Source organism: Hemiscyllium ocellatum, chromosome 11, assembly GCF_020745735.1.
Source record: "Hemiscyllium ocellatum isolate sHemOce1 chromosome 11, sHemOce1.pat.X.cur, whole genome shotgun sequence".
NCBI lineage: Eukaryota > Metazoa > Chordata > Chondrichthyes > Orectolobiformes > Hemiscylliidae > Hemiscyllium > Hemiscyllium ocellatum.
In genome coordinates this window covers 24,309,319-24,381,407 of record NC_083411.1, presented here as the reverse complement: position 1 = coordinate 24,381,407, position 72,089 = coordinate 24,309,319, and the positions used below count along the sequence as shown (strand labels likewise).

At 42.2% G+C, this 72,089-nt stretch overlaps 1 non-coding gene across 1 annotated transcript; it reads left to right on the top strand.

Moving 5' to 3' along the window:
• Positions 1 to 35,910: 35,910 nt before the first annotated feature.
• On the top strand, positions 35,911 to 36,074 carry LOC132820539 (U1 spliceosomal RNA). Its single transcript, XR_009645205.1, has one exon. It is a non-coding gene; the product is annotated as a U1 spliceosomal RNA (small nuclear RNA).
• Positions 36,075 to 72,089: the final 36,015 nt, after the last annotated feature.

Here is a 72,089-nt window from a genome sequence, read left to right as displayed (position 1 = left end):
CTTTTTTTTATAAAAGAATGTTTTTTTATTCATATTGATATTCTATGGGGTGTTTATTCTTTTTAGCTTGTGCTTGTGATGCGGCTCTAACTGGGAGAAGTGAAGGTGGTTGAGATGGTTAGATGTCTATTTATGGGCAGTTTGGGACGGGTAGTTGCCCCCTCCAGACAGGGGGTGAGTTCCCCCACTTAGCGCTATTGGCGCTTTACATGTTGGTTTGTTTTCTGGTTTTTGTTGTTTTATATTTTTAATAATTTTGTATGTTTGTTAAATGTAGTGGTTTTAGTTTATGTAGTTTTTATATTTGGTGGACCATGTGACACTAAGGCTCAGCAATTTGTGGTTCGGATTCCTCCTCTCTGGAATTTAAATGTAATTGCAGAAGATTATGGTTTATGATTTGATTAAATGGTGTACCTGGAATATCAAGGTAAGTCACTCCCCAATTAAGAGGAAGAAGGTACTTTTGAGTCTTAGAAAGGAGAAGGTGGATATTGCTTTGTCACAGGAGATTCATTTGGATGACAAAGAGCATCTGAAATTGCAGCAGAATGGCTTTGACCGAGTTTATTTTTCATCATTTAATACCAGAAGTAGGGGAGTGGATGTGTTAGGATGTTTACCAAGAGGACTTTCATGAATTCTTCAAACAGCAGGCAAGACCCTCATCATCTCTGTTAAAATGTCACCCTAAGCAGGCAAAAGTGAGGACTGCAGATGCTGGAGATTCGAGTTCGAGAGTGTGGTGCTGGAGAAGCACCAGCAGGTCAGGCAGCATCCGAGGATCAGGAGAATTGATGTTTCGTGCAAAAGCCCTTTGTTAGGAATGCCCTGATGAAGGGTTTTTGCCCGAAACATCAATTGTCCTGCTCCTTGGATGCTGCCTGTCCTGCTATGCCTTTCCAGCACCACACTCTTGTCCCTGTCACCCTAAGTATCCAATCAAGGGTCATAGTGTCATGATCAGGATGAAAATAACAATGTGCATTTAACAAGTATCTCTAACAGAGTAAAATGTTTTAAGGCACTCATCAGGAGCATTACTGAATGAAATGTGACATGATGCCATGTGAGTTTATACTAAAACAGATCACCAAAATCATTGTCAAAGAAATAGTTGTTAAGAAGTGTCATGAAGAACGAAAGCAAAGGAAAGAGGTTTAGAAGGGAACTCAAAGTTTAAACCAAAGAACTGAATACATGGTTAACAACTAATTTAGGTACGAATGCATGAACAGAATGAGAGAAATGAGATACCTTAGGAAGTTAGAAGCATACACAGAGAATCCTGAAGAAACACAACAGGTCCAGTATTATCTGAGGAGAGAAAAACAGAGCTAATGTTTCCCCTTCAGTATGACTCTTCAGAACCTGAAGAAAAGTCCGGCCGGTCTTAAAGCATTAACTCTGTTTTTCTCTTGATAGATGCTTCTAGGCTTGCTGACTTTCTCCAGCATTCTCTGTTTGCTGCAGATTTCTAGAATTGACATTATTTCGCTTTTAAGTGGAAGTTATAGGGTTGGAAGAGGTGACAGAGATACAGAAAGGTTGAGCTCATGGAGGGGTGAAGTAATGGGAGGATTTGAAAGCAAGAATGAGGTTTCTAAAAACGAAGCTTTGCTTAACTGGAAGCCAGTTTAGCTCAATGGGCAAAGTATGTCAGGGGAACTGGGGGATTGGACACAGTGCAAGTTAAGATGTACACAGCAGATATTAAGGTAGGTGCAAGAGGAACTTGGCCAGGAGTGTGTTGAAATAGTCAAGTCTAGAGGTAACAAAAGCATGACCGAGCAAAACCTACTGAGGTGGAAAGTGGAAGGTGTTCTGGCAGTAGAAATAGGCATTCCTCATAATGGTGGGACTTTATGGTTAAAAGCATCATTTCAGGGTCAAATATGAGGCTGAGGCTACAAACAGTCTCGTTCAACATTTGCCAACACTTGCAAAAAATGCAATGGATCCCATGATTAGGGAACAGAGTTTGTGACAACAAGCAAAGACCTTAGCTTCGATCTTCCTAATATTTAAATGCAGGCGATTTCTCCTCTTCCAGTTCTGGATGTCGGACAGGCAGTCTGACAATTTACAGACAGTGGAAGAGATGCCAAAGTCAACTGTAATACTTCAATTGATGTCTTGTCTTAAAGAACACCTACTCTGCTATTCTTCCTCTTCAATCTTTTCATAACTTTTCCGCCAGACTCTAAATAATTGATTTTACTTTTATGTTTTCCCTGCTTGCTTGTTCTGCTTTTTGATAGAGGGACAAGTTTTCAATGCCTCTATTTTGTTGGAATAGAGACAGACATGCTTTAAAAATGGCTGGTCAGATCTGATTCCAGGATTCCTGCCCTATTCCTGTTTGAGGCAATATTTGCCAGTGCCAAACAAGCCCACATGTAACAATCCAAATCTGGCTGGGTCTGTTGCAGGGATAGCCATATCAGAGTCAGTGCAATGTTGATGGAGTCAGGCCAGCTTTTGCAGGAGACATGGTTCTTGACCTCTCAGTGGAATCATGAAACACAAGGGAGTCCTAGTCTGGAATCAGGAATTTCTGATAAGTTTATAAACTGCATTAAAAGAAGGACACTGAACATATGACAAGATATCTGTTTTATTAGATTGCCTCATAATGATTGTTTGGCTAATTTCCAAGAATGACTAAAGAACCCAGTCCAGGAAGGGCTACTTTTTTAAAAAGAACACCTGCAAAGGGAATTGCCAATGTTCCTTAATTTATAGTGTAGTAAGGTTGTAATAATGTCATCATTCTTTGAAGTGGTTGTTCAATGCCTATGGTTTTATTTGAGTAAGATTAAGAAATGTGAGATGTTTAACTTTTTTCTTGAATGGACTTCCTTTGGCTGTCTTTGGCAAACACTTTTAAGAAATCATAAGAGGGGAAAATTGGGGAATGTTGAATGCCTGATCCATTTTTTTCATTTTCTGAACATTTCAAGGACTTGCCAGTGTTATCATGTTATCAAGTATTACTTGCTACCTTTACATTTTCTTTATCCATTCAAAACAAGAACCTTGATTCTGTGCACTGGCTTCTATTCTTTGCTTGGTTTATGCACCATTTCTGAGCTCCTTGTTCTATTTTCCTTATTTTATTTTTTCAGAATTTACTTTAATTTATATGATGAAGTTCTTGAGAAGCCATTGAAACACTATAAAGTTTATTTGCTGATATGTAATGTGTGCTTGTGTATATTTACTGGAAAGATATCAATAAGGAAAATACCAACAGTTGAAACTTGCAAACATTCAATATTTTACCGAACATTACTTTAACTATTTTTGTAACTGATCCTGTCCTTCCATCATACACACTTTCTATTCAAAAGATAGATTGGTCACAATTCTGAAACAAGTGTAATGTTACACAGTACAGGGTTAGAGTAATGATATTGCAAAATGAATCCTCCAATGGTGGGATCTTGTTGCGACTGCAAGAATGTTTGGTAGAGAGAAATCTGCAAGTGGACCTATTGTTTTTTCGATTGAGCCAAAACAGTTTCCATGTATTCAAACCTGAGTCAAGCATACAACCCTTCAACACAAAGATTATTAACCTCATAACATCTGCTACTGAAACATCATCCATGTCTTCTTCATGCCCAGATATAACTCCTCCAACACTCCATCCGTGAAAGAGTGTCTTTGTGAATATCCCTCCATTGACACCACCAACCAGAAAACAGATGGATTGAGAATGCCTGTTGTGATTGCTGTGGGTTTATACGCAGAAAGCAGCTGCTGTTTTAACTTACACGACAAGTACTTCAAAGTCTTGGAAATGTTTTCAGATGTTACTCTAGCATTTGTTAACATGGAGTTAATGGTAATTAATGTTATGGAGACACAGGCAGATGGTAGAATTTTAATTCAACCAAAAAACAATTGAAACTAAGAATCTACTAATGACTATGAAGCCATTGTTAATTGTCAGAAAAGTCTATCTAGCTCACTGTCCTTCAGGGAAGGAGATTTGCCAACCTCAGGTAGTCTGGCCTATATATGACTCCAGACCCAAAGAAATGTGGATGACTTTCAAGTGCCCTCTGAAATGGCCAAGCAAGCTTGTCAATTGTATCAATTGCTACGAAATCTCAACAAAGAAATTAAACCAAACGGACCACTTGGCATCCAACTAGGCACCGGAAAACACAATGGTAGAAATATCCCTGTTCATCCTTCTCATTAACATTTGGGGGCTCGTGCCAAAACTGGGAGGGCTGTCTCACAGACAAGACAAGCAATAGTCTGACATAGTCATACAGACAGAATAATACCATCCAGTGTATGGCCCAGAAATCACTATCACCATCCCTGGATAGGTCCTGTCCCGCTGGCAGATAAGACCCAGCAGAGGTAGTGGTGCTGTGGTATACAGTTGAGAGGGAGTTGCCCAACCTTGACTCCGGACTCCACGAAGCCTCATGGGTAAGGAAATCTTCTGCTGATTACCGCATACTGTCCTCCCTCAGCTGATGAGTCTCTATTCCTCCATGTTGGACAACACTTGGAGGAAGCATTGAGGATGGCAAGGGCACAAAATGTACTCTGGGTGGAGGATTTCAATCTCCACCACCAAGAGTGGCTCATCACTGGCACTACAGATCAATGTGGATGAGTCCTAAAGGACACAGCTGCTAGACATGTTCTGTGGCAAGTGGTGAAAAAACCAACAAGTGGGAAAAACATACTTGACTCATCCTTCCCAATCTGCCATCTGCAGATGGATCTGCTTGTGGAGTATTGCAAAATAGTGACCACTGCACAGTCCTTGTGGAGATGAAGTCCCCCTTTAACGTTGAGAATGGCCTCTATCACGTTGTGTGGCACTATCATCACGCTTAAATCGGACAGACTTTGAACAGATCTAGCAACTCAAGACTGGGCATTCATGAGACACTGTGGGCTATCAACAGCAGCAGAGTGGCACTCCAGCACAATCTGTAAGTTCACGGCCCGACACATCCCCATTAAATCATTACAATCAAGCCAGGGGTTAATGTAGAATGCAGCAGGGCATGCTGGGAGCAGCACCTAAAAAAGGAGGCCTCAACCTGCTGCAGTTAGGATGATGTGTTGAACTTCATGAGATGAGAGATATAATAAAAGAATATTTTGCATCAGTTTTTACTGTGGAGAAAGAAATGAAGCTAGAGAACCCAAGAAATAAATATTGATGTTTTCAAAACAGTGCACATTACAGAAGAGGAAGTGCTAGAGGTCTTAGAAAACATAAAGGTGGATAAATTTCCAGGACCTGATCAAATGTATCCCAGGACATTGTCAGAAGAGAGGCAAGAAATTGTGGGGCACTAAGCAGAAATATTTGTATCATCTATAACCACAGGTGAAGTGCAGGAAGGCTGGAGGGTGACTAATGTTGTAGGTGTAAGTGACTACTGCAGATGCTGCAGATCACAGTCAAGGTTAGAGTGGTTCTGGAAAGGCACAGCAGGTCAGGCAGCATCCAAGGAACAGGAAAATCAACATTTCAGGCAAAAGCCCTTCATCAGGTGACTAATATTATGCCTTTCTTTAAGAAAGGCTGTAAGGAGAAATCTGGGAACTATAGACCTGTGAGTCTAACATTGGTGGTGGGTAAGTTGTTGGAGGTGATTCTGAAAGATAGGATTTACATGCATTTGGAGAGGCAAGGACTGATTAGGGATAGTCAGCATGGTTCTGTGTGAGGGAAATTGCGTCTCACAAACTTGTTTAAGTTTTTTGAGGAAATAACCAAAAAGTTTGATGAGAGTAGAGCAGTAGATGTTGTTTATATGGACTTTAGTAAAGCCTTTAACAAGGTTCTGCATGGTAAACTAATTAGTAAAGTTAAACCGCATAGGATTCAGGTGGGCTTGCCTTTTAGACACAAACTTGGCTTAACTGTAGGAGACAGAGGGTAGTAGTGGAGGCTTGTTTTTCAGACTGGAGGCCTGAGACCAACAGTGTTTCACAAGAATCGGTACTGGGTCCACTTTTGTTTGTAATTTTTATAAACAATTTGGATGAGAATTAGGAAACATGGTTAATAAGTTGGCGAGTGACACCAAAATTGATGATAAATGGACAGTGAAGAAGGTTATTACAAAGAGATCTTGATCAAGTGGATCAATGCGCTGTGGAATTTAATTTGGATAAATGTGAGTCATTGCATTTTGGTAAAATAAACAAGATCAGGACTTATACAATTAATAGTAGGGCTCTGGAAAGTTTTGTAGAACAGAGAGACCTATGAAATTTGGATCACAGGTAGACAGGCTGGTTGAGAAGGCATTTAACATGCTTGTCTTTATTGCTCAGACCTCTGAGTATAGGAGTTGGGGTGTCATGTTGAGGTTGTACAGGATGTTGGTGAGGTCTCTTCTGGAATACTGTGTGCAGTTCTGGTCACCTTGCCATAGGAAGGATATTATTAAATTAAAGACTTACCAGGATGTTGCTGGGAATATAAGGTTGAGTTATAAAAATAGGCTCAATAGGCTGGGACATTTTTCACTGAAGCATTGAGGAGTGACCTTATCGAAGATTATAAAATCATGACGGACATAAGATGAATAGCAAGGTTCTTTTCCCTAGAGTGGATGAGTTCAAAAACAGGGGGCATATTTTTAAGGTGACACAAGAAGGTTTTAAAAAGGACATGAGGGGCAACTTTTTTATGCAGAGAATGGTTTGTGTGTGGAATGAACTTCCAGAGAAGTTTAAAAGATATCTAAATGAATACATGAATTGGAGGTAATGCAGACAAGTGGGACTAGTTTAATTTGGGAACATGGTCGGCATGGACTAGTTGGACCGAAGGGTCTGGTTCCAGGCAGGATGACTTTATGACTCTATGACTCAATGATTACCTGCAGGCCAAACAGCATAAGTAGCAACTGGTAGACAGAGCTAAGCAATCCAACAACCAATGTATCAAACCTAAGCTCTGCAGTCCTGCAACATCTAGCTATGGATGGCTAGCAACACTCTAGGAGAAGGCTCCCCATCCTCAATGATGGAAGAGTCAAACACATCAGTGTGAAAGACAAAGCTGAAGCACTCGCAGTAATCTTAAGCCTGAAGTGCCAAGTGGATGATCCATCTCAGCCTCCTCCAGCCATCCCCACCATTACAGACACCAGTCTTCAGTCAATTCAATTTGCTACACATGCTATTAAGAAACATTTGGAGACACTGGATGCTGCAAGGCTATGGACCCTGACAGCATTCTGCCAATAGTACTCAAGAGTTGTGCTCCAGACCGTGCTGCTCCCCTCGCCAAGCTCTTCCAGTGCAGTTACAATCCTGGCATCTCCATGACAATGTGGAAAATTGCCCAGTTTTGTCCTATTGACAAAAAAGTAGGTACATCAGTCTACTCTCTATGACACTTCCCATCACTTTACTGATAATAAACAGTGCTATCAAGTAGCAGCTGCTCAACAAAAACCTGCTCAGTGATGCCCAGGTTGGGTTTCACCAGGACCAGAGCTTAAAAACGTGTTGCTGGAAAAGCGCAGCAGGTCAGGTAGCATCAAAGGAGAAGGAGAATCGACGTTTTGGGGCGTAAGCCCTTCTCCCGAAGAAGGGCTTATGCCTGAAACATCGATTCTCCTTCTCCTTTGATGCTGCCTGACCTGCTGCGCTTTTCCAGCAACACATTTTTAAGCTCTGATCCCCAGCATCTGCAGTCCTCACTTTCTCCTTTCACCAGGACCATTCAGCTCCTGAACTCATTATAACCTTGATTCAAACATGGACAAAAGAGCTGAATTCCAGAGATGAGGTGAGGTTGACAGCCCTTGACATCAAGGTTGCATTTGACTGAGTATGGCATCAAGGAGCCTGAGCAAAATTGGGATCAATAGGTCTTAGGGGGCAAACACTCCACTGGTTCCAGACATACCTGGCACATAGGAAAATGGTTGTGGTTGTTAGAGGTCAGTCATCTCAGCTCCAGGACATCTCTGCAGTTATTCCTCAGGGTAGTGTCCTCAGCGCAACCATCTTCAGCTGCTTCATCAAAGACCTTCCTGCTAACATAAGATTAGAAGTGGGAATGTTAGCCAATGTTCAGTACCATTCACAATTCCTGTTATTGTAGTAACCAATGTTCGAATACGTCAAGATCTGGACAATATCCAGGCTTGGACTGATAACTGGCAAATAACATTCACTCCACACAATTGCCAAGCAATGACCATCTACAATAAGAGATAATCTAATCACTTTCCCTTGACATTCAATGGTGTTACCATCTTTTAATCCCCCCATTATTAACTTGACCATAAATTGAATTGGACTCAGTACATGAACACAGGGGCTACAAGAGCAGGACATAGGCCAGGAATACTCCAATGGGTAACTATCCTTCTGATCCCGCCCCCCCACCACTCATCTCTCCCCAGAGACTGTCTGCCATCTACAAGGCACAAGTCAGGAGTGTGGTGGAATACTCCCCACTTGGCTGGATGGGTGTAGCAGCAACAATACTCAAGAAGCTTGACACCATCCAGGACAGAGCAGTCAGCTTGATTTGCACCACATCCACGGGCATCCATTCCCTCCACCACCGATACTCAGTAGCAGCAGTGTATACTATTTACACGATGCACTCAGAAATTTACTAAAGATCCTTAGATAGTACCTTCCAAACCAAAGACCATTTCCATCTAGAAAGCTAAGGACAACAGAATAAATGGGAACCTGCAAGTTCCCTTTCAAGTCACTCACCAACCTGACTTGGAAATATATTACCCTTCTTTCCATCTCAATCAGAATACTATGGCTACATTTGTAATATTACACAACTCAATGTCTTATTTTTACACACTATAAAATAAACTTAATATTTCTCTTAGCCTTGTTTCTGGGATTCATTTCTGTACTTTATTTATACTCTGAAAAAAATGTAGTTCTAATTTACATTTATTTTTTGTTCTACAATTTTAAACGTTTTTCATGTAAGTTTTTTTAAAAAAGTCTAAAAGTTGGTTTTTCTTTCCATACATTTGACATAATCTTTTCAGAAACTTCTGCTAAAATTTATGTTTCAAAACTGTCATTGCTTTGTTCCACTTTCAACTTGAGAGATCACAACAAAGGTTGAACAATGAACTGGAGCTTGAATGACAATTCAGAATTTATTCATCCATTTCAATTTCCAATGCCTATTTCAAAATCTGAACGTTACTCAGCGTTTTCTTCCAAAAATGATAACAATTTTACTTGTAATCTTTATCTTGAATTGCAATCGTTCAAGATTTAAATATTAGCAATTCATTCTGATTTTAGTTGAGTTGATGAAAATTAAACTTAATTAATCATATTTCTTCCTCACTGTAGTTGACAAAATACTAATTATCTGGAGGTAACTTCTCAGCTTTAAAGATTTATTTTAGATGTTCAAAACATTATCACATTTTAACTTGATGGCTTTTCTTATCACTTATAGTAAACTGAACATTTCTGATACATCCCAATGATTGAGCAATGACTTCATGCCGTGAAATACAAAGTACAGCATTAGACAGAATGGTATCAATGGCAACATAAGCACATTGCTGGCTTGAACGCTTGCTGTTCAGATAATTTTTAGACACTAAGTATTTGGATTACAAACTTCTGCAGAAATACAGTTTGCCTTATGAACAGAATTGCTGGCAATCATCCACTGAAGGAGGATACAGGAAGATGGTGGTTAGTGCATGTTAGGATACAGGTAGTGAGTTTTGGATGATCTTATGTGTACAGAGGGTAGAACATGAGTGGCCAGCCAAGAAGGCATGAGAATAATCAAGCTTTGAAGGAGCAAACACATGGATGTGGATTTCAGCAGCCAATGAGCTGAAGCAGGAAGAGAGTCGGGTGACGGAATGGAATTGGAAATAGGAAATTTCTCACTTCTCCATCAACCTCAGCTTGCACATCCAATTCACCATAAGTATCATGTTTTACTCATTGCTGTCCGTTCCACTGAAAGTTCACTGAACTCAAAATGTTTAGACCTTAAGACTGTAAGAAATAGGAGCAGATTTAGGCCATTCAGCCCATTGAGTTTGTTCCACCATTCAGTCATGGCTGATATGTTTCTCAATCCTATTCTCCTGCCTTCTGCCTGTAAGCCTTGATCCTCTTAGTAATCAAGAACCTATCTATCCCTGTCTTAAATATACTCAATGACTTGACCTCCACAGCCACCCGCAACAGTGGGTTCCACAGATTCACCCCCTCTTTGGCTGAAGAAATTCCTCCTTATTGCAATTCTAAAGAGTGTTCCCTTCACTCTGACGCTGTGCCCTGAGGTCCTAGTCTCTCCTCCTAGTTGGAACACTTTCTCCACATCCACACTATCCAGGCCTCTCAGTTTTCTGTAAGTTTCAATGAGATGTTCACTCATCTTAAACTCCATCTAGTACAGACCCAGAGCCCTCAACTGCTCCTCATGTCACACACCCATCATTTCCAAGATCATAATTGGAAAACTCTCCTGGATCCCCTCCAAGACCAGTGACGATACCAAGCTTGTGCTAAAGGAGGACACTATGGCGGTCTTGGGTACTGTGACATTATGGTTGGAGCCGAGAAATAAGAAGGGTGCAGTTACATTGTTGGGGCTGTATTACAGACCTCCCAACCATGAGCGTGAGGTAGAAGAACAAATAGATAAACAGATTATGAATAGATGTAAAGGCAATAGGGTAGTGGTGATGGGAGATTTTAATTTTCCCAACATTGTATTGTACAAAGCATCCAGGAGAGTTTTCTAGAGCAGTATGTCAATAGTACGAAGAGGGAAGGGGCCATATTGGACCTGGCACTGGGGAACGAGCCAGGACAAGTGTTAGAAGTTGCGGTAGGGGATTTCTTTGGGAACAGTGACCAAAGATGAGAGTGGTCCTAAGGGAAGAGTACTAAACTTGGCCAAGGCCAATTATATCAAAATTAGGCAGGAGCTCGCAAATGTGGATTGGGGGCAGCTATTTGAAGGGAAGTCCACATTTGAGATGTGGGAGGCTTTTAAAGATAGGTTAATGGTAGTGCAGGATAGGCATGTCCCGTTGAAGGCAAAGAATAGGAAGGGTAAGATTCGTGAACCTGTGGATGACAGGAGAAATTGTATGACTAGCCAAGAGGAAATGGGAAGCATACATGAGGTCTAGGCAGCTAAGAACAGAATGGGCCCTGGAAGAATATCGGAAGAGTAGGACAAGTCTTAAACAAAGAATCAAGCAGGCTAAAAGGGAGATCTGAGAGTCCAGGTCCATTATACCCTGAAGGTTGCTACACAGGTGGATAGAGTGGTCAAGAAGGCATATAGTATGCTTGCCTTCATTGGATGGGGTATTGAGTATAACAGCTGGCAAGTCATGTTAAAATTCTACAAGCATTTAGAATACTGTGTACAGTTCTGGTTGCCACATTACCAAAAGGACGTGGATGCTTTGGAAAGGGTGCAGAGAAGATTTACAAGGATGTTGCCTGGTATGGAAGGTGCAAGATATGAAGAGAGGTTCAGTAGGTTAGGTTTGTTTTCACTAGAAAAAAGGAGATTGAGGAGGGACCTGATTGAGGTTTACAAAATCATGAAGGGTATAGACAGGGTGGATAGAGACAAGCTTTTTCCCAGGGTGAAGGATTCAATAATGAGATGTCGTGCTTTCAAGGTGAGAGGTGGAAAGTTTAAGGGGGATACACACGGCCAGTACTTCATACAGAAGGTGGTGGACGTTTGGAACGCGTTACCAGCAGAGGTGGTAGAGGCAGACACGGTAGATTCATTTAAGGTGCATCTGGACAGATGCATGAGAAGGTGTGGAGCAGAGGGATACAAAGCTTAGGAATTGACCAACAGGTTTCGACAGTATATTTGGATTGGCTCAGACTTGGAGGGCTGTTCCTGGACTGTAATTTTTCTTTGTTCTTTGTTCAAACATCCTTGGATAGTGCCCCAAAACTGTTCACAATATTCCAAATGCAGTTTGACCAGAGCCTTATACAGCTTCAGCAGTATATCCCTGCTCTTGTATTCTAATCATCTCGAAACAAATGTTAACATTGCACTTGCCTTTGTAATTGCCAACTGAGCCTGCACGTTAAACTGAAGAGAGTCCTGAATTAGAACGCCAAGTCTTTCAATGCCAGCAAAACCAAGGAACTCATCATTGATCTTCAGCGAGATGTTACTCATGCCCCCTACAAATTAACAGCACAGAGGTGGAACGAGTGGAGAGTGTCAAGCTCCTGAGGGTGGTCATCCACAACAATATTTCTTGGACTCTTTATGTGGACACACTGGTTACAAAAGTACAATGACGTCTCTTCTTCCTCAGGCAGCTGAGGAAATTTGGTCTGACAGTGAATACCTTTGCCAACTGTTATAGGTGCATCATCAAGAGCATTCTGTCTAAATGTATCACTACCTGGTATAGCAACTGTACCATTCAAGATCGGAGATGGGTACAGAGAGTGGTGAACTCTGCCCAGACAGTCACAAAGGCCATCTATAGAATCCATCTACCAGGCCTGCTGTCAAGGAAATGCTGCCAGTATTCTTAAAGATCCATCCCACCCTGGCAATGTTTTTCTACAACCTCTACCATCAGAGAGAAGGTACAGAAGCCTGAACACACGCACCAGCTGGTTTTGCAACAGTTTCTATCCTACTGTTGTTAGAATACTGAACGGACTCACAAATTCTTAACATTCGCCTGTACCTTTTTTTTTGCTGCTGTTTACCTAGTATTTACTATCTATGCTACTTAACTCTGTGATTTGCCTGTATTGCTGCAAGATAAAGCTTTTCACTGTGCCTCGGTACACGTGACAATAAATTCAATTCAATTCCAGTCCCTTGATCCTTCAGATTTCTGAAGCCTTTCCCCGTTTAGAAAATAGCTTATGCCTCTGTTCTTCCTACTAAAATGTATAACATTGCACTTTTCCACATTTGTGTTCCATCTGCCACTTCTTTGCCCTCCTAGCCTATCCAAGTCCTTCTGCAGCCTCCTGGCTTCCTTAACAGCACCTGCCCCTCCACCCATCTGTTGACAACTGCAGACTTTGCAACAGTGCCCTCAGATCCTTCATTGACGTATAACATGAATAGTTGTAGTCCCAACACAGACCCCTGAATGACCTCACTAATCAACGGCTGCCATCCTGAAAAAGACCCCTTTATCCCTACCTTTTGCCATCTGCCAGTCAGCCATTCCTCTATCCAAGTTAGTATCTTGATTTTAACATCAATGGGCTCTTATCATACTTAGCAACCTCCTGTGTGATACCTTGGTTGGAGGCCTCTGGAAGTTCAAGTAGATCATTTCCATTGGCACTCCTCTGTCTTTCTCACTAATTGCCCCCTTAAAGAATTCTAACAGATTTGTCAGGCATGACCTCCCCCGATGAAGCTGTCCTGACTCAGCCCTATGTTACCATGCACTTCAAAGTACTCTGCAATCTCATTCTTAATACAGTCTCAAAATCTTTATCAATAACTAAGATCAGGCTAACCAGCCTCCCTCCCTTCTTAAACCAGGCATGTTGCATTAACCATTTTCCAATCTTCTCAGGCTTTCCCTGACTCCAGTGATTTCTGAAAGATCACCATCAATGCATCTGCAATATCCTCAGTTGTCTCCTTCAGAATGCAGGAGTTTAGTCCACTTGGTCCAGGTAATTTATCCCCCTTCAGAACTTACAGCTTATCCAGCACCTTCTCCTTAGCGATGGCCACTACTGTCACCTCTGCTCCAGATTCTCTTGAAGTTCTGGTATGCTGCTGGTGTCTTCCAGTGTGAAAAATGATGTAAAGTACCTATTCAGTTCCTCCACCATTTCTTTGTTCCCCATTACTACTCATACAATCTCATTTTCCAGTGGTCCAATGTTCTCTCTCTTACCTTTTGGACATCTAATAAAACTCTTGCCATCTTCTTTTATATTACTAATTAGCTTACTCTCATATTTCATCTTCTTACCCCATTAGAGCTTTTTTAGTTATCCTCTGCTGGTTTTTAGAGGCTTCCAAATCCTCTGGGCTTCCCACTAATCTTCACCACATTTTTGCCTTTCTTTTGTTTTTCTTCCGTCCCTGATTTTATTTGTCAGCCATGGTTTCCCCTTTACTTTATTTCTTCATCCTTGGGATGAATTTTGCTGTGCCTCCCAAATTACCCCCAAAATTCCTGTCATTGCTACTCCACCAACTTCCCTGCAAGGCTCCCCTTCCAATCAGGACTGGCCAGCTGCTCCCTCATGTCTTTGTGTTACCTTTACTCAGTTGTGATACGGATCCATTTGATTCCAACTGCAGGGTGAATTCTATCACATGATGGTCACTGTCCATTCAGGGTTCCTTCACTTTAAGCTCCCTAATTAAGTCAACTTCTTTATACATCACCAAACTCAGAACTGCCTGTTCCCTATTGGGAGAAAGTGAGGACCGCAGATGCTGGAGATCAGAGTTAAGAGTGTGGTGCTGGAAAAGCACAGCGGGTCAGACAGCATCCGAGGAGCAGGAGAATGGACGTTTCGGGCATAAGCCCTTCTAGGGTTTATGCCTGAAACATTGATTTTCCTGCTCCTCGGATGCTGCCTGATCTGCTGTGCTTTTCCAGCACCACACTCTCGACACTGTTCCCTACTGGGCTCTACCACAAGCTATTCCGAAAAGCCATCTCAGAGGCATTTCATGAATTCTGTTTCTTGAGATCTGCTACCAACTTAATTTTTCCAGTCCACCTGCATATTGAAGTCCCCCATGGTTATTGGAATAGTTACTTTCTTACCTGATTTATTTTCTATCTCCTAATTTATTTTCTTCACCACATCCTGACAACTGCCAAGAGATAGGTAGACAACTCCCATCAAAGTCTTTTTACCTTTGTTTTCTCAGCTGTACCCATGCAGATTCTATGCCGTCCAACTCTATAATTACTCCTTGCTATTAATTTAATTTCATTTCCTGCTAGCAAGGCAACTCCGTCCCTCTGCCTCGCTGCCTGTGCTTTTGATAGGATGCATCTCCTTGTATATTTAATTCCCAACCCTGTGCCCCTTGCAGCCATATCTCTGTGATACCCGCAACTTTGTATATGCCAATTTCAATCTGCTATTAACTCTGCCTATCCCTCACAGATCTGCTAGACCTGCTGAGTTTCTCCTGTTATTTCTGTTTTTGTTTCAGATCTCCAGCATTAGCAGTTCATTGTTTTATTTTAGCAACAGCAGAGCTGTTTAGAGATGTAGTTGTGAGGTAAAGACGGGTGCATTCCTGATATGTGTAAAAACTGGTGCTTTGTTTTTGGATGGTATTTCTGAGGGGCAGGACTGAGGAGACCAAGGATAAATCCTTGGGATACACCAACCCAATGTTGATTCTTTGCTTATGATTGGATCTCTGAGGGATTAATTAGGGTATGTGGAAGACAGATTTGACAGAGGCAGTTCTGGTTCATTAGACCTGAGCCTTACTGTCTGCCAGTTACAGCATCTGCCTGTTTCCAAATCAAGGCAATGTTTTGTTCTCAATAAAACCTTTTGGTAAGTCATTCAGCTGTGGACACCTTCTGGGCAAACAAAGACTTTCGACTTGCCTTCAACTTTCCCTCCACATCCTCGAATCTGTATCCTCTCATTGGGTTAAACTGGTGTATCCAGAAATATTGTTCTGCGTTTATTTGGTCTATCTCCTTTCTGTGCTGTACATCTCAGTATTCTCTGCTATCATCGAATATGGTTTGAACGAATGCCTGAGACCCAATGGAAAAAGGTGATGGTTCTACAGTAAAGAGATAATTGGGTATGAACTGGTTGTATAAATATGTGGAGCAAGTAATCGGTGGGGAGTGAGTTTTACGCAATGTGGTTAACTGAAATAAAGGTCTCATGAAACTAAATTCAACTGTACTTCGATACAATTACCTTCTTCTGCATAACATTTTCCCTTCTGAGGTATCACTTTTTGCAGGTTATTGGTGTATAAGTAACCATGTTACTTGTCACTGTTCATCCTCCTCATACCAGAAGTCTGACACAGTCTGACGAGAACATTGTACAGCTGGAGATTTGAACACAATTGGTTCACTAAAAGAAATCAGTGCCCTATTCATTTTTTTTTCTGCAGCCTGGCACTCTTTCGACGTGGTGAATGAGAAACAAATACCTTTGGCAAATTTTATCCTTTCCCTTGAGTACACGAACCTTTAGTTCTTATTTTGGAAGAAATTTGGTTATCTCCTTTTAAGTTACCCAACTCCACCCTTCATCCTCATACTTGCAAACCAGAAACTTTGGAGGGTTCTGAGACACCCTACTAAATATATCTGCCGTATTACAGCAAATTAGTTCTTCTCCCTCAAAAGTGTTCTTTACTTCTTTCCATTGTCGGTTTAATCCACATCAGTGACTTAGAGCAACTCATACTTATATAATGTCTTGCAAAAATAATATGTCCTAACTACTGCAAAGGAACATACTCAACAAACTTGTTACCGGGACACATAAAAGAAATTCAAACACAATTAATTAAAACATGGAACATAGAAGAGTACAGCACAGCACAAGTACAGGTCCTTAGGCTGAGAATGTTGTGCCAAACTTTTATCCTACTCTAAGATCAAACTAACCTATATCATTTTTTTATCATCCATGTGCCTATCCAAGAGTCACTTAAATGTCCCTAATGTATCTGACTGTACTACCACCACTGGCAGTGCATTCCACACACCCACATCTCTCTGTATAAAGAACCTACCTCAAGCATCTCCTCTAAACCTTCTTCCAACCACCTTAAAATCATGCCCCCTCACGATAGCTGTCTCTGGCTAACCACTCTATCTATGCCTCTCAACGCCTATCAAGTCACCTCCCATCCTTCTTCCCTCCAATGGGAAAAGCCCTGGCTCCCTCAACCTATCTTCATAAGACATGCCCCCCAGTCCAGTCAACACCATGGTAAATCTTCTCTGCACTCTCCAAAAGCTTCCACATCCTTCCTATGATGAAACAATAGACAATAGGTGCAGGAGTAGGCCATTCTGCCCTTCGAGCCTGCACCACCATTCAATATGATCATGGCTGATCATTCTTAATCAGTATCCTGTTCCTGCCTTATCTCCATAACCCAAACAATCAGAATTGAACACAATATTCCAAGTGTGGTCTTACCGGGGCTTTATACAGTTGCAGCATAACCTTGTGGCTCTTAACTCAATCACCCTGCTAATGAAACACAACACATCATCAGCCTTCTTAACAACTTATTAACTTGAGTGGCAACTTTGAGGGATCTATGGACATGGGCCCCAAGATTCCTCTGTTCTTCCACACTGCAAAGAATCCTGCCTTTATCCTGTATTCTACATTCAAACTCAACCGTTCAAAGTGAATCACTTCACACTTTTTCAGGTTGAACTCCATCTGCCACTTCTCAACCCAGTTCTGCATCCTGTCAATGTCCCGTTGCAACCTATTACAGCCCTCCGCACGATCCACAGCTCCACCAACTTTCATGTAATCAGCAAACTTACTAACCTACCCTTCCACTTCCTCATCCAAGACATTTATAAAAATCACAAAGAGCAGAGGTCCCAGAACAGATCCATGCAGAACACCAGTGGTCACCAAGCTGCAGGCTGAATACTTTCCATCTACTGCCACCCTCTGACTTCTATTGGTTAGCAAATTCTTAGCCAGACAGCCAAATTTCCCTGTATCCCACACCTCCTTATTTTCTCAATGAGCCTACCATGAGGAACACTATCAAACACCTTGCTGAATTCCATATAAACCACATCCACTGCTCTACCTTCATCAATGCATTTTGTCACATCCTCAAAGAATTCAATAAGGCTAGTGAGCATGAACTGCCCCTAACAAAGCCATGCTGACTATCTCTAATCAAGCTATGCTTTTCCAAACAATCATAAATCCTATCTCTCAGAATCCTCTCCAATAATTTTCCCACCACTGATATAAGACTGACTGGTCTATAATTTCCAGAGTTATCCCTATTCCTTTTCTTTAACAAGGGAATAAAATTTGCCACCCTCCAATCATCTGGTACTACTTCAGTGGACAGTGAAGACACAAAGATCATTGCCAAAAGCTCAGGAATCTCTTCTCTCACTTCCCACTGTGACCTTGGGTATATCTCATTCCTGATGAAGGATATATGCCTGAAACGTCGATTCTCTTGCTCCTCAGATGCTAACCTGGACTGGCTGTGCTTTTCCAGCACCACACTCTAAACTCTGATCTCCAGCACCTGCAGTCCTCACTTTCTCCTTGGGTATATCCCGTCTGGCCCAGGAGACGTAACTATCCTCGTGTTTTTCAAATTTTCCAGCACATTCGTCTTCTTAACATCAAGTTATTCAAGCATATCAGGCTGGTTCACGCTGTCATCACAAGCGACAAGGTCCCTCTCAGTAGTGAATACTGACGCAAAGTATTCATTAAAGACCTCTCCTACTTCCTTGGGCTCCAGGTGTAAGTTCCCTCCACTATCCCTGATAGGCCCTTCCATCACCCTGGCCATCCTCTTATTCCTCACATAATTATGGAACGCCGACATATCCCTTCCTTACCTCAGTGGGATAAACCTATCCAGCAGTTACAGCAAGTGCTCCCTAAACAACCTTCACATTTCTGTTGCGTATTTCCCTGAGAATATTTGCTCCCAATTTATGCTCCATAGTTCCTGCCTAATAGCATTGTAATTCCCCCTCCCCCACTTAAGTACTTTCCTATACTGTCTGCTCCTATCCCTCTCCATGACTATAGTAAAGGTCAGGGAGTTGTGATCACTATCACCAAAATGTTCTCACACCGAGAGATCTGACACCAGATCTGGTTCGTTGCCAAGCACCAAATCCAATATGGCCTCCCCTCTAGTCGGCCTATCTACATATTGAGTCAGGAATCCTTCCTGGACACAAATGACAAAATCTGTTCCATCCAAACTATTTGCACTAAGGAGGTTCCAATCAATATTAGGGAAGTTTAAGTCACCCATGACAACAACCCTGTAACTTCTGCACCCTTCCACAATCTGCCTCCCAATATGCTCCTCCATGTCTCTGTTTCTAGTGGGAAGTCTATAGAAAACTCTCAAAAAAGTGACTGTTCCATTCCTTTCCTTTTTCTGACTTCGACCCATAATGACTCAGTAGACAAACCCTCCTTGATGACCTCCTTTTCTACAGCTGTGATACTCTCCCTGATTAGCAATACCACTCCCCCACCTCTTTTACCTTCCTTTGAAACATCAAAACTCCAGAACATCTGACAACCACTTCTGCCCCTGTGATATCCAAGTTTCTGCAATAGCCAAACATCGTAGCTCCAAGAACTGATCCATATTCTAAGTTCATCACCCTTATTTCTAGAATACCTCTGAAATAAAATAATGAAAATGGGTGGTATATCAACGAACCCAGCTGATTCATCAATATACCTTAGGGAAGGAAATTTGGTGTCTTTACTCAGTCTGGTTTCTCTATGACTTCAGATATACTGTTGTGTGGTTGACTGTAACCTGCCCTCTGAAATGGCCTAGCCAGCTACCAAGCTGTATATGCAGCTTACTACCATCTTCCAAATGATAGTTTGAGATGCAGAATAAGTATTATCCTTACCATGAATGAATTTGAAAAACGACAATGTCAAGAGGAAATGATCTCTTTGCCATTGTGGTTTCAGAATACCCAACTTAGTCTTTCAACTTGCTGAATGTAAATGTTAGTTTCTGTGGCTAAAGAAGCTTGACGTTTCATATTGATAGCCAACAAAAGGAGTTTCTTGAGAACTACACTCAGGATTGACAATTGCCATGATTGTGTTAAAGAGACAAACAGTTGTTACTGAAGTTGTCCACTTCCACTTGGTTGAATCAACTCTGTTGGAGTATACTACATGTCTGTGATTTGTCTGAATGTTCCATGTATTGTATTTCCAGCACATTTTGTATTCTTCAAACCTTGTGTGTAATATAATTCTAATTTCTGTTACACTAAATTGTGCATAAATGTAAGTCATGTTGTTAGTTGTAGCTGTTCCCCTGATGAATATGACAGATCTCACCTCAGTACATACTTATTAATCCACTCATAAGTAGAAAATCACCTGTAATTATTTTTTCACAGCACACTATTCCTTCTGAAGTTTAATTTTGGAGTCTCCTCCTATTTTCCCCTTCACTGAAGTTTCGAAGAATGAAGGGAGAATGTTGTTACAGCCATTCAATTATAAAATTGTGCATGTGGTAGGACGAGAAAATGTGATTGCCAATGCATTGTCGAGGCTTGATTGAGAAATGGAGGCGTTCGGTGTCAGAAATAAAGCAGACTGAAATAGAATGTAGTTGTGTATGTTTGCATGTTTATAGTCAATATAATGTATATATGTGTTGAAGAGTATTAACAATTTAGGATTAAGGGGTTTTAAAATGAAGTCATCTTTGGATATTGATTGTTTTTCTTGAGGGGGGGAGGTGTGATGAATCTACTTCTTTAACAAAGTGATGTTGTCCTTGGTATTTTTTTCAGAGAGGTTGTAACAGACACAGATTCTGAAAAGTCTATGCTGGAAAGTTTCAGAGCCAATTTGATTCTAGCTAACTGATTTTGCCTCAGGCAAAATGCTTTCAGGTTTTTTAAAACAAACGCTTGAACAATGAAAGGTGGGGTGGGGGAATGGGGTGGCCAGTTCTCCCAGCTCAGTTTTTCTCTTGTTTGATTTGGTTTTAGCACAGTAGTCTTAAAAAGGCTGCTGTATCCCAAAGAAGCAGGTTCATGATAATCTCTGTCTGACTTCTCTCCTGTGAGACCCTTCTTTTGATTTTATCTTTTGTACCAAGGGATGTTTATGCGGATTGTTGCAAGTATTTAGAACAACATCATGAAGTTAGGGTGATCTTTGGGTTTTTGGATAAGTTAAGTTATTCTGCATTCTGTTGTCTTTTGTTTGTGTTTCATTCAGTAATCTTGAAAATAAATTCTGTTTTGTTTCAAACTAAGTGGTTTGATCAAGTGCATCTTTCCTGGAATATCCATATTATACCTGCTTAAAACAACTATTCGTATACCCATCCAGATGCCTTTTGGATGCTGTAATTGTGCCAAACTCTGCCACTTCCTCTGGCAGCTCATTCCATGCCTGCACCACCCTCTGTATAGAAGGATAAGGGCCAAGTGCTGGCAAATGTGACAAGTGTTACAACATGATTAAATTAGATTAGATTCCCTTCAATATGGAAACAGGTCCTTCAGCCCAACAAATCCACACCAACTCTCCGAAGAGCAACCCACCCAGACCCATTCCCTATATTTACCCCAGACTAATGCCCCCATTACTATGGGCAATTTAGCATGGCCAATTCACCTGACCTACAATCTTTGGACTGTGGGAGGAAACCAGAGCACCTGGAAAAAACCCACTTGGACATGGGGAGAATGTGCAAACTCCACACAAACAGTCGCCCAAGGCAGGAATTGGACCCGGGTCCCTGGTGCTGTGAAGCAACAGTGCTAACCAATGAGCCACGGGCAAACCCCTCTACTAATTTAAAACCAGCAACACAGAAAAGATCTATCCCATGCAGTAATCTGTGAAAATTCAATCAGCCAAGAACTAGTTAAAGTAAAAGTAACACCTTTCTTTCTTAAAGTATAACAGAGAATAATTAACTAACAACTATTTACAACTCCTTCCTTTAATCTATCATTTACTTTCCGTTCAATTATCCTACTCCGATAAAACTCCCAATTAATTTACAAGTCAAACCATCTTATCTCAAAACCAGACAGCTTTCGGTTCTTCACTGTATCCCTGTCTTATTTTCTTCTTCCTGGGGATTCTGCTTCACAGGTTAGTGATCGATAAAGGTACCTTGAAGAGAGCTATTTTTCAGACAGTCTTTATATGCTGGTGACTTGACAGTTCTCCTCTCAACTGTTAATTTTCCCTGGTCTTTTACACCCCCCAAAGCGTTGGATTGTGTCATTGGCTTTTAAGATGATCAATCCCCTAAATTCAAACTTGGTTGGGATTTGGTATTTTCAGGGTATAATTTAAGCTGAATTCAAATTTGTTTTTGTCTCATAGCAACTCAGCCAGTGCTATCAGTTCTGAACCAAATGTTACTTTGTAAATTCTCTAGCACTGAGTGTGCTTGCCAAATCCTTCACTCTCTTAAAGGTACAGTACACTTCTACACTTTTATAACACTAGATTAGGTTAGGGTATCTGTCGGCATGGTTTAGGGTGAGAGGGGAAAGATATAAAAGAGACCTAAGGGGCAACTTCTTTGTGCAGAGGGTGGTGCTTGTATGGAATGAGCTGCCAGAAGAAGTGCTGAAGGCTGGTACAATTGCAAAATTTAAAAGGCATCTGGATGGGTACATGAAAAGGAAGGTTTTAGAGGGATATGGTCCAAGTGCTGACAAATGGGACTAGACCAGTTTAGAACATCTGGTCGGCATGGATGAGTTGGACTAAAGGGTCATTTTCCATGCTGTAAATCTCTATGACACTATGAATTTGCCGGAACCTATAAGATTCTAACACAATGGACAGGGTAAACAGAGGAAGGACATTCCCAATGATGAGGGAATCGCAAACCAGAGGATACAGTTTAAGGAAACAGGGTAGGCCACTTAGGACCAAGATGAGAAGCAATTTCTTCACCCAGAGAGTGGTGAGCCTGTGGAATTCTCTGCCACACAAAGGGGTTGTGCCAAAGTATTGAATATTTTCAAGCAGGAATTGTAGTTAGAGAGCCATAGAGTTATAAAGATGTACAGCATGGAAACAGACCCCTCCGCCCAACTCATCCATTCTGACTAGATATCCTAAATTGATCTAGTCCCATTTGTCAGCACTTGGACCATATCCCTCCAAAACCTTCCTTTTCATGTACCCATCCAGCTGCCTTTTAAATGTTGCAATTGTACCAGCTTTCAGCACTTCCTCTGGCAGCTCATTCCATAGATGCACTATCCTCTGTGTGAAAAAGTCACCCTTAGATCTCTTTTATATTTTTCCCCTCTCACCCTAAACCTATGCCCTCTAATTCTGGACTCCTCCACCCCAAGGAAAAGACCTTGTGTATTTATCCTATCCATACCCCTCACGATTTTATAAACCACTATAAGGTCACCCTCAGCCTCTGACATTCCAGTTCTTTAGGCTAAATGAATCAAAGGGAATGGGGAGAAAGTAGGAAAAGGGTACTGAGTTGAATGATGAGCCATGATCACATTGAATGGGTAGAACAAGCTCAAAGGACTGAGTGGCTTACTCCTGCTCCTATTTTCTACGTTTCGTCAATCACAATTTTTGTGATTATTTGAAATTGGGCTTTCTTGCATTTGTCCTCATGAATGCAAGGCAAAAAGCTTTAACAATGTACCTCTCATTTTAGCAACAACAATCTATACATATAATATATTTCCATTTACAATGATATTTATCTGAAGTGGAATGATGCTGTCACCAGTAGACAAACCTAGTGGCCACAATGCCCAGAGCTAAACCCCATAAACAATAAGCTGATGAAAAGACAGTTGATCAATTCTTGAAGCTTTTGGTTGGTGAGAAATGTTGGGCTCTTCTTGGGAAAACAGAAACATTTCCTTAAATTATGTTTGAACCCCAAAACTGACAGCAGTGGGTATGATGTGTCATGGGAACACAGTGCTGTAGTGCTAATGTTGTATTTAAGCGGGAAATCCCGCAGTGATTCCATACATTACAGCCATCTTGGACTTAACTCTGGATATAGGAAGTTGCCTGCTAATGTGAGGGATGCTGGGAAATAGAACTGAGCCTGCAAAGTTCTCAGAACACTCTTATTCTGACTTGTGTGGGTATATATATATATGTAATATCATGTGAAAAATTGATAAAGGTTGTTGTTCACCAATGTGAGGACAGACACCTCTCTCCAGAATCTCCAGAATGCCAGTTTGACACAATCAAAAATATAAGATAACAAGGTCAGTGTAAGTTTTTGGAATACCTTTCTTAGAGACAATCAGACCACCTTCAGTCCATTTCAATGCAGATACATAACTTGAAATTTGTTGTAGCCTAATTGGAGTTACAATTGGAATCCTTATTAGTTTCCTTTCCTCCACAAATTCAGTAGGTTAACACATCTGATCACATTCCAACAATATCCTTGTACTGGTAATAGTAAAATGCTGATACAAGGTTAGGCATAAGGCAGGACATTGAATTATGTCAGCAATTGAGATTATTAAAGGATTGGACACTCTGGAGGCAGGAAACATGTTTCTGCTGATGGGTGAGTGCCGAACCAGAGGACATAGCTTAAAAATATGGGGTAGACCACTTAGGACAGAGATTAGGAGAAACTTCTTCACCCAGAGAGTGGGGATGGGGAGACCTATCCCCTTCATCCCTTCCTCCACTCACCTATTGTACTCTATGCTATTTTCTCCCCACCCCCACCCTCCTCCAGCTTATCTCTCCACCCTTCAGGCTCTCTGCCTTTATTCCTGATGAAGGGCTTTTGCCCGAAACATTGATTTTACTGCTCCTTGGATGCTGCCTGAACTGCTGTGCTCTTCCAGCACCACTAATCCAGAATGCTTTAGTTATAACCTTCTGGCATTGTCTCTCGCACATGATGACTGACATTAGTTGCATACCTCATCTGAATATTCATTAAACAAAAAGTTTATAATGCTGCTAGCCTTGACCATATAGAGCAGATGGCCTACTCCAGAATGGAGTTTTATCTGCAAATTCAGATTTCTTGTCTATTTTGGACAATGTGTAAAAGTGCAGTTCAGGCATATGAATGACCATTTCAGTTTCGTAACTTTGAATCCGTGGAGAGCACGTTGTCTCAGGCTTAGAACCAACCTTCTTGTTATTGAGTAGTGACATAATATCAGTGTGCCTGATCAGCATGTTCAAACATTTCACCATTGAAGATATTATATAGCTACTGCCTAGCAATTAAACTCTTTGTTAAACAATATGAGGAAACCCAACAGCTGCTGGACAATTAGGCGAGAAGGCAAACTGCAATAAGTCAATGTTGCTGTCATTTCTTTAGAAGTTGCTTGCTTATAGGTGGGGACTCCAAGTGGGGTTGCAAGCTAAAACCTTGGAGTTGCAAGATCCAAGGTAGAAATAACTGCCGTGGAGTTCAGACCAAGTTAAAACTAATAGGCTTTTCCAATGCTCGAACAGGCCTTCACTCCTGTAGGTTGTCACTGACTGGCTGTGACAATTTCCAAGCTTTGAGATGGAATCATAGTGAAAGACGTTCTGAGGAACATTGATGCAGAGATCTCTAAGATCTATATGTGTAGCATTTATGGAATATTTATGTGATTCTGTAATGGTGACATGCTGACCATGAAACATAAATATGGAATGGGGTTAGAAGAATGGGGTTTTTAATTTCTTGTATCCAAATATGAAGTGAAAGTTTATTTTTCAAAAGTTACTGTAATCCTCAAGGTATTAAATACAATCTCAGTATTATTGATTTCAAACCAACATAATGTAATCGAACAGCTCTGTTTGTAACTTTGAATCCAAGGAGAGCACATTGTCTCAGGCTTAGAACTGAGCAGTGACATAACCTTTCATTTGAAATCTACAAAACCCTTGTGTTTAACTCCATGCCTCAATTCACAATAATATCAGATGTTCTTTGTGTAAAAGCCTCTACAGTGGGTTAACTAAAATCTGTTCAGTATATGAGCTCTTGTTTACCTAAAAGCAATTCTTTTTGAAGGCTGTTTACCAAGATTCACAGTTACTCTTCCGCTTTTAGAGACTGGATTAGAGCGGTGCTGGAAGATCGACGTTTCGGGAATACAGGCAGAGTGTCTGAAGGGTGGAGAGATAAATGAGAGGAGGATGGGGGTGGGGAGAAAGTAGCATAGAGTACAATAGGTGAGTGGGGGTGGGGATGAAGGTGATAGGTCAGGGAGGAGGGCTGGGGAAGGTAGCAAAGAGTACAATGGATGAATGGGAGTGGGATGAAGGTGATAGATCAGAGAGGAGGGTGGAGTGGATAGGTGAAAAGGAAGATAGGCAGGTAGGACAGGTCATGGGGATAGTGCTGAGCTGGAAGTTTGGAACTGGGATGAGGTGGGGGAAGGGGAAATGAGGAAACTGATGAAGTCCACATTGACACCCTGGGGTTGAAGTGTTCTGAGGCGGAAGATGAGGCGTTCTTCCTCCAGGCGTCGGGTGGGTGGGGAGCGGCGGTGAAGGAGGCCCAGGACCTCCATGTCCTCGGCAGAGTGGGAGGGGGAGTTGAAACGTTGGGCCACAGGGCGGTGTAGTTGATTGGTGCAGGTGTCCCAGAGATGTTCCCTAAAGCACTCTGCTAGGAGGCATCCAGTCTCCCCAATGTAGAGGAGACCGCATCGGGAGCAACGGATACAATAAATGATATTGATGGAAGTGCAGGTAAAACTTTGATGGATGTGGAAGGCTCCTTTGGGGCCTTGGATGGAGGTGAGGGAGGAGCTGTGGGCACAGGTTTTGCAATTCTTGCGGTGACAGGGGAAGGTGCCAGGACGGGAGGGTGGGTTGCTGGGGAGCATGGACTTGACCAGGTAGTCACGGATGGAACAGTTTTTGTGGAAGGCGGAAAGGGGTAGGGAGGGAAATATATCCCTGGTGGTGGGGTCCGTTTGGAGGTGGCGGAAATGTCGTCAGATGATTTGATTTATGCGAAGGTTGGTAGGGTGGAAGGTGAGCACCAGGGGTTTCTGTCCTTGTTACGGTTGGAGGGGTGGGGTTTGAGGGTGCAGGTGCGGGATGTGGACGAAATGCGCTGGAGGGCATCTTTAACCACGTGGGAAGGGAAATTGCAGTCTCTAAAGAAGGAGGCCATCTGGTATGTTCTGTGGTGGAACTGGTCTTCCTGGGAGCAGATTCGGCGGAGACGAAGAAATTGGGAATACAGGGTGGCATTTTTGCAGGAGGTAGGGTGGGAAGAGGTGTAATCCAGGTAGCTGTGGGAGTTGGTGAGTTTGTAAAAAATGTCGGTGTCAAGTCAGTCGTCATTAATGGAGATGGAGACGTCCAGGAAGGGGAGGGAGGTGTCAGAGATGGTCCAGGTAAATTTAAATTCAGGGTGGAATGTGTTGGTGAAGTTGATGAATTGCTCAACCTGCTCTTAGAGACAGGTCAGTCCCTTTGATTTTGAGTTCCTCTTCCTGAAATTGATTTTCACCTTCACACGTCTTTCTTGGGTCTAGAGGCTGGGGTTTTAACGTTCAACTGTGTAGGATTATGCATAGATCCTTAGCAGTTACACATTATCAAGTTCTTTGGAATCCTAAAATTTCACCTGAATGTAGATTCAACTTAAAAGAACATTCCTTTATAAATGGATCACAGACTCTAAAACTGCTATGTAGCAGTTTGGAACAATGTCTGGAGCACAATTCGGCAAAGTTGCTCCCAATATTGCATCTGCAATTCTAAAAAAAAATGTTTTTTAAAAGAAAACTCCCTTGTACTTCCAAATGGCTCCGTTTGCAAATCTATAATCCAGCATGGAATTTGGCAATGACCTCAATTGTCTCCATGGTTCAATCCACGCTCTATGCTAAGTTAATTGATCTCAGTAAGATGACTGCAAAGGTGGAAGTATCATCCAAGTTTCCTGATTCTGAATGCTATGCAGTGGCTCCCTAGTGGAATATGCATATGTGAATGTTGGGCCAAGACAGAATCAGGTTCAGGTTTCCAGTAAATGATAACCATTTGAGCAGGCTACTGGCGAGCAACATGCATCAGCGAAGTTGTCTCAGAACGTGTGCCAATGCTTTCAGAAAGCGATGGGCTGAGAGCAACACAGCTCATGCCAATTATTGTAAATAAAGCAGTATGGATTGATAGGAAAGGTGACAGCTTCATGATACCACACAATTTATGCTTCTTTGTCATTACTGGAATATGTTACCAGTTAAAAAGTAACAAGATTCCTTGTGACTGAAAAAAATCAAGTAATTGGTAATGATTGTTGATTATCTTTAACTATGAAGATAAACATTATACATTGATTTGTTTTTAGTCAAATTGGATGTACATGTTCCTGTATCTTCCAAATTCATTGATACCCATTGCTCCCGCACATTTATAAATATCTCCTAATGTAAGGTTGGCTTTGAGTAATGCCAATAACTCCTGTATTCTCAAACAAGGACAGAAAAACGCACCCTATCCTAATTTCTTGATGTGACAGCAAAATAGAATCCCCCCTCACTTAAATACATAGAGCTGTTAAATGTGTGGTCATTTATTAATGAAACCTGAAAATCCACACTGCCACTGTCCATCTCCCTGTGTACTACTGTGTCTGGACCTGTTTCAAATAATTTTCATAATAAATACAAAAAAATTGGCTTAAAAAGAACCACCTCAGGGTAAGTGATAGAGAATCAAAGTCTGGTGTTTGTTTTGGAGAACTTTGATCATTCCTAAGTTTCATTTAGAAGAGTTTTTTTTTACCTTCCCATGAATATGCACTGTTTTATTTTCCTTTGAAGTTACTTGATCAAGTCATGTCTCTGCATCTATGAAGGTATAATGGATGCCTCCTCCTAGATTACAGCCAAAAGCACTTTCAATCAGCCACTACAGGATATAAGGTAGTGACAATGGAGACAACCTGGCTGATTTTTCTTGGCCTCCTTCAAAATGTTGCCTAGCTTCCACCCAACGAGCCTTGTCCAATGCAATTGACATCAGTAAATCAGCAGAGTAAATTCAGCTCCATTGCACATTAATATTCCCACTAGCATTACCTCAACACTGCTCGGTTGTCAAACACTGAATGCTTTTGAGATATTGGTCCAGTAGTTGATGATGTTCTGTTATTGTGTGGCTAATCTCAAGAGGTTTAGTTGGTGTACAAAATAGAGTTGGAGTCTGAGGTCTTTACAATGTAACTATTTATTTACCTTATACTAATTCTATACACCTAGCATAGAGCTCAGACTGTTACTTCTCTCTTCAGTCTTTTCACTATAATGCTGTTGTGGCTTGGCTTTTTATATGGTTTAGTGTTAACCCTTCACTTCACATCACTCCCAAGTCTTAGAGCTGGATTTTCAAACTTGGCAGTATAGTATTTTACCATGGAGATTCATGGGATCCAGTTTGCCATGGCTCACTCCATCCTTCCTTGTGATATCTTCCACTTTTCACCTCAATAATTAAACATTTGGACTCTACTGTGCCCTCCTCATTGAATCATGTGGCAGGAGAGGCAGATGTGCTCAGAAGGAGAAAGTAAGAGCTACAGATGCTGGAGATCAAGGGGTGCTGGAGATGAAGGGCTTATGTATGAAACATTGACTCTCCTGTTCCACAGATGCTGCCTGATCAGTTGTTCTCCTTCTAGTATTCAGACCACTGACACTATGTTTAAGCCCCAGAGGTAATCCCTTCAGATGCTACCAGCCACGAGCTGGCTCCTGCACTGTGGTGCTTGACTATTATCACTGAGGACATGGCACAATCAAAGAAGCAGGCATCCTACTTCACTGGACAAGGCCTTGGTCTTGCTCATAGATGGAAACTGAGAGGACGGAGTGCTTTATCCTGCTGACTGGAAAGGATGGCACAGCGCCAGATGCAGCCAACCTGAACTGATATTGCAGCCCAGCTCAATGCTGTGTCGCAAGCAAAAAGAAGTGTCCAGCAGTGCAGAGAGAAGGTTAATGATTGTCTGCACGCTGCATGGTAAGTGACCCAGTGTCTTTTTGCTGCTCCTTCTTACTCACAGATCCACAAGTTCCTCTAATTCCACAACTGCATATGTGACAAAGCTTCATAGATTACAGTTCTCAACATTCCAATTATCATATTCACTCAATATCTCTCACCCACATCATCCTCCAAAACTACAAAACCACTCCAAACCTGTGTGCTTTCTATTTGCTCAGTAGGGGCACATCCCCATCTTTCCTGCTCTTATATCACCACTAACTGCTCTTCCAGTCACTTCTATTGCAATCAATCCCTCCCTTTAACCCATTGCTGGAAAATGTCTTTCCACTTAGGCTGAAAGATTCAAGTTGGGTGGGGAATAGCACAGATCAGGAACCTGATCTATAGGAGGGGAAAATTCTTGAGCTGGCTAGAGAAAAACACAACACTCAGGTTGGAAAGGAAGATGTCAATATCCAACCAATCGAGGAGTTTCATTCTGCTGCATTGCATACTATCCCTCTATACCCAGTGGTACAGGACGTTGGTAAGACCACACCTGCAGTATTGTTTGCAGTATTGGTCTCCTTACCAAAGGAAGGATTTACTTGCCATAGAGGGAGTGTAGTGGATGTTCACGAGGCTGACACCAGGGATGGCATGATTGTCCTATAAGGAGAGAATGGTTCGAATAGGCCTCTCTTCACTCGAGTTTAGGAAAATGAGAGGGATTTGATTGAAATAAATAAATTCTAACAGGCTGGACAGACTAGATTCTAGGGTGATGTTTCCCCGGTTGGGGAATCTAGGACCATGGGCACAGTCTCAGTATATATGGTAGATCATTTAGGACAGGAATGAGTAAAGATTTCTTTACTCAGAGGGTAGTGAATCTGTGGAATTCTCTAATGCAGAAGGCTGTGGAGGCCAAGTTACTGAATATATTCAAGAAGAAGTGATTTTTAATGTTTTAGATTTTAAAGCCGTGATGGGGTATGGAGAAAAAGCAGGAAATAGCATTGAGACAGGATCAGCCATGATCATCCATAGAATCCGTACTGTGTGGAAACAGGCCATTCAACCCAAGATGTCCACACCAACCCTCCAAAAAGCATCATACCCATGTCCATCCCCTTAACCTATCCCCATAATCCTGTATTTCCCATGGCAAGAACATCTAACCTACACGTCCCAGAACACTGTAGGGAATTTGTAGAGTCATAGAGTCATTGAGATGAACAGCATGAAACAGACCTTTCAGTCCAATCAGATAACCCAACTCAATCGAATCCCACCTGCTAGCACCCGGCCCATATCCCTCCACACCCTTCCTATTCATATACCCATCCAAATGCCTCTTAAATGTTGCAATTGTACCAGCCTCCACCATTTCCTCTGGCAACTGATTCCATACACATACCACCCTCTGTGTGAAAACTTTACCCCTTAGGTCCCTTTTACATCTTTCCCTTCTCACCCTAAACCCATGTCCTCTAGTTCTGGACTCCCGCACCCCAGGGAAAAGACTTTGTCTATTTATACTATCCATGCCCCTCATAATATTATAAACCTCTATAAGGTCACCCCCTCAGCCTCCGACGCCCCAGGGAAAACGGCCCCAGCCTGTTCAGCCTCTCCCTATAGCTCAAATCCTCCAACCCTGGCAGCATCCTTGTAAATCTTTCTGAACCCTTTCAAGTTTCACAACAGCTTTCCGATAGGAAGGAGACCAGAATTGCATGCAATATTCCAACAGTGGCCTAACCAATGTCCTGGACAGCCGCAACATGATGTGCCAACTCTTGTACTCAATACTCTGACCAATAAAAGAAAGCATACCAATAGCCTTCTTCACTATTCTATCTACCTGTGACTCCACTTTCAAGGAGCTATGAACCTGCACTCCAAGGTCTCTTTGTTCAGCAACACTCCCTGGGACCTTACCATTAAGTGTATAATACCTGCTAAGATTTGCTTTCCCAAAATGCAGCACTTCACATTTATCCGAATTAAACTCCATCTGCCACTTCTCAGCCCATTGATTAATCTGATCAAGATCCTGTTGTAATCTGAGGTAACCCTCTTCACTGTCCACTACACCTCCAATTTTGGTGTCATCTGCAAATTTACTAACTGTACCTCTTATGCTCGCATCCAAATCATTTATATCAATGACAAAAAGTAGAGGGCCCAGCACCGATCCTTGTGGCACTCCACTGGTCACAGGCCTCCAGTCTGAAGAACATCCCTCCACCACCACCCTCTGTCTTCTACCTTTGAGCCAGTTCTGTATCCAAATGGCTAGTTCTCCCTTTATCCTGAGAGATCTAACCTTGCTAACCAGTTTCCCATGGGGAACCTTGTCGAACGCCTTACTGAAGTCCATGTAGATCACATCCACCGTCTGCCCTCAGCAATCCTCTTTGTTACTTCTTCAAAAAAGTCAATCAAGTTTGTGAGACATGATTTCCCATGCACACAAAGCCATGTTGACTATCCCTAATCAGTCCTTGCCTTTCCAAATACATGTACATCCTGTCCCTCAGGATTCCCTCCAACAACTTGCCCACCACTGAGGTCAGGCTCACTGGTCTATAGTTTCCTGGCATGACCCTACCATCCTTCTTAAAGAGTGGCACCACGTTTGCCAACCTCCAGTCTTCCGGCACCTCACCTGTGACTATCGATGCTACAAATATCTCAGCAAGAGGCCCAGCAATCACTTCTCTAGCTTCCCACCTGATCAGGTCCTGGCGATTTGTGCACTTTTATGCGTTTCAAGACATCCAGCACAAGGCCAACCCACCTAACTTGTACATCTTTTGACATCATATTGAATGGCAGAGCAGGCTCAAAAAGGCTGAATGGCCTACTTCTAATCCTAATTTTGATGTTTCTGAGTCACTCCAGAAATGTCCAGCCACACCACCTTCCCCTTGTGTGTGATTTGGAAGTCTGCAGAAAATCCAACCAAGGACAAAGGGCCTGTGTATGGGCAGGACACTTGCAGCAGGCTGAGGCTCTGAAGGCCCAAATGCCTTTGGAAAGACTACCCACATCTTTCAGACCAACCAGACCAAATATAGAGTAGACTCCCTCACTCCAGCTGCAGAAGTGAGAATGCAGCTTAATATATTGGGAGGGAGAAGAAGGAACAAAATTTCTGAGGCCATTAACAACGTGGATGGCACATTTTTGGAAATAAATTTGCACTTTTGTAGATATTTATTCATTTGCACTCTTAAAGCCTTTGTCACTGTCAACCCTTGTTAAGTCTCAGCCATGTGAGAGATGACCAATCTCTTTAGGCATCCTCAAGATGAAATTCCCCAAGAATTGCTCGTCCCACACAAACAATTCACTCCTTGACTGGAGACAGCTTCAGACATCAGGGATCCTTGAACCATGATGTTGCTGACTCTATCTGAGATATTGCACTTTGATGTGGAGAACACTGAGGCCAAATGCAATGTGCTGGGATTGTGCTACAGCTTGCCTGGCACAAGTTATTCCACATTTACACCGATCTTATGAGTGACAGAATGGAATAATTGATGATAGCATACCTCTGGAGGCAAAGTTTCATTTTATCAGTCAGATTTTCAAGGGAAAATAGTGCCCTTGAGGGCTGGGAGGTGTAGAATGGATAACTCATATATTCACTCTCTCATGGATCAGTAGGGGATGCTGTACTGCCTCTCTCATATTAACTGCTGGCGAGAATGCTCAAGCATTTCAGTGCAACTTTAGCAGTCCAAGTTCACTCTGAAATATTGAAAGCTAAGTGATGATGGAAGGGTTGAAAAGAGTTGCCTCAGGATTTCTCTCAATCTAGTGCCTACCATGAAAGACTTCACTGTAATGCACTCAGATATCATGTGCAGACTGAATCTACTATGAGCACTATTTGATGTTGGTGCACTGTCTCACTGACAAATATTTTACCGCAGTCAAAAGCACATGCCATGTGTAGAGACTCGAAACTATCAAGCGTGTGATCAAATTGAGAACAAAACTTTTATTCAGCAACAGAAAACATCAAGGACTGCAACTATAACAAGGCCTTAATTTAATTTGCACTAAACAGGGACTGCGTGCCTTGTAACCAACAGAAAGTTACACAATGAAAGGAAATCCATACCCAACTCCTTCATCCTTGCAGTGGGTTTCAATTTAGTTTCTTCTGACCTATTGTACTCAACAGTGTATTGCTCTGTCATGATCTCTTGGATGTCTCTCCCATCTGATGACCTGGCCCTAAGCCCTATTCTCAGCTTCCATAGATTGCTGTTGATCTCCCATTCCTTTGCATCCAAGACATCCCCTCCCCCATCTTATCAGCTCCAGTTGTGAAGCGCATGGCATGTCACAATGATTTGGGATTTCGTCTAGCAAAGACCTCCAAACTTTGCAACAATGGTCACACATAATATGAGCTTCGGTGGAGTGGAAGTCTTTTCTATTGGTGATCTCTGCAGGTTGGTGATGGGGCACCCTAAAGCAATGTGATTGCTGTCTATTGCACCCTACACCTGGAGGAAGCCAGTGACAGTAGAGAATCCCACAGCTGAGGCTGCTTGACTCTCCCTTGTCATGGGGTAAGGCTAAGCACAGCAAGGAGCTGGAGAAAATACCAATTGGTGACACCTTGGATGCAATTATATGTAGAATATTGGGAGACTCTGCATAGGTCCCTGTTTCTTTTGAAACAAGCCACTGGAACAAAAATTTTCAGCAGCTAAACTGTTCACAAATGCCAAGTTAGGGTGCCACCCAGTCTTTCTTAGCACAATGCCAACTCCAGCAGATGACACAATTCAGTCATGATGACCCAGGACATCCTTTATCGGTGCCTGCAATCTCCGAAAGATTTAGGAAATGACAGTGAGGTGTGAAATGAGGGGTCTCAGCATTCTTCTCTACCTTTTTGAGAAATCTCTACCTGCTGCTCCTCCCAGTAGAGACTGTGTAGCAATTATTGGAGACTGGTGTTTTTGCTGGATGTGCTGACAACACTGAAATTTGTCCCTCCTTCAATGTTCTTTACATTTGAAACATAAGGACTCCTGCCATGGTGATGTCCATATTGCATGAGCACATATTCTATGGAGATTATCTGAAAGGGAATACAATTTCATCTCAGCCCTCACATCAATCACCATAAAGCTGCATACTCTGCTCTGATAGTGTGGAGGATTCACAAGGAATTTCATACCGCAATAAGGAGTCAGAGTGATGTAACCTTATCCAAAAGTATGTTGCATTACTAAAATGTTTGTGTTATATTAGAGGAAATGTAACTTTTGCAGTAAGGAACCATGATAGGCTCCCACCCATCAAAGAAAGGGTACCCATAAATCTCACAGAACATGTGCTTACATACTTACAGTTCAGTGTGTGAATGTTTCAGCTCCAAAGTATTCATTTCAATTGATAGTTTAGGAATATATTTCTGAAAAGCCAAGAACAGATTATACTTTTAAGTTAATGTCCAATTACATTTGTTTAGCTGACATGACAAGGAGGCAATTAGTGTAAACAATGTAAAGATCAGGAACATTTGGGAATATAATTTACAATGTTCATCCTTGGATGATGAATGATTTAGCAGGAGAAGGGCTTATGCCTGAAACGTCGATTCTCCTGTTCCTTTGATGCTGCCTGACCTGCTGCGGTTTTCCAGCAACACATTTTTAAGCTCTGATCTCCAGTCCTCACTTTCTCCAAGCTTAATTTTATGCCAGGTAGGTGGCAGTACTGAATCAGCGGATGCATGGTTAATGCAATTGCCCCTAGCACAGCCTCAAATTCAAAAATTGTATTCCACTCCCAAAGAAGAAAATAGTAACTTTGCCCAGCCACTCTGCATGTGATAACTGTTATATTCTATCATTGCGCAGTTGGCTTTGGATCAAAGACAACATGGTTTCAGTGCTGTTTCTTGTCAGTGATTTGCAGACTCCTTCTGAGATATAGGATGATGGTACAAAATCCCTGCTAGATCTCCATAAAATGGACAAGACAGTGCCACTCATAGCTTCAGGACGAATTCAGCAGTGGGCTCTGATACTATGTGTGTATATTTAACAGTTGGAATACTATCTGGGAGGCCAAATACCAAATGAAGATTCATCAAGCTGTCTCCTGCTGGCAGATATATCACTGGTGGTACCAGTGATATATCTTACCTGGCAGGGGAGATACCATGATCAATGCGGTGGCGCTCCCAGGATGAGGTTATCCCATTGCACTTCGGGTGTGCTGACGCCTGCGATGTCCCCAAATGTGGGATACTCGACTGCAAAATTTGTGGTAGTGGGGGAGTGCGTTCGCGCTCTCCCCTGATTTACAAACCAATGACAGAATCTGAATTGCACGTTTTCTGTAGGCTGTGCTGTTATGGTGTAACTTGCCTTCTCACTGCTACGTTTACGTCGATGTTTGCTAGGGCAGTCTTTGGGATACCTTTCTTCCTTAGGGCAGCACGGTGGCACAGTGGTTAGCACTGCTGCCTCACAGCGCCAGAGACCTGGGTTCAATTCCCACCTCAGGCGACTGACTGTGTGGAGTTTGCACATTCTCCCCGTGTCTGCGTGGGTTTCCTCCGGGTGCTCCGGTTTCCTCCCACAGTCCAAAGATGTGCGGGTCAGGTGAATTGGCCATGCTAAAATTGCCCGAAGTGTTAGGTAAGGGGTAGATGTAGGGGTATGGGTGGGTTGCGCTTCGGCGGGTCGGTGTGGACTTGTTGGGCCGAAGGGCCTGTTTCCACACTGTAAGTAATCTAATCTAATCTAATGGTACCCTCATTGGACTTGTCCATAATGGTTTTAAATTTTCTGGACATGCTTCCAGTCACAGCTGACAATATCAGACTTTGTATGCATAAAGATCCAGTCCTGGCAAAACTGAAACAGCTGGTGGTGATGGGGGAAAACCAAAGGGCTGTCACAACCAGAATTGAAACCCGGAGAGACCAGATCACAATAAAGGATGGCATTTTAGTATGGGGAGCAAGAGTGATTATCCCACGCAAAGATCACCGCCAGATACTGGCATCAGGGTCATCCAGAGGCTGTTAACTTGGCCCAGTCAGGGAGCCCTGCCTGACAGATACAAACAGGAGCATCAGATGTTCTGCTCTCCCTGAGAGCTGGCTCTGAGGAAGCTGGATCAGTATTAAGGTCTTTCCACATGTAAATAATGGATGACTTGGAGATGGGAAACCAGCCTCTGTGCAATTATTTCAAAGACCATCCCTAGATTTAAGTTTCCCACTTTACCCTGGACTTCATGGACGTCACATCCCACAACCCACCCCCCAATAAGCCATTATTCAGCCAACCCTGGGAAAAAGGGTGACACACCTGGCAGATTAACCTGGCCTCAACTGAACAATTCACATCCTTCAGACTGATGTTTCCACAGCACTCCGACTGACATTTCTGTGATCCACGGACTGGCTGCACTTGATCTGCAGGACTGACCATTTTCCTGGATTACAACATCAGAATTTCCCAGACCCCAGCAGACTGACTGTATCAAAGCTCCTGTGGTGTAATTGAATTGAACCCCTTTACCAACTGTTGTGGCAACCCCAGACTGTCTGTTTTCATTCTTGACACCAAAAAAGAATACTCCCTTTCGTTTTCAGACATGGCCATTTGTTTGAAACACATGCAATGCAGGAACACGTCCACCCTCCTTACTGTTCAGTATTTGCAATTTGACAAGCTGCTTGCATTTCCCCCTGTGCTATGGTGCAATGCAAGTTACAGAGCCTGGCAGCCCCTTGAGTGAACACATCGTGGCAAGGCTAAGAAATAAAGGAGGGTGTGTGTGTGCGTGTGTGTGTGCATCCATAAATGTATGTAAAGCAATCTGGCATTCGTTTGCAAGTCATAGGTGCCTCTGAATTCCAAACTGAAGTCCTGAAGGACTGAAGTCGCTTGTGAGAGTCAGTCCAAGAGCATGCATGATGACGTGATGATGCTGGGCTTTGCCAATGTTGCATGGATGATTAGTGCAGGGGAATGGTGTCCAAGGAGCTTACAGAGACATTGTGCTGAAGACAGAGTTGGATAAAGGCCAGGACAAGCAATCAGCAAGCTACAGTCTTCATGACTTACAGGTTGGGAATTTGCATCATCCAGTTTCCCACAGAAGGAAAGGGGAGTTGGAGGTGGTATAGAAATATGGCAAATGGGCTAATAATTAGATGTAAATACATGGAAATACATACTGCAAAATATTGCAATAATTAAATCACTGTTTCAAGCTGAAGGGAAAAACTTTTGACATTTTGATTGGTTCATTCTGGTTATTTCCCAACTATCTCACCAATGTCCTTTCCACTACAAGGAGTGGAAAATTCCACCCATAGTCCTGACACAATAGTTGCATCCTCCTACATCTATATCCAAAGTCAATGTTTCACAATGTTTCACCAATCTCTCTGATCCCATTGAACATTCTTTCTGAGGTGTCAGTGGTGACGGTTGGCAATCTCTTCTCTTCAGGTTTATGCTTGAATTCTGAGGGACTTTGTTTTGTTTGTTAGAGAATGTTACCTGATTGGTCACACTCTATTCCTGGTCATTTGGAAGGTTGGTCTCTATTACTAGTATTTTCTTTTGCAATGATACTCCTCTTCTCTAGCCCCCCCCCCCCCCCCCCCCCCCCCACACAGAGGAAAGTATTGATTTGTCAGAGCTTGGTTGATTTGTTGTAATCTTCCTGCTGTTAAGGCAAGTATCTGCACTGTCCTTTGCATTTTGCAGGTGCAGAAAGGATGCTGGAAGGTAAACAGTAAAATACATTCCTGCCCAATGTTATTAATATCATTGAGAATTTTGATTCTTCATCCAAAGGTAACTACCAGAATTCACAGGCAGCAATAAGTTTGGTAAAACTTTCATCCACTTATGTTCAAAAGTGGGTTTCTCACTTGATAACCTTCTTCAGTGCATAAAGTCTACTCAAGTGCTAATTGAGTCATTCAACTTGGACCAAGTGTCTGAATTGGGGAAGGTCAATTTCAATATCAATAGACAGGCTCTGGCAAACGTAGACTGGGAACAGTTACTTCTGTCTAAGTTTACATTTGGAAAGTGGGAATCTTTTAAACGTAGTATAGTGAGAATTCAGGACCAGAAACAGGGAATCCTGAATCTCAAGGGATATAGAGCTTGATGAAGAAAAAGAAGGAAGTACTTGTCAGGTCGAGTGCAATAAAAACAGGAGAGGCCATTCAAAAGAACAGGAAGTTTCTTATAAAGGAAATCAGGAGGGCAGATGTGATCAAGAAATGGGATCACTTTTCTTTAAGCATACTAGAAAGATTACTCGGGAAGAATGGGGCCGATTAGAGACGAGAAGGGCAATCTGTGCATAGAGCCAGTGGACAAGAGTGAGGTCTTAAATTAATACTTCTCATCAGACTTCACAGAAGTGAAAGTATCTGGGGGTTTCAATTGGAATGGTGAGGTTCTAGAAGACCTTAAGATTATAAGGAGGAGGTATTAGATGTTTTAGTGGACATACTGTGCATAAATCCCCAGGGCCTAATGAGATGTATCCCATGCTGCTATGGGAGGCAAGATAGGATGTTGCTGGGGCCCTGGCAGATATTTTTTAATATTTTGCTGGCCACAGGTGAAATGCCAGATGACTGGAGGATAGCTACTATGGTTCCTTTATTTAAAAGGGCAGCAGGGACAGGCCAGATAATTACAAAGCGGTTAGTCTGACATCAGTAGAAGGGAAATTATTGCTAAAAAGTCCTGAGGGACGGAATTAATTAAAAGTTGGAAAGACAGGGGTAGATCAGGGATTATGAGCATGGATTTGTTAAAGGGAGATCCTGTCTGACTAATTGACTATACGTATTGATAGTGGTAGTGGATGTGATGTGGTTTATATGAATGTTGGTAAGGCCTTTGACCGAGTAAAAAATGAGGTCTGCAGATGCTGGAGATCACAGCTGCAAATGTGTTGCTGGTCAAAGCACAGCAGGCCAGGCAGCATCTCAGGAATAGAGAATTCGACGTTTCGAGCATAAGCCCTTCATCAGGAATAAGAGAGAGTAGCCAAGCAGGCTAAGATAAAAGGTAGGGAGGAGGGACTAGGGGGAGGGGCGATGGAGGTGGGATAGGTGGAAGGAGGTCAAGGTGAGGGTGATAGGCCGGAGTGGGGTGGGGGCGGAGAGGTCAGGAAGAGGATTGCAGGTTAGGAGGGCGGTGCTGAGTTGAGGGAACCGACTGAGACAAGGTGGGGGGAGGGGAAATGAGGAAACTGGAGAAATCTGAATTCATACCTTGTGGTTGGAGGGACCGAGATCCAACGTAGAAGCCTGGTCCAAAAGGTAAGAGGTCATGGGATCCAAGGCAAATTGGTGAACTGGATCCAAAATTAGCTTACAAAGGAGGCAGAGGGTGATGGTGGAGGGTTGTTTTTGTAATTGAATACCTGAGATGTGCAGTCTATCACAGGGTTTGATGCTGGGACCTTAGTATTTGTTATGTGCATTAATAACTTGGATATGAACGTAGAAGGTATAATTAGTAAGTTTGCAGATTACACAAAAAATGATGGTGTTGTTCTTTGTGAGGAAGATGATCTTAAGACTATGGTTTGATATTGAGCAGCTGGTAAATTGGGCAAAGCAATGGCAGATGGAATTTAATCCCAATAAGTGCAAGGTGATGCATTTCACAAGGTCTAGCAATGGAAGGATATACACAGTGAACACTAGATCCCAAGGGAGTACTGAGAAACAAAGGGATCTTAGTATAGAAGTCCATAGTCCCTTGAAGATGTCAGCAAAGGTAGACAAGGTGGTGAAGAAGGCATGCAGGATGTTTGCCTTCATTAGCTGGAGCATAAAATATAGGAGTATGGAAGTCTTATTATAACTGTATAAAACATTTTTTAGGCCACAGATAGAATATTGTGTGCAGTTCTGTTTGCCATGCCATTAGAGGGTACTGGGAGAGGATATAAAGGAGATTTAGCAGAATGTTGTCTAGAATGGAAAGTCTCAGTTATGAGGAGAGATTGGATAGGCTGGTTTTGTTTTCCTTGGAACAGAAGAGACTGAGGAGGTAAACAAAACGATGAGAGACATTAACAGAGTAGATTGTGAGAATCTGTTTCCTATGGCTGACGTGTCTAAGACTAGAGGACACAAGTTTAAGTTGGAGAGTAAGTGGTTTAAAGGAGACTGGAAAAACTTATTTTCTCTCAGAGGGTGTCAGAAATATGGAGGGAGCTCTTGAGAGGGTGATGAAAACAGGTACTCTTGTAACATTTATGAAGCATTGGATGAGTACTTAAAATGCCAGGACGTAGTAGTCCATTGACCAAGTGCAAGTAAATGTGATTAATGTAGTTTGGTCTTTGTTGGTTGGCATATATTTGGTGGGCCAAAGGGTCTGTTTCTGGGCAGTTTAGTCAAATGACACCTTGGTAAAATATTGCCTCAGTGTCATGGACGGAATGTTCCAGTCTCCAGAGGAGGATCATTTTTATAGTGTCACTGTAATAGACCCCATCCAGAGTGTTCCACATTACCTTGAGGTGCTGTATCCTTCAGAACCTCACTCAGCAAAGGAGGGATAGCTTTGGAGAGGAAGACATACAGCACCAAGAGATCTCCTCCAATGAGAAAGGGGAAGGCAATGGTTGTGACCTCGGCTGAATGTCAGGAGCAATCCAGGGCAATGGTCAAATGGACAAACAGATCCGTGTAAACATTACTGAGACCTACTTCCAAGCTCAGTGGATTTACCTTTAATTAGATAAATCTTGGTCCCAAGAAGAAAGAACAAAGAAAATTTACAGCCCAGGAACAGCCCTCCAAGCCTGTGCCAATTCAAATCCACTGCCTATCGCCCAATTCCAAAGGATCTGTATCCCTCTGCTCACCACCTACTCATGCATCTGTCCAGATACACCTTAAATGATTCTACATTGCCTGCCACCTCCACCTCTGCTGACAATGTGTTTCAGGCACCTGCCATCTTCTGTGTAAAGTACTTTCCACATGTATCCCTCTTAAATTTTTCAACTTGAAAGCGTGACCTCTCGTTATTGAATCCCTCACCCTGGGAAAAAGCTTATCTCTATCCACCCTGTCTATATCCTTCATGATGTTGTAAACCTCAGTCAGGTCCCCCCTCAATCTCCTTTTTTCTAATGAAAACAATCCTAACCTACTCAACCTCTCTTCATAGCTAGCACCTTCCATACCAGGCAACATCCTTGAAATCCTTCTCTGCACCCTCTCCAAAGTGTCCCCATTCTTTTGGTAATGTGGTGACCAGAACTGTACAGTATTCTAAATGAGGCCGAACCAAAGTCTTGTACAATTTTAACATGACCTGCTAGTTCTTATACTCAATACCCCTTCCAATGAAGGCAAGATACCATATGCCTTCTTAACCACTCTATCCACCTATACAGCAACCTTCAGGGTACAATGAATCTCCCAGATCTCTCTGTTCATCAACTTTCCCAAGGTTGTATAATTAGATCTTCCAAAATGCATCACCTCACATTTGCCTGGATTTAACACCATCTGCCACTTTTCCGCCCAACATCCAGTCAATCTATATTCTCCTGTATTCTTTGACAGTCCCCTATGTTTTCTGCTACTCCACCAATCCTCGTGTCATCTGCAAACTTACTGATCAAACCAACAATGCCCTCTTCCAGATCATTTGAGTATATCACAAACAGTGGCCCCAGCACTGATCCCTTTGGAACACCATTGGTCTCCTTCCTCCATTTCGAGAAACTCCCTTCAAATACCACTGTCTGTCTCTTGTTGCTTAACGAGTTCTTTATGCACCTAGCTAGAACACCCTACACATCATGTAACTTCATTTTCTCCATTAGTTTACCATGGGGAACCTTAGCAAATACCTTACCAAAGTCCATGTATATGACATGTACAGCCCTTCCTTATCTATCAACTTGGTCACTTTCTCAAAGACTCTATTGAGTTGGTAAGACATGCTCTCTCCCACACACAAACATGTTGCCTATCACTGATAAGCCCATTCTCTTCCAAATATAAATAGATCCTATCCCACAGTACCTTCTCCAGCAACTTACCCACCACTGACATAGGGCTTACTGGTCTGTAGTTACCTGGAATATCCCTACTCCCTTCTTGAATAGAGGGACAACATTTGGAACTTTCCAGTCCTCCGGCACTTCATCTGTGTTTAAGGATGCTACAATGATACCCATCAGGGCCCCAGCTTTTTCCTCTCTCACCTCCCCCTGCAACCTGGGATAGATCCCATTCAGTCCTGAGGATTTGTCCACCTTAATATCCTTTAGCCTACCAAACACATCCTCCCTCCTTGTGTCAACGTGATCCAGAGTAAACAAACTTCTATTTCTAATCTCGACATTCATCATGTCCCTCTCCTCAGGTGAACACTGATGCAAAGTAATCATTGAGAATCTTACGCATTTTCTCAGGTTTGACACACACCCTTCCTTCCTTATCCTTTAGTGGACCAACCCTTTCTCTAGTTACCCTCTTGCTTCTTATGTATGAATAAAAGGCTTTGGGATTCTCCTTAATTCTGCTCACTGAAGTTATTTCATGACCAATTTTAGCCTGCTTGATTCCTCATTTAAGATTGGTCCTACTCTCCTGATATTCCTCCAGGGCCTGTTCTGTTCTTAGCTGCCTGGACCTTATGTACATTTCTCTTTTCCACTTGGCTAGTTGCACAATTTCTCCTGTCATCCACAGTTCACGAATCTTGCCTTTCTTAACCCTTATTTTCAAAGGGACATGCCTATCCTGCACTATCCTCAAACTAGCTTTGAAAGCCTCCCACACATCAAATGTGGACTTTCCTTCAAATAGCTGTCCCCAATCCACATTTCCCACCTTCCTGCCAAATTTTGATATAATTGGCCTTGGCCCAGTTTAGTACTCTTCCCTTAGGGCCAGACTCATCTTAGTCTACGAGTATTCTAATACTTACAGAATTGTGGTCACGATTCTCAAAGAAATCCTCCACTTCAACTTCTATCACCTGGCCTGCTGTATTCCCCAACACCAGGTCCAATATGGCCCTTTCCGTAGTTGGATTATTGACATTCTGCTCTAGAAAACTTTCCTGGATGCTCCTTACAAATTCTGTTCCATCCATACCTCTGACACTAAGTGTATCCCAGTTCAATGTTGAAAAGTTAAAATTTCCCATCACCACGACCCTGTTGGCTCTACATCTTTCAATAATCTATTTACCTATTTGTTCTTCTACCTCACACTCACTGTTGGAAGGCCTGTAGTGTAGCCCCAACAATGTAACTGCACACTTCTTATTTCTCAGCTCTACCCATAATGTCTCACTGCTCAAGCCCTCCATAGTGTCCTCCTTTAGCACAGCCATGATATCATCCCTGACCAGTAATGCAACTCCTACCCCCCCTCTCCCTTTACTTCCCTCCCTGTCCTGTCTGCAGCATCTATATCCCAGAACATTTAGTTGCCAATCATGCCCTTTATTCAACCTGATATCAAATTATGGAAAGCTAACGAGTTTCTTGATTCAGTGATTCAGGCACCTGCCCTAGTGTCAAAATAAAAATTTATTTGGGACCCATTTGCTTCTTAATAGGCACTCCAATACTTCCATCTTCATTGTTTCATTTCCTCAAGGAATATGAATGTTGCTGTGCTCTTCAGTGTCCTGCATGCTGTTCTTTTTACTTTTTCCCACTTCAAAGTTAAAATCGTTTTACTGTAACAGACTGAGTTACATGGTCTGCATTTGTACAGGGATAGGATTCCACATTTTTGGCAGAACAATCTGGTGTCAATGCAGCCAACTGCGAGAACACTGCGTGGTGACATCCACTGTTTTACTTTGTACTTCCCTGGTTTCAGCTTTAGTACACTTTGGTTATTTGCTCGACATATTATGTTGTCTTTAACAATTTTGTTCGACAACACCTCTCCATCACGTTTTAGTGAAAATTCTGTTTCCTGCCCTTCCTTCAGTTTGCCTTGTTAACTACACCACTTTGGTTTAAGACTTCTGTGCACTGTAGGAAACCCGAAAGGATTCCTTCAAAATGCAGATTACTATCCAAGACCTAATCAAGTCACTATTTCTTGACCTGTATTCACAGTTGTCCATAAAATGATGTCGGTCATTGATAAATGAACCCATGTCATCTTCTGACTTTTACCTTCTGTCAAAATCTTGTTTTGATGATGATTATAATGCAGCAAGTATTGAAGTATGTATTGAAAGTTTAACAACCTCATTGCAAAGATCTGTCTCCTATTTAACCTCTGTTTTGCTAAAAACTCATCTGCAATATTGTAACTTGCATAGAGTAGCATACTCACCTGGTCCTTGTGTGATTTTGCTGTCAAGCCTGAAGCATTATTATATCAAGTGAATGACCTGTGCCAGTTCTGCTAATTTTCAATTTTCTGTGGGGCCTTCCACATTCTCAAAAGATGCAGTTAGTGATAGGATCTTAAGGCTTACTTTGTTTCCCAGAGCTTACTCTCATTCTAGCTTCTTTCCCACATCGTTTTGTTGTCAGCCGCTGTGTTGTTGGTTGCTTCTCCCCGTTCACTGGGCCTGTTTTTTAGGGTTTGTCTTGCTGTTCTTGTCTGCTACTAGGATTGTCCTCAAAGTCTCTCTTGCTGCTCTGCCTGGCTGCTGTGTCTGTCAGCTGTTGTCACCATCTGTCTTTGTGTGTGCTGCCTTGAAGAATGTGAGTTGCTGGAAACTAAGTTCCATTCAACTGTTTATTCACACTATATTAACTGCTCTAGCATGCGATCCAGACAGTTGCTTCACCATACAGAATCTCAACTCATTAAATTATTTTTCACACCACTGCTAATTTTAGCTTTCTTCTTTACCTTGTTCCGTATAAACTCTTTACTCCATAGATTTCACTGTAGCATTATGAATTTGGTTAAGTGTATAATATTCTGTTTATACAGTCAGTCAGCATTTTGACATTTGGTAGGTCAGTTGTATTGAGTAACAACAGAATGGATTATGCATACTAACTGTTCCCCAATATTCACCCAGCTTATCTGCTGTGCTATCCCAGATAAATAATCTTGCTGAATAAAGCTATTCCGGAAACTGAATTGGTTTGAACATGAAATATTTGTGGGTTACTCCATTATAGAAGTATGAAACATTGGAGTTGGATGTACGAAGAATGAGAATACCTCGCTTCTGTGTTAAAGTAGAGAATCAGATAGTGTGAAATAAATTGAAATTGAAATAAGTCTGATCAATACCAATTCATAGTAAAGCTTAAGAGCAGCCAAAATTGCATCTTTCTGTTCTGTCACTGGTAATTTGACAATTTCCATCAGCCTTGGCTGCAATGGCTGGGCTATTAATAACTCAGCAGTAATAGCCAATGTGTTCACGAGCCTACTGCTCTGCCTGTTTATCACGTGCTGTTCAGGGAAGTGGGCTTCATTTCATGATGACACTAAGAAATGCATTCATATAGCTAGGATTATGATTGCTGTTTTAATGGGCACTTGAGTGGAAAATGCACCATATTCCAGTGCTATTACATTGCACATGCCATGAGATATGTACAGTCCAAAAATGTGCAGGTTAGCTGAATTGGCCATGCTAAATTGCCCGTAGTGTTAGGTGAAGGGGTAAATGTAGGGGAATGGGTCTGGGTGGGTTGTTCTTCGGAGGGTCAGTGTGGATTCTCTGGGCTGAAGGGCCTGTTTCCACACTGTAAGTAATCTAATCTAATCTAAACATATATATTATCTTAATATTCCTGTTCATTTACAAAATTATATAGTGATAAATGAGGTGTTATAAACTTCAGTTGCAGCCCTCACATTTTTGGCACTCACCTTTATCAATTGTTTGATGAGTGTTTGGCAATAATCAGTGTGGTGATGCTACCTCTGATGAGAGGAACCTCCCCCAACTCTGAAGGGGCAGGAAGAAACAAAGATCCAGATGTTCGCCAGATGGAGTGTGAAATGGTGGAAGTAGCCAAAAGTTGGAAATATTGTCTTGAACAGAGCACTGCCATTTTGAAAGGGTAGGGAGTGGAGCAAGCCAGATTTTGTGCACACATGTTTCACAGAGGTAGCTGACCATTTAAGTGACCAACTGCCTCTACTTTGACTTGCCTGTAGCGTGGGACATGAAGTGTGTATTTGACGCCTACTAAGAAAAGATCTGAACTTTGTGGATTTGTTTGTATAGCCAGGGTACCCATTTGAAGAGGTAAGGTATCCACTTGTTATGATCCTGGAATACCTTTGGGAGTGTTAAGGTGCCCTTAGAGAGGTAAGATACCTTTTGACGGAAGCTGGGATTGTTAACAGTATAGACGAATTCACCGAAAAAGTGCAAAATTAAATTGGAACTCTCAAACTGTCAAAGAACTGTAAACAGTAAAAGAATCATAGAATCATACAGCAGAAGAGAGTCCCTTTGGCCCATCAAGTCTGTACTGGTAAACATTTATGACTACCTTACACTAGTCCTGTTTTCCTGACCATGCCCATTCCCTTGAATGTTATGACACTTCAAGAGCTCATCCAAAGATATTTTAAAGGTGGTGAGATGTCAAAGAAGTATCGAAAATGAGTAGAGTTTGAAAACAAATCATTGCTAACTATTTCAATATACCTGTTGACATAAGCCAATGTTAGTTTTGTGCTGGATCACTGACTTCCCAACCTATCATTTTCATATTAAAGTGCTGGTAAAGTGAATAGTTTAGTAGTCAGATCAAAGAGCTTATAATCAGATAAATCTGCTATGATACGAGATTAGTTGAAGGTAATTCAATAGATTGAATTTTTATATCCTTCTTTTAAGTGATATAATCAATAAACACATAACTTTATGAAATCCTGGCTGGTGAGGTCTACATGTGCAGGATACTAGGTAAGATAGCATCAAATGTGAAGGGTGAAGACTGGCATTTAGGAGCTTGAGTTGGCATGAGATAGCTCTATTAGCATGTGGTCATGAAGGACCATAGAGTTGAATAGGAGACATAGATTGGCATGGTGGCATGAGATACCATGAGGATTCAGTGCAATGTGATTGTGTAGCATTTGTTACATCAAGAGCCATGCAAATAAGTGGGGTGGGTAGGTTTGCAAAGGGGGCATAAGGAGCAATGAGTGGTAGGCAGAGGGTCATAGGTTGACATGGAGGGTGTCGGGGCCATGGGAATGGTTAGAGGGCATTAGGAAGCATGGATGTGGTGTGTGTGTGTGTGTGTGTGTGTGTGGTGCAAGGGTTTGGGTACTGTGTTTAGATTCATTCATCTGTGTACCAATCATCCAGATAGTGCCAGTGGCCTGTAATCTGCATCAGGCTCTTGGTGTAGCCTTCACTAAGAGCCTGCAGCCCCTGTTCTCATTCTGGGGTTGTCCAGCCTGCCTCCCAACTAACCCTGCCATCCTGAGGTAAAAGTTGGATTTCTGTCACAGGTCACAATTGTGGATTCAGAGAAACTCCCATCTCTCTGCATTCCCAAGCCAGGAACCAAGTTAGAGCCTAAGTATCAAAATGTACAATTCAGAAGTAATTCCCTTCAAACATTCCCTTCCAGCTTTCTGATGTCAACTCTACTTTTACTGATAGGCAAATGAAACTGGGTGTGCCTTGCAGAATCACGCAACTGCTTTCTGGTCAACATGCAAGGTGGTCTTCGCTCCTTTGATAGTCCCTAGACAGTCCTGAAAAACATCCAGGTATTTAATTAGGATTTCAATTAGGTAGCCATTTTCTAACTGAAAGCCAATCCAGCTGAATCTTTCTCAATCAAGCTTGGGTTCAAGCCTTTTACTACAGTCAGTGGTCACCGAACCAGCTGCCTCTCATCAGAGACCGGAAACATACTTATCCCCTTAATCTGTGAAGGTTTCCTGGAATAAATTCTCTAGCTGAGGCCTTGGTCTAACTTAATGGTTGGAGTACAGAGCGAATTTTGTTAAGGACTGGTTGGGCAACCACTGAAACGGTCACACCAGTATTAACCTCCATTAGAACCAGATGATCTTTTAACCAGAGGTTTGTTTGAATGGTTCTGATTTGAATGTTGATAACAATTTGATTGTTCCAAACCAGATGAAGATGGACTTTCTAGGACATGCACTCTCCTGGACACCAGCCTTTGAGCACTCTTATTCCATTTAGGTCTGTGGAACACTTTTTCTGTCTCGAGTCCACACACCGACAGCTACTGCACTCGCTTGTCAGCCCAGATCCTGAAGAATATTTAACTATTTGCCTGAGGCTTTGTTTTGTTTTGGTATTTTTCTGTAGGCTGATCTAGAATCCCTCTGTTCAAGAAATATCCTGAGTGAGGCTACGCAATTGCCTTCACTCAGGTGGTGTTCCCCAAGCTCAGTCAGACTGGTGAGGGTGTCCATTGAAATACCCTGTAACTCATCTCCACTTGCTGCAATTTCCATTGATAAAGCCAGTCGTAGTGCCTCGTTGAAATTCAGTTGGTCTTCAGCTAATAGGTGCTTTTGCATTGTTACATTATTTTGCATTATTTATCCCACATACTAAACTGTCTCTCAGCATCTCATGAAGAGCTAAACCAAAATCATATGTCTCTGCCAGTCATCTCAACCTCATCAAAAATCCTTAAACAGATTCTCAAATTGCCGAGTGAAACCAATAGCATCTCAGAATCATAGGAGGCTTGGAGTCATAACAGTCTTTAACTAAGTCTGACAACTCTTGAAAGGTTTTAGTTTCTGGTGCCTCAGGGAGAGTTGGGCTCCTAATAACCAGATTAACAGCACCAATCAGGGAACTCATATTCCATGAGGTCCACCTGGCTAACCTCATTACAATCTCTACAATTAGCAGCTCACAATTACAGCAATTCATTGCATAGCAATAATAGCAGTCAAAGGGTTGAGGAAAATCCAATTTATGGTGCTCATTGCAAGATGTCCTGCTCCAGTATAATTCTGAGCTAAATACTGGCCTATGATTTCCAGAGTTGCAATGACAAAGCCCTAATTTGTTTCAGGTCATCTCTTGCATGAATCTATTCCTAATATCTAAAGGATATTTTATTCTGGAAGGAGGGATATACAACAATAGTGAATATCCGCATAGCAATCACACAGCTGTTCAGCTTCATGGGTCCTCTGACTACTATTAAATTGAAGATGCACATTCCTTGTGCGAAACCCTTGTAAAATGTGTTGCTGTATACACAGCTTGCCACATAACTAAACCACACATGCTAATTTTCCCTCTTATAGCAAAACATTGCTGTTCTCCAGTGCTATTATTATACCAGAGCAACAACCAAAAGATCTCATTTTACTGCCTAGTATCTTCTGACAATGAAAGGATTAGAAAGTAAGCAGCCTTAAACCAAGGCCTAACCTGTCAAAAATCCCAAGATATTATTTCTCCAAAAAACAGAAGGGCAGTTCTTCCTGCTCTCCTGGCCAGCATTTATATCTCAACCAATGCCACCAAAATAGATTACCTGGTCATTGTCACATTGGAGCTTGTGGGATCTTGCTGTGTGCAAATCGGCAGCCGTATTTCAACATTACAGCAGTGATTTTACACTTCACAGGGTATTTTATTAGCCATGAAGTGTGTAGGGATGTCTTTAGGTTGTGAAAGGCAACATATAAATGCATCTTCGTCTCATCTATCTGTCTATATATCTCAGATTTCTTTTGCGAATTTGATTTGTTGACTTTGTTTGCAAATTTGTCCCCTCAATTTCTTTACGTTCTGTATCTTTTTCTCTGATCTCTCTTGACCCTATAGTTTCCCATCTTCATATTTGAAGAGGAAGAGTGTGAAGCCCGTACTGTTTGTTCGTCCTTTCCCTCGCTGTTCCCTCTTGCTAATCCTCTGCCTGAAATTCTCCTGTCTTCAGGAATACAACTCAGTTGACAGCTGTCCTTGGCTCCCTGGTGCTTTTTCAGCTGTTTAACTAGCCCCTAATTGCAGTTCACAGTTAATTGTCAGGATTATTAATTCTGCTGTTCATTAGATTGCCTGCTGTGCAAGTAATAAAGTGCAAGGTTTAGCACAGATTCAGGGAACAGTAAAATCGAGGGTGGTAGGGGCAGGGGGAGGTGTGGTGAAATAAGCCAACAAACTTCATAACTCTCAGAAGGATTTAGTGTTGGAAGGGTAATTCTTCAAGTCTTTGCCATTCCAGACCCTCCATCGCAATTGTTTCCCGTAGGGGGATGTAGGAGTTGTACCAAGGCAGGACTGTTAGTGACAAAAGAATGCAGGGAGTTACAGAAGGACAGTTACTCATTCTCTATGTGATCAATGGATTTGTATGTAAGTGGTGAAGCACGTCCAACCATCAGACCAGCATCTCCTCCAAGCACCATGAACTCCTTTCCAAATGGTACTTTTAAATATATCAGGAAGTGAAGGTTACAACTGAATCATTATAAGGGCTGAAGGGTTTGAGTTATAAAAATAGGCTAAATAGACTGGGACATTTTTCCACTGGAGTGTAGGAGATTGAGGTTTAACCTTGTAGAAGTTTATAAAATCATTAAGGGCATAGATAAGGTGAATAGCAAAGATCTTTTCCCTACGGTAGGGGAGTTCAAAACTAGGGCACATATTTTTAAGGTGAGAGGAGAAAGATTTAAAAGGAACCTGATGGGCAACATTTTCACACAGAGGGTTGTTCATGTGTGGAATGAACTGTCAGAGGACGTGGTAAATGCAGGTACAGTTATAATATTTAAAAGACATTTGAATAGGTACATGAATAGGAAAAATTTAGAGGGATATGGACAAAACACAGGCAAATGGGGCTAGTTTAGTTTGGGAACGTGGTTGACGTGGACAAGTTGGACCGAAGAGACTGTTTCCATGTGGTTTGATTCTATGACTCTATAAATGCCTGACCTTCACTTCCAGATAATCCAGATCAGTGTCAATGCCCAGGGAGCTGGCTAAGCACATTTTTGGCCGGAGAGGACTAAGGCACTGACCAAGCACATTGGTTCCAAGTGAAACTCCACGGGATTCTGAAAAACAAGGTGAATTGGCTGGCAAAGTAGTCTTTTTCTTACTTTCAATGTTTTAAAGTAATTTAATGCAAATTACTCTAAGCTCTTCCAAAAAATATAAATGTAAATATAAGGTCTGACTTTCTGAATCAATTAGTTTCAGCTTTCGGCCCTCCACAACTGACTAGTGTGACCTTTTAAACTTCCATTCCCATCTAAATGCTTTCCCATCCTTGTGCCATTTATGAAATAATTTTATTGAACAAGCTGGCTCAACACTGAGCTGTTTAAAAAAGCAATGTCTAGCTATTTATATAGCTAAATGAAGATGTGGGCTGAAATTATCATTACACGGAACATTTGGCTCCAGGGTGACATCTCTAATTAAATGAAGTATTGACTATGCCACTGTTTTGTTAGTGTGATCCTTTGGAAATTTATGCTAATGGAATTCTTGAAGCAATTTCCATGTTGGTCTGGACACCCACAGGGTTTGCTATGTATAGAATAATAGATGTTTCAGGGAGTTCCGAGGCAGGATGACAGTCGTGTGTCTCAGAGAATGCCAGCAACCACAAGAGTGATTTACAAAGTTCTCTGAACCACAAGTTTGTCTTACAGGCTTTAGCTTTCCTTCTTTTGTTGTTACCTTATGTTTCTGTAATAAGCTTACAAATTATACCAATTTATGTCCTTTGTGTTTTAACTGTTGCTGAAGCACCATTGCTCAGATCATGATCTTTGCTACTCAGGTCTCAAAGCATTTGAACCAAATGACAAGAATCAGGGTGATAAATAACATTCACATATGCAATTGTGATACTGATGAGGAAGTTCTGGTTATGTCCGGGTAGCATAAGGACCAATATTGGGTGACACGAGTTTAAATCCTGTTTTGAAGAATTTCAATTCATACTTGATTAAATAAATATGCTTATTTTTAGAAAACTGCGGATACTAGCTTCACCTTTGTCCAGTGTCCTTACCTAAATGTGACTTCATATTGATAGCAGGAACATCGCCTGAAACAATTCAGTAAGCCATTCTGTTGTATCCAGTGCGACCAGAAACTCCCTCACCATGTGAGCGAATAAAAAAGTTGTTTAGTGTAACATTTTGCAGATGGGTCTCTCTCACATTGTCTTGCAAGTTTCAGTCACTTTGGAAAAAGATATATTTGTTAAAAAGGTTTAAAAAAGGAAGCCAATTATTACTTTTGTAGGAAGAATTCCTGTCATTTCACTCACATGCTTTGAGACTGCATTATAGAAGGATGTGGAAGCTTTGAAAAGGGTTCAGAGGAGTCTTCCGAGGATTTTGCCTGGTATGGAAGGAAGGTCTTACGAGGAAAGGCTTTGGGACTTGAGGCTGTTTTCCTAGGAGAGAAGAAGGCTGAGAGGTGTCATAATTGAGACATATAAGATAATCAGAGGGTTAGATAGGGTGGACAGTTAGATAGGGTGCCTTTTTCCTCAAATGGCAATGGTTAGCACAAGTGGGCATAGTTTTAAATTGAGGAGTGATAGATATAGGACAGATGTCAGAGCTAGTTCCTTTATTCAGAGAGTAGTAAGGGTATGTAACGCACTGGCTGCAACACTAGTAGACTTGCCAACTTTAAGGGTATTTAAATGGTCATTGGGTAGTCATATGGATGAAAATGCAATAGTGTAAGTTAGATGGGCTTCAGATTGGTTTCACAGGACGGTGCAATATCGAGGGCCAATAGGCCTGTACTGCGCTGTAATGTTCTATGTTCTGTGATAAAATACACCGCTGGCAGATGAATTCAGCCTTATACTAATGGCAATTGACTTCAGATAGTGAAAACTTATGGGGACAGGTTTTTAGGTGCAGATTAAAATGTTTGTATGTTGTGCAATAAATATTTCTGTTCTTACAAAGTATTTTGTCTTTTTATGTGCTGTGAGCTATGTTACTGTTAGAAAGTACATAACCAAGCAATATACTTATCCAGCTCAGTAGGAAAAGTGAAGAAGGAAGAAAAATAGATTCAATTTAAGTATGCAATTCTTAAACTGGAAATGCACTATGACATGTTTATGGTGTAAATGTTTCTCACTACTATATCCATTTCTTCTGTGTATAATTCTAACATAGTCATTAACCATTCACTTTAACAGGCTAAAATCTTTATCAAAGGATCAAGTCAGAAGTCACATGACACCAGGTTATAGTCTAACACGTTTATTTGAAATCACAAGCTTTTGGAGGATAGCCCCTTCATCAGGTGAAAGAGCAGGGAGGCAAAGGCCTAGTGGTATTATGTACCTGGACTATTAATCCAGAGAGCCAGATAATGTTCCAGGGACCCAGGTCTAGATCCTATCACAGCAGATGGTTGAATTGTCTCAGACTCCTCCCTCCCCTTCCTAGACCTTTCCATTTCTATCTCGGGCGACCGACTCAACACAGACATCTATTATAAACCGACTGACTCCCACAGCTACCTGGACTACACCTCCTCCCACCCTGCCCCCTGTAAAAACGCCATCCCATATTCCCAATTCCTTCGTCTCCGCCGCATCTGCTCCCAGGAGAACCAATTCCAACACCGCACAGCCCAGATGGCCTCCTTCTTCAAGGACCGCAGATTCCCCCCAGACGTGATCGACGATGCCCTCCACCGCATCTCCTCCACTTCCCGCTCCTCCGCCCTTGAGCCCCGCTCCTCCAACCGCCACCAAGACAGAACCCCACTGGTTCTCACCTACCACCCCACCAACCTGCGCATACAACGTATTATCCGCCGCCATTTCCGCCACCTCCAAACGGACCCCACCACCAAGGATATATTTCCCTCCCCTCCCCTATCAGCGTTCCGCAAGGACCACTCCCTTCGTGACTCCCTTGTCAGATCCACACCCCCCACCAACCCAACCTCCACCCCCGGCACCTTCCCCTGCAACCGCAGGAAATGTAAAACTTGCGCCCACACCTCCACACTCACTTCCCTCCAAGGCCCCAAGGGATCCTTCCATATCCGCCACAAGTTCACCTGTACCTCCACACACATCATCTATTGCATCCGCTGCACCCGATGTGGCCTCCTCTATATTGGTGAGACAGGCCGCTTACTTGCGGAACGCTTCAGAGAACACCTCTGGGCCGCCCGAACCAACCAACCCAATCACCCCGTGGCTCAACACTTTAACTCCCCCTCCCACTCCACCGAGGACATGCAGGTCCTTGGACTCCTCCACCGGCAGAACACAACTACACGACGGCTGGAGGAGGAGCGCCTCATCTTCCGCCTGGGAACCCTCCAACCACAAGGTATGAATTCAGATTTCTCCAGCTTCCTCATTTCCCCTCCCCCCACCTTGTCTCAGTCGGTTCCCTCAACTCAGCACCGCCCTCCTAACCTGCAATCCTCTTCCTGACCTCTCCGCCCCCACCCCACTCCGGCCTATCACCCTCACCTTGACCTCCTTCCACCTATCCCACCTCCATCGCCCCTCCCCCTAGTCCCTCCTCCCTACCTTTTATCTCAGCCTGCTTGGCTCTCTCTCTTATTCCTGATGAAGGGCTTATGCTCGAAACGTCGAATTCTCTATTCCTGAGATGCTGCCTAACCTGCTGTGCTTTGACCAGCAACACATTTGCAGAATTTGAATTCAATAAAAGATTTAGAATTAAGAGTCTCATGACAACTCTGAATTGATTGTCGGAAAAACGCATATTAAGGGAAGGAGATGTGCCATCCTTATCTGGTCTGGTGTACACATGACTCCAGACCCATAGCAATGTGGTTGATTCTTAACTGCCCCCTGGGTAATTAGGGATGAGCTATAAATGCTGGCCTAGCCAGCGATGCTGACATCCTGCGAGTGAATAAAGAAAAAAAAACACTTGGTGTTGTGTGACTTCTGAATTTGGCTACCCCAATCCATCACTAGCACTTCCACATCATCAAAGGATCAAACAGCAGAATTTGACATGAATACATGAAGATTTTGCCCAATGATATTGAACAGCATAACTTTCTGTCTTTAAGCTGTATGGCACATTAAAAATCAATGTGTCATAATGTAGTGATGACAGATACCAGTTCCAAAGACATGCAGTAAAAGACAAACCTTTAGTATGTCTAAAGAGATGCACAGATAAAACCAATTCTCAAACAAATCACATTTAACTCCAATAGGTGTTGCTATCAAGTTGATAAATTATATCTAATATTATAGTTTAGTGCTCTGATCTAGTTTTTGCAAGAGAGAATATCAAATACATCGATGCTGTAAAATGTGTAAGAAGTAATAAATAAATTAGGAGTAACAGTTGTGAAATCGGTTCACAGAATTCTTGCAAATGAATTAGCAATGATCAGCTGTATGAATTTGATTAACGGAGGGAATATGTACCACTTTGCTTTGTCAGCATCACACATGATCACGTAGATATAATTGTAAATATTGTCCTGGCTCATTACTCCATATGTTGGACATCTACATAGTAATTTAGCCTTTGAAAGAGAAATGCAAACTTTTTGGGTTAAAGTAAAATTCAGAAACGCATAGCGGGGAGAATGTGCAAACTCCACACAGACAGTCACCCAAGGCTGGGATCGATCCTGGGATCCAGTCTGGGTGGATTGATCTTCGGAGGGTCGGTGTGGACTGGCTGGGCTGAAGGGCCTGTTTCCACACTGTAGGGAATCTAACCTAAAAGTCAGCTAATATCCGAATGGATAATGCCAAAATATCTCTTCAGCAAATCGTAGTCTGATTTTTTTCTTATTCAAAAGATAGCTAATCTGCTTTATATATTTCTATCATTTTGTTTATTTGTCTCAGACTTTCAACATGTAGGTCTTTTCTTTTGATCTGAGTTGTTATTAGGTATTCCTAGAGAGAAGGATGAATTTAATTTATCCAGTGTCCACCTACGGTGAGATGCCTAGGTCCCTGCAAACAAAGGTCAGAGAAATGCAAAGAGCCCACAATTCAACGATCTGTGCTCTTATAGGATAGTGCCTTGCTGAAGGTAAGCATTCAAAGTACACCTATTATCTGCCCATTGAAATTAATTATGGACATCAAAAGGACATTGGTTCTTAATATAGCTCAGGTGTTATTGTGGATTTAGTGGAAACAAAATTAAACTTAATGGGGCAATATCCCAGGACAGCCTGCGACGCCACCACCTGGTGCTTTTGCTCATCACTGCCAGAGTACTTGCTTCCCTATCTGGAATGAATGTGAAGATAGGAGGCGATATTTTCCATTGATTAATATAATAACCCTTTATTACATTTCATGTACAACTTGCAAGCAAATACACATGATTTTTGCAATACTATCTTGTCAGCGGAATTGAAAATGAAAATAGTCTGACAAAACGCATCTAATATATGATTCTTTTGCAGTTTGCAAGCAGAAAATATATACCATCTAGAGGATAAAAAAAAATTTCAAATTCAGCTGTGAGGTGTACAAAACTCTCTGCCAAATGGATGAGCAGCTACAAAAAGAAGCTGATTTGTGGACCTAGCACATGTTCACTGTGTAATGGAAAAACAGCAGCACATTTTTGATCTAGGAGCAACCCCTCCCCACAATAAAGCAGAGATAAGATATGTGAGAAAGTATAACTAAGAATGTGAACTTGCTGTTCACCTTGTACACCATCCAAAACAAGTTACATGACTTGACAAAGAGCCAAAAGTAAGTCAAGTATGCCACTGTAAAATAGCAAAACAAGACATATATAGGCACACAGAAGCATTGGAGATGAGCAGAAAACATTGTGCTCAAACACACAAATATTTTCATGTAGCAAAGGAAGTTAACACAACTGCACATAGCCATCTTAGCAAAGAGAATGCTCAGCAAGAAGAAACCTCCAAGGACAAACTTACACTGTTGCATTCACATTGTTTTATGGGATATAATAGGAATGCACAGAATGGAACAGCAGGAATCTCTGAAAGAACAGTAAAGGGTGGCGTTTGGCAACACATATAACTTCATCATGCCTAAGGCTGATCCAGTGAAAGGATAGCCACACAATGGTAATATCTGATCACTAATTAACTGTCATCTATCTTTATATTGTCTGTTGCATTTATGCCTTTTTCACATTCATGTATTTGCATATTTGTTATTTCATTGAGGAAGTGATATTTTGTATAATTGTGTAGTAGGAGCTCCAAACTGAACCGATGCAAGGACAAACACTGCTTCTGAGAGCAATATATAATTGCTGATTTATTTGGGAAGAAGAACTTAAAAGCACTGGACCTGAGGCATGTGGAGTTGTGAGTAGGCTGATTTGCACAATTCTGCATCAATGTATTCAAGCGTGTTTTTGGAGCAAAACTGCATTGGAATAAAGCAGCATATACTGTGGATCAATGGTTTGACTTGCTTCTGAGCATAAGCAATAAGCTGTTTCTGGCATGTGGCTGAAGAGGTCATTAGATGATCTACCATTGCTTTATCTACCAACTGATGATCAGCTTACAGTAACCAGCTGGGAATACGTTGTTGGTGCATCTGCTATGGGTCACTGCTAAGTTTATAGACAGGAGATTATAAAACAAAATGAGCTGATGTTATTTCTCCGCTAGCATAATTCACAAAAAGTTGCTAAAACTTGTTTCATAATCAGGATATGCCTGGAAGTAATCTGCCTTTATAAGATAGTGATGCCTTTATAATATGATGGTGCAGTGCAGTTGGTTCTATGTTTACTGCCTAATGAACATACCAGCATACGAATTAGGATTAGGAGCACACCATTTGGTCTCTCTCGCCTTCTCCCCATTCAGTATGATCAAGGCTGATCAGATTGTAGTCTCAACTCTACTTCTTCCTATTCCCTTCGACTCTCTTGGTCTTCAAGGATTGAAAAAACTCTGCTTTAAAAGTATTCAATGACTCTCTTGTAGGCAGCAAGGTGGCTCAATGGTTAGCAATACTACCTCACTGTGCCAGAGACCTGAGTTCAATTCCACCCTCAGGCAACTGTTTGTGTGGAGTTTGCACATTCTCCCTGTGCCTGTGTCCAAAGATGTACAGGTTAGGTGGATTGGCCATGGTGTCCAGGGTTGTGTTTCCAATAAATACAGTTCTAATGAAAATGCTAGAAATACACATCTTGTCAGACAGCATTGTTTAAGGTCATGAACAGTTCTGATGAAGGGTCATTAACCCAAAGTTTACTTTGTTTCTCTAACCACAGATGTTCCTGATCTATAAAGTACTTACAGCAGTTTCTGGTTCTGTTTCTGATTTCAAGCATCTGCAATATTTTACATTAGTGTTCAATTGATTTATTATTGAAACTCTTACCTATAAATGTCTGACCTATAGGCTCAACTATTGTAATTCTGTCCTTCAACACCAGGTTTATTTGGAAGCACTAGCTTTTGGAGCGCTGCTTCTTCATCAGGTAGTTGGGGAGAATAAGACTATAAGACACAGAATTTAAAGCAAAAGATTACAGTGTCATGCAACTGAAATGATATATTGAACAAATCTGGATTGTTGTTAAGTCTTTCAACTTTTAGAATGGGTTGCATGTTTCAGTTCATTAATATGTAAACCCCAGAACTTTTTTAAGTCACCCTCTTGAGATAACTTAAGGTTTCATAATAAAAACTGACATCTGAGCTCAGACAATGCATTAAAAGGTGTGAAATTAGAGTCTGGCTGTATCCCAATCTTGAGTCAGGCTGGTTCTATTTCTAAATTGGAGCTTGCAAAATATTACATGGATTGACTGCCTGCAGATTGTGCATTTTTTGAGCAAAATAGAATGTATCTGCAAATATAATTCTGCAAATACAAATTCACTCTGTAGACATATCTGTGTGTGCATGCATGAGAGAGAGAGTAAGTGAGTGGGTATGTGTGTGTGAGTGTGAGTGCATGTGAGAGAGTGTGGGTTTGTGTGTGTGAAAGCTTGGCAAAGCGTGTGTGGGTGTGATGGAGCATAAACCTGTGAGAGGGTGTGTGCGTGGGTGTGAGTATGGTGAGTGTATGTGTGTGTGTATGTGTGTATGAGAGACAGCGTGTATGAAAGAGGGTCTGTCTGATTCATAGAGTCATGGAGTTATAGAAATGTACAGCACAGAAACAGACCCTTTGGTCCAACTCGTCCATGCTGACCAGATATCCCAACCCAATCTCGTCCCACTTGCCAACACTCGGCCCATGTCCCTCCAAACCCTTCCTATTCATATACCCATCCAGATGTCTTTTAAATGTTGTACTTGTACCAGCCTCCACCACTTCCTCTGGCAGCTCATTCCATATACGTACCACCCTCTGTGTGAAAAAGTTGACCCTTAGGTCTCTTTTATATCTTTCCCCTCTCACCCTAAACCTATGCACTCTAGTTCTGGACTCCCCTACCCCAGGGAAAAGACTTTATCAATTTATCCTATCCATGCCCCTCAAGATTTTATAAACTGCTGAGAGATTAGATTAGATTAGATTAGATTAGGTTACTTACAGTGTGGAAACAGGCCCTTCGGCCCAACAAGTCCACAACGACCCGCCGAAGCGAAACCCACCCATTCCCCTACATTTACCCCTTTTACCTAACACTACGGGCAATTTTGCATGGTCAATTCACCTGACCTGCACATCTTTGGACTGTGGGAGGAAACCGGAGCACCCGGAGGAAACCCACGCAGACACGGGGAGAATGTGCAAACTCCACACAGTCAGTCGCCTGAGTCGGGAATTGAACCCGGGTCTCTGGCGCTGTGAGGCAGCAGTGCTAACCAAACCCCTCAGCCTCCAATGCTCCAGGGAAAACAGCCTCAGCTGTTTGGCTAAAATTCTCCAACCCTGGCAATATCCTTGTAAATCTTTTCTGAACCCTTTTAAGTTTCACAACATCCTTCTGATAGGAAGGAAACCAGAATTGCACACAATATTCCAAAAGTGGCCTAACCAATGTCTGTGCAGCTACAACATGACCTCCCAACTCCTGTACTCAATACTCTGACCAATAAAGGAAGTGAGCGTGTGAGTATGTAAGAGTGTGTGTGTGAGAGAGAGTATATAGTGTAGTGGGGTCACCTGTAGTGTGACAGGAACTCAAGGTCCTGGTTGAGGCCATCCCAATGGGTACCGAACTTGGCTATCAGCCGCTGCTCGGTCATCTTATGTTGCTGCCTGTCTCAAAGTCCTCCTTGGAGAATGGTCACCTGAAGATCTGAGGCCGAATGTCCCTAAAAACTGAAGTATTCCCCAACTGGGATAGAACACCCCTGTCTGGTGATTGTTGTTTGATATCCATTCATCCATTGTCATAGCATCTACTTTTCTTTTATATTCATACATGGAGCATGGGCATCACTGGCTGGTCAGTATTTATTGCCCATCCCTAGTTTCTTCTGAACTGAGTGGCTTGCTTGGCCATTTCAATGGACAGTTGAGAGTTAACCACACTACTGTGGGTCTGCAGTCATTTGTAGGCCAGATCAGGTAAGGGTGGCAGTTTCCTCCCCTAAAGGACATTAGTGAATCAGATGGATTTTCCTGACAATTGACTTTGTTCTCATGGTCATCGTAGATTCTTAATTCCAGATTATTATTGAATTCAAATTCCACTATCTGCCGTGGCAGGATTCAAACCTGGGTCCCCAGAACATTAGCTGAGAAGGGGTCTCATTGAAATGCAGAATTTAACACGGTTGCACAAACTGAATGCAGCAGTGACACTAAAGGACGGTGGCCTGGCCAGAGGTTCCAGAACAAAGGTCTCGGGGTACGAGGTAGGCCAATTAGATTGAGAGGAGGATAAATTTCTTCACTCAAAATGTGGTAAACCTGGAGAATTCTTGTCCACAGAAGGCAATGAGGCCAGCTCACTGAATATATTCAAGAATGAAAGTATTCTGAAAGTTAAAGATGGCATGGTTCAAGGGGAGAAAGCAGGAGTATGGATTTGAGGCAGAGGTTCAACCATGATCACACTGAATGTGGACTGAGCTAGATGGGCCAATTGGCCTACTCCTCTTAATTTCTACATTTCTCTAAGTTAAGATTTGTTCCCAAATTTTAGTAGTTGAGAAGTAATGTAATCGTAGCTTTCAAAATGAGTAGATCCACAGAAATTATATCCTGAAGAATCCTAAACAAGAAGTCATATTTGAAATTAGAGCTAGTCTGTTTAGGAGTGAGATCAGAAAGTACTTTCTCACATTAAGGATGATGGAATTATACTCCACAACCACCTGATGAAGGAGCGGTGCTCCGAAAGCTAGTGTGCTTCCAAATAAACCTGTTGGATTATACCTTGGTGTTGTGTGATTTTTAACATTGTACACCCCAGTCCAACACCGGCATCTCCAAATCATGATGGAATTATAGCAATTTTAAAATGTTCAAGGTTGTGATCAATTGACATTTCATGAGATAAAGGTATTGGGGGTTATAGATTAAATATGTATAAATCAAGTTGAGGTACAGATCTATTTGAACAATGTCCTGGCTCAAGGGCCTGTTCCTAAGTACTTGAAAAACTTTCTGCCTGTGGCCAAGTAAACAACGTAAAAAAATCCTGTCATCTAAATGGATGTGGCAATTACCACTTGTTTTAATCATCTGCCTAAACAGAGGTGAGTTAATTCCCTTCACTTTGAAGTGGCATTAACATATGCTGCCAAGTATATTCTAAGTGCTTACTAAGCTAGTCTTTTTTCCAGCCAGCAGTAAACAAATCAAAGTTGTCACCATATAGTCAGCTACTAAAATTCCTTAAAGCAATAGACAAATAATCTTTTATGGTCAGAAACAAAACAGACCTCTAATTCATCATTAAGGTCTGAACTGCCATGTTTTTCATCTCAGTAATTTCCCTGACCCTTTTTTTGAATAATAGCAATCTTCGCAGAAGTGCCAAGCTCAAGTAAATAGTGTTTTCCACTTTAATTAGTGAACAGAGGAAAATAGAGCCCAAGATCCATAAAACGGTACAGTAGGAGTTGAACATTTACTTTGTAGATGGAGTGATTAATGATACCAAATTTCTGGAGGAGTGGAAAGCACTGGAGATAGAATTATGTAAGTGTGAAATGGCTTGTGTACAGTTCAAGTTACATTCCATGAACTTGAAACAGAATAAAAACCATCCAAAGCCATCTCCAGCTCCTGTTGTGTTATTTATTCCCTTTGAACTGAAAACAGAAGATAGTCCATACTTCAGGTCATCCTTCCTGCATTTCGCATCTGTCTTAATTGTTCACTCATAACCTTGCTAGAGATCTTGATGGATGCTAGTTTCAGCCTGGGAAATGATAACACCACTGGCCTTTATATTGTACCTTCAAACATGAAAGCATGTTCCATGGCATCATGCACAATTGACACTGAGCCAAAGAAGGAGATATTACAGAAGGGATGACTAAAATTTTGTTCAAAGGTTAAAAAGTTTTAAGGAGGTTTAAAAGAAAAAAAAGTGTAAAGTCAGAGCTTTAGGGAATTCCAGAACTAAAACTCATGCAGTTAAAGGCTTGATTGCCAATGGGGAGGCACAAGGTCAGAGGTAGAGAATGTGACAAAATGTTTGTAGGACTGGAGGAGTTTGCAGATATATCAGGAGAATCAAGAGCATGATAGAAATGTAAGAAAAAGAATTTCACATCGGAGGTATTGAAATATTGAAACCCATTGCAGATCAGTGAGCACAGGGATGATGAGTGAACAAGAGGTGATGTAAGTTAGGATATGGACAATGAGAGGTGGAGAATGGATGGCCAATGGGAGTAGTAGAAGCAAGTGGAATAAGCAAGGATGGAAATGAGTCAGTAGACAATCATTACAATGGGCAATACATAGGATTGATTATGTGATGGAGATCGATTATCATTGTCTTCCCAAAGTTCTACTGAAGGAAATTACAGCTCTATTAATATTGGTTGTTGGACATGAGGGCTAACAACATAGTCCTCTGAACAGTGATGAGCAGAAGTTGAAGGACAGTTTGATCTCATTATTTTCCAACAGGAAAATTCCAATATAAGGTAAATTTCTTATTTTCAAGGTACATGCCCAAACAAATCCTCTTTACAAATCATAGACCAAAAGAACTCCGGATGCTGGGAATCAGAAACTAAAACTGAAGTTGCAGGAAAAACTCAGCAGGTCTGGCAGTATCTGGGGACAGAAAGCAGAGTTAACATTGCGGGTCCAATGATCCATCTTCAAAATTTGCAGTTCCCAACAAAAGAAAAGCTGTTCAAAAAGGAATGGCTTCGACTGACTCATTCTTAACTTCTCAGAAACCAGCATATTTCTTTAAGACAGAAACAGGAAGAGCAGTATTAGGCAATTAGAGATAAGCAAGGGTGATTTGGGCTTGAGCATCTTGTTGCTTGGTGTATCTAAGAATGAAAAAAAAATGACAGACTTAGGGCAAAAGATAGAACATGAAAAGGCAAGCAGACATGGCAGCTCTCCACCTCTCCCTACTAGACCCTGTTCAGTGCCATATGATATATGCTTAAGTGGGGAAATGCTGGGACATTTTTATTGCGAGTTGTAGTGTTTACCTTGCTATTCATAGAGATCTCTTGATACCCACTGTCAGCCTAGCTTAAATTTACAATTGCCTACAGTTATGCAGTAACTAATCAGTCTTCTTGATAAGAGATAAGACCCCAAGAAACATGACTAGCATTCAGATTTGAGAACTCAGCTGATCTCTTATGATGGGTGTGGCAACCTAATAATTAGGCCAGGCAGGTAACAAAGTATTGTTGATGTTTGAGGGATTAACTCAGCTCACAACTAGAACCTGAGTTGATGAGACTAGCAGCAAGAACATTATCAATACTGATGTGGAGGTGCCAGTGTTGGACTGGGATGGACAAAGTTAAAAATCACACACCACCAGGTTATAGTCCAACAGGTTTATTTGGAAATACAAGCTTTCAGAGCACTGCTCCTTCATCAGGTAACTAGTGGAGTTGAATCATAAGACACATGTATCACATCAGTTATACGACATTATGGTTCAATATAGCGCATCAGTTGTATGACACTATGATCATTTGCTATAAATCCTGTGTCCTATGATCCTACTCCACCAGCTACCTGATGAAGGAGCAGCATTCCGAAAGCTGGTACTTCCAAATAAACCTGTTGGACTACAACCTAGTGTTGTCTAATTTTTAATATTATTAGTACTCTAAGCATTGTTTCATAATTTATTCAGTTATGGGATGTAGGTTTCAATGGGTAGGACACCATTTTGTACACATCGCTAATTGCCCTGAAGAAGGTAGTGGCGAGCAACCTTCTTGAACAGATGCAGTCCATTTGGTCTAGGTATCCCCATGATGTTCTGGATCAGTGGTGCTGGAAGAGCACAGCAGTTCAGGCAGCATCCAACGAGCAACGAAATTGATGTTTCGGGCAAAAGCCCTTCATCAGGAATAAAGGCAGTAAGCTGGAAGCATGGAGAGATAAGCTAGAGGAGGGTGGAGTGGGGAGAGAGTAGCATAGAGTACAATGGGTGAGTGGGGGAGGAGATGAAGATGATAGGTCAGGGAGGAGAGGGTAGAGTGGATAGGTGGAAAAGGAGTTAGGCAGGTTGGACAAGTCCGGACAAGTCATGGGGACAGTGCTGAACTGGAAGTTTGAAACTAGGATGAGGTGGGGGAAGGGGAAAAGAGGAAGCTGTTGAAGTCCACATTGATGCCCTGGGGTTGAAGTGTTCCGAGGCGGAAGATGAGGCGTTCTTCCTCCAGGCGCCTGGTGGTGAGGAAGCAGCGGTGAAGGAGGCCCAGGACCTCCATGTCCTCGGCCAGAGTGGGAGGGGGAGTTGAAATGCTGGGCCATGGGGCGGTGTGGTTGATTGGTGCGGGTGTCCAGGAGATGTTCCCTAAAGCGCTCTGCTAGGAGGCGTACAGTCTCCCCAATGTAGAGGAGACCACATCGGGAGCAACGGATACAATAAATGATATTGGTGGATGTGCAGGTAAAACTTTGATGGATGTGGAAGGCTCCTTTAGGACCTTGGATTGAGGTGAGGGAGGAGGTGTGGGCACAGGTTTTACAGTTCCTGCAGTGGCAGGTGAAAGTGCCAGGATGGGAGGGTAGGTTGTAGGGGGACATGGACCTGATCAGGTACTCACGGAGGGGACGGTCTTTGCGGAAGGCGGAAAGGGGTGGGGAGGGAAATATATCCCTGGTGGTGGGGTCTTTTTGGAGGTGGTGGAAATGTCGGCGGATGATTTGGTTTATGCGAAGGTTGGTAGGATGGAATGTGAGCACCAGGGGCATTCTGCCTTGTTACGGTTGTAGGGGTGTGGACAGGGACGCAGCTGCATTGCTACTCAAGCTATAAATCTGTGGGCAGTTGTAAAGGAGGAATGCCAGGAACAATACTAGGCACCACATCTTAGAATGAGAAACCAGCATAATGTGAACAACGTTGGGCTGCAGAAATCCTAAATACAAAAGACAGCAGGCAGAGCAAAGCATTTGCACATTCAATGGGTCAGAAAAAAAATAATTTTATAGGACTACAATACTCAAGAATGGTTGTTGACAATCCAACATCCAATGGGAGGAGGAAGCCACCTGAATAACCCCCTCCTCAACTAAATTGGAAGCCTGAACCGAAGTGCAAGAAGCAAGGCTGAAGTGTTTTCAAGTGTCTTCAGTAATAATCGCCAAATTGGTGATCTCATTTGGCTTCCTCCCAAGTTTCCAAAACCATAGATGCCAGTGTCTAACTAATTCAGTTTCAATGAAGTATTAAGAAATGCTTGGGTATTTTGGAGTAGAGCTGAAAATGTGTTGCTGGAAAAGCGCAGCAGGTCAGGCAGCATCCAAGGAGCAGGAGAATCAACATTTCGGGCATGAGCCCTTTGTCAGGAATCAGGAATCTTTACACTTTGGATGCTGCCTGACCTGCTGCGCTTTTCCAGCAACATATTTTCAGCTCTGATCTCCAGCATCTGCAGTCCTCACTTTCTCCTATTTTGGAGTAGAGCTGGTTAGCCCAATTGATTCAAGTGTGTTTCATAATGACAATGGTGCATGTTCAAGGTCAAAAGGTATAGCGCTGGAAAAGCACAGCTGGTCAGGCAACATCCGAGGAGCAGCAGAGTCGACATTTCAGGCATAAGCTCTTTATCAGGAATGTGGGGTCCTCAAGGGGGCTGAGAGATAAATGGGAGGGGTTGTGACTGGGGGGTGAGGTAGCTAGGAATGCGATAGGTCGATGAAGGTGGGGGGTTGATGGTGATAGGTCAGAGTGGAGGGTGGAGCGATTGTGGGAAGGAAGCTGGATAGGTAGGCCAGTTCAAGAGGGCGGTGCTGAGTTAGAGGGTTGGATCTGGGATAAGATATGAGGAGGGAGATGAGGAAACTGGTGAAATCGGCATTGATTCAGTGTGGTTGGAGGTTCCCAGGTGCAAGATGAGGTGTTCTTCCTCCAGCTGTTGGGTGGTTAGTATTTGGCAGTGGAGGAGGCCCAGGACTTGCGTGCCCTTGGTGGAGTGAGAGGGGGAGTTGAAGTGAAGTCGCGGAGGGAATGCTGAAAGGGGTGGGGAGGGAAATATATCTGTGGTGGTGGGGTTTGATTGTAGGTGGTGGAAATGGCGGAGGATGATGTATGATATTCTAACTGTAGGTGGTGGAAATGGTGGAGGATGATTCTGACTGTAGGTGGCACCACCCCATGGATATATTTCCCTTCCCTCTCCACCCATTTCAGCATTCTGCAGAGACCATTCCCTCCATGACTTCCTTCTTTGGTCCACGCCCCACGCCAACCCACCCTCCACTCCTGGCACCTTCCCTTGCCACCGCAAGAGGTGTAAAACCTGTGCCCACATCTCACCCTTCACTTCCATCCAAGGCCCCAAAGGATCCTTTCACATCTGGCAGAGGTTTTCCTGCATCTGTAAACACCTTATGTACTATGTCCATTACTCTCAATGTGATCTCCTCTACATTGAGGGGATAGGACGCCAACTTGCGGAGCTTTTCAGAGAACATCTCTGGGACACACACATTAAACAACTCCACCATCCTGTAGTCAATCACTTCAACTCCACCACTCACTCCTCCAAGGACATGCAAGTCCTGAGCCTCTTCCACCGCCAAATCCGAGCCACCTGACGAATGGAGGAAGAACACCTCATCTTCCACCTTGGACCCTCCAACCACACTGAATCAATGTCATTTTCACCAGTTTCTTCATCTCTCCTTCCCTCACCTTATCTCAGATCCAACCTTCCAATTCAGCACTGCCCACTTGAACTATCCTACCTGTCTATCTTCCTCCCACCCATCCACTCCACCCTCCACTCCGACCTATCACCATCACCCTCCACCTTTATCAACCTATCGCGTCCCGAGCTACCTTCCCCCCAGCCCCCCCCCTCCTATTTATCTCTCAGCCATTTTGGGCCCCCCTCCCCCATTCCTGATGGAGAGCTTATGCTTGAAACGTCAACTGTCCTGCTCCTCAGATGCTGCTTGACCGGGTCTGCTTTTCCAGCACCACACTCTTTGACTCTGATCACCAGCATCTGCAGTCCTCACCTTCTCCTGGTGAATGTTCAACCCCCATAGCAGCTGAAGTAGTTCTTCTACTTATCTTGTTGGGATATCATCAAGGTATCAATGAGCCATGATTAAAGATCCATGGACAATGAGGATATAACATGAAGAGAAGGAGAAAGTAGAAAGAGAGAGTACCCTAGAAACAGCAAAGACTATGTACCCTGTAATGCTGAAGACCTATGCGCCAGAATTGTCTGCTATTCCAATATAGTTATGATTCTGACAAATGGTAGCATTGTAGCAGATTGCCATTGCATAATCTATCCACAAAAAAAAGAGTAAAGATACACCAACCATTACTACTCTACCTCCTGCTAATCATCAGCAAAACATTGCAACAGTTTAGATATTTTCTAATCAACCTGTCCGAAGATGTCGTTACATACCCCCTGGAGCAGGTGGGACCTGGACTGGTTCTCCTAGGTCAGAGGTAGGGATACTATCATTGTGCCACAAGAGCCCCTGAATGGTGCCATCATGAAATCCACTAATAATTTGATCGTTTATGCTGATTCAGGTTGCTGCAGAACCATTCGGGACCAGACAATGTCATAGGCTTGATTCAGGTATGGACGCCAACCAAAAGCTATGAACAAGGTAAAAGTAACTGTCTTAATAAATAAGGCAGTATTCAACGGAATATGTCACCAAGGAGCCCTATAAAAATTGAGATTGTTGGAATTCAAGATAATAAACTTTTAGTATTTAGAGTTATGCCTGTTACAAATGTAGTTAGCTTTGGTGGTTGGAAGATAGTTTTTTCAGTCTTATGACAACAGAGTAGGCATTTTTCAAGAAAATGTTTACAGGTCAACTGTCTTCAGCTGCTACATTATTGACCTTCCCCATATCAGAATATCAGGATTGGGGTTGCTTGACCACAGTTATACTAATCACAATTTCTTTGATAATCTACCATTCCAAGACAATCTATAGTAATACATGAAACATCCAGGCTTGAACTGATGCCTCATGGGTAATAAGCATAAACAACAGAAGACCCAATTATGAACCAATGACCTGCAGTCGCACCACCATCACCAAACTAGATCCAGCAATATCCTAGCAAGGTGACTATCAACCAGAAACTTCACTGGACCAGCCACTTCAGGAGTGTAACTTGCAAGGGCATCCTACAAGCAATTGGCATGCACCTTAGTTCATTAATGACATTCCTCTAACCCAAGTCAGAAATGTAGATGGAATATTCACTACTTGATTACATGGGTGATGGTACCTTCTGCGAGTGTAAAGTTTACCACACCACCCAGCTTTAAGAAGATCATGGAGCACCAGCAACTCGGAGTTTGACCTAAATTATTCCCTTTATAGTGAAGGGTCAGCAAACTTGGATTTCCCTACCTAACGTCCTTGTGGATGTACCATCACCATAAGGAATGAAGCAATTCAAGGGATGCCACACCAATACTCTTCCAAGACAATTAAGAATGGAGGATCAATGTAAATTTATCAAATTCACACACATCCTGAGAACAAGATTTTAAAAAATGACAGCAAACGTTACCAATTCTAACTAGAACCTAGGTTCTCTAGGCAAATATTAATGTGGAATTTTCCTGCTGGCAAAGAATGTATCCCCATTGAAAATACATAGAAATGCCATCTGCATAGTTTTTTCAGTTGTATGACTTGGAAACTATAAAATAGGGTAATCAGTTTTTGTATATGTCTGACATCTAGCTGACCAACAAAAATTAAACATTCTCTCAGGCACAACCATACATTCCTCATGAGGTGCTGAGCTTGGGCATATCATCAGGCAAAGAGGAGCCAAAACCCGAGAGACCTCCCTGAAGCAAAACAAATCTGAGACAAATCAGGCAATATAATCTCAAAAAAAACTAAGGGTTTATTTTTATTGGGCTTAGATCCTCTTTCTCCTCAAAACAAACAGAATACTTAGCATTCAAGGGGAAAAAGCGACAGCCAAAAAAAAAACTTTATTTTAAGTCTCCATATGAAAATTGAAAAGTATATAATCTTTATATTGTAGCAAGCATGAATAGAAAGACGGCCTATGCAACTATCCATGTCACTCTGGAGGATACCAGGTTGAAGAGAAGATGGAGAGGTTATTTGATTGAAGTGTCTAAACTTATGAAGGGATGGAACATAGTAAATATTTCAAAGACTCAGGAGGGTGTTCTGTAACAAGGGGCCATATACATAAACTGGATGGACCGTAAGGGTTTTGGGACAGAGAACAGGAGCAATCTTTTTCCACGGTATGTTAAAGTGGAATGAAATGTAAGAATCACAGAGTCCCTACAGTATGGAAACAGGCTATTCAGCCCAACAAGTCCACACCGACCCTCTGAACAGTACCCCACCTAGACCCATTCCCCTACCCTATTACTTTACATTTACCCGTGAATAATACACCTAACCCACATATCCCTGAACACCACGGGCAATCTAGCATGGCCAATTACCCCAGTCTGCACATCTTTGGATTGTGGGAGGAAACATACAGGACAGACTCAATGGGCTAGTTAAGGTTTTCCCTTATTGTATTTTGGATGGGCTTGTTACTTTTAAGAAGAAACAAAGGGAGATTAAAGGAATACAGTTAAAGAGCAGGTAAATGCAACTATAAATACTGTTCCTGTGGGGGTGGGTGGAGGGAATAAGTTCCATCTTATAATATTGTGTATATTTGAGATCTCCTTATTTAAGGTGAGATTTACTTACATTGGAAGTAGCTCAGGGAGGGTTCACTGTGTTGAACACTGGGACAAGGCAATTGTCTTAAAATGGAAGGACTGGGGCAGGTTGAGCCTATACTTATTGCAATTCGGTAAACTCTGCTTGTAGGAGACGTATGTTGAAGGTCAGTCATCTCAGCTCCAGAAGTCTCTGTAGGAGTTCCTCAGGGTAGATTCCTAAGCCCAACCATCTTCGGCTGCTTAATCAATAACCTTCCTTCCATGATAAGGTCAGAAATGAAATTAACATTGTTCATTGCCATTCATGACTCCGCAGATACCAAAGCACTCATGTTCAAATTCAACAAGATCTGGACAGTATCCAGGCTTGGGCTGACAAGCAGCAAGTAATATTCATGTCACGCAAATGTCAGGAAATGATCATTTTCAATAAGAGACAATCTAACCACTCCCCCTTGACATTCAATGATGTTACTATCACTGAATCCTCCACTATCAATATCCTCGGGGTAACCATTGACCAGAAGCTCAACTGCACTTGCCACATTAACCCAGTGGCATCAAGAGCAGTTTGGAGGCTAGGTATACTACAGCAAGTAACCCATCTCTTGATTCTCCAAAGCCTGTTCACTATCTACAAGGTACAAAAGAGAAATGTGATGGAATATTCTCCACTTGCCTGAAAGTGTGCAGCTTCAACAACACTCAAAGCTTGACACTATCCAGGACAAATCAGCCCACTTGACTGACACTACACCCAAAGCACCCAATACTTCCTCCACCAGTGATGCTCAGTAATAGCAGTGCATACTATCTACAAGATATACTGCAGAAATTCACCAAAGATTCACCATCCAAACCCATAATCAAATCCAATAGAAGGGCAAGGGCAGTGGATACATGGGAACACAACCACCTTCATTTTTCCATCCAAGTTACTCATCATCTGACCTGGAAATATATCACCGTTACTTCGCTGTCATTGGACCAAAATCCTGGAATTCCCTCCCTAAGGCATTGTGGGTCAATCCTACCACCGGTAGACTGCAGCAGTTCAAAAAGGCAGCT